This window comes from Vigna angularis, chromosome 6 (assembly GCF_016808095.1).
Source record: "Vigna angularis cultivar LongXiaoDou No.4 chromosome 6, ASM1680809v1, whole genome shotgun sequence".
Taxonomy (NCBI): Eukaryota; Viridiplantae; Streptophyta; class Magnoliopsida; order Fabales; family Fabaceae; genus Vigna; species Vigna angularis.
This window is the reverse complement of record NC_068975.1, coordinates 29,926,349-29,979,751: the sequence shown is the minus strand read 5'-3', so window position 1 is coordinate 29,979,751 and position 53,403 is coordinate 29,926,349. Positions and strand designations below refer to the sequence as shown.

Below are 53,403 nucleotides of genomic sequence, written 5' to 3'. Positions count from 1 at the left end.
AGATGTACTATTGATTTATATTAGATATGTAATTGATGTAAATGTTATGGATTTTAAAAGTGAACATTTCTTATATTGGTTACTAACAAATACAAAAATGTCATCACGCACAAAATTTAACGTAATTCAACTTAATTTGCATTTCACAGCTTAAACTATCAGGACGAACACAATTTATAAATGTAAAAGCCATTTTCAACTAATATCTCAAAACAATAATACAACATAGAAATGTAATAATGTTGCATGAAAAAATCAGTTAATTTAAAATTATGAGTATCTTTGGCACTACTCTCATTATTTCATAACCAACAATTGGTTTTTTGCACACGTGGGACGTCCCTCTTTGGTTGCCAATGGCCTAATGCATTTAAATCTCGACATCAAAAGCATTCTTCATAAATTTTTGGGCCAATCTTTCTCTTTGTAGACGAAATTCCAATTTAATGAAATTCCATATTCATATCTTATTTTATCCATTTTTATAGTAATATCTTTTCATGTTTACTATATATTTTTGAATGATTTTATTTAACCATCTTAATAACAAATATCTTTTTATTTTTATTTCACTATTTGATTGAGCTTTATTATAGATTTTACATTTCTTATACCATTTCTTGTTCTCACAAAGTCGAAACATACTTTTTTTAAGACTCTACAAAAATTTCTTTCTTATACTATTTAACATTCAATTCAACATGTTATTTATTTCACTTTCACGTAATTCAAAATGTATTCAGGAATCAATATAAATTTAAATGACAAATATATCTATAAAAACATTCTAAAATTTAAGTTAGATATCTTTATTAAGCTGTTTAAAATTTCATTAATCATCTTATATCTTAATTTTTTTTATCAATTGTGCTTAACCCTTATTAACTCTAATCAAGATGTTCTCTCCAACGTAATGTAATACTATATTGTGTGATATGTTATCGGTCTGCTATAATACATTTTTAAATAGATTTTCTAACAATAATCGGTGACCAAGCTTCACATAAAAACTTTTCCATATAATAAATCATTTTTATCAAATCATTCAATGTTGTAAAGAAATAAAAAATATATATATTATTTTTGGAAATGATGGATGGAATTTGTCCTGTATTTAGAAGGTGAAGAGTTGTAAAAAATGATTTGTGTTTTTCTTTTTAAGAATGAAAGACAAAATAACCGACCTTTCCTTTGGTAAGAAGAGGAAGAGATTCAAAAGAGTCCAAAAAAGGAAAACCATGAGCTATGAGGCTATGGAAAAGTGACAGTACAAGCTTGGAGCCTAGGCTAGACTGTCCGAAGGATGTCTTGTACACACACGTGGTAGCACTTTATGTTTTTTCATTTCTTCTTCACTCAAATCTCCTATAAACTCTATTAATGGATTTTCATTTCTTTTTCACTTAACTTTCCTATACATTCTAAACCTGGCTTTTTGGGTTGAAGGATACAAAATATTCAAAACTAAGGTTCTTTAAATTAATAATAGAAAAATATAAAAAATAAAGAAAAAATTTCTGAGTAATTTAATTGATATGATCAATTTTAAAAAATATATAAAACAATGTATTCACAAAATAACTAAATTTTATAACTTAATAGAAATTATATATTAAATTATAATTTTATTATTATTACCATTAATATTATTTAAAAAATTTCATATTATTATTATTTAATAATTTTAATATTACTAGTTATTTAATAATTTTGATGATATTGTTATTTTATAATTAATAATAATATTATTTTATAATTTTAACAATAATTATTTCATAATTATTATGATTTATATTTTATATTATTATTGTACTATATTATATTATATCATATTATATAATTGATTATGTCAGAGTAAAACTTGTTAAGTATAATTAATTATGTTGTATTGATGATTGATTATGGTTTTTTATTGTTGTGATTTTTTTTAATTCAACTCAAAACGATTACAAAATTACATGAAGTAAAATGGTAATTATCCATATCATGCTACTTTTCCTCCCTTTCTTTTTTTTTTTCTCATAGAGGAAGGTTGAAAAAAAAAATTCATCTTGACGTTGTATCATGCATTGAAAGAAGCATCCTTTTGTCATTCCTATCTTTCCTCTCATACATTATAATTCATGCAATTAAAACTCAATATAAGAATTTCATAATCTCATGGTAAAATTGGAATGAACTTATTTTCTCGTCCGATATAATATTATATTTTGTTTTCAAACTTTGACTTGATGTCTTCAATATCTTACATTATTTAAAAATTTTCACAATAAAATGTTAGATGTTATTTATAAGAGTTTGACACTCATATAATATTTTAAATATTTAAAGATTTTTATAAAACTTTTAGAAAAACTAATAAACAGATAATAAGAAAGAAAACTTATTTTTATTCTGATTTATTTTAATTGAGTACGTTTAGTTTATCTTTAAATACTTTTAAACTAATATTTGAAAATATTACAATGACTTTAATCATTATTGGTTTTCAACGAGTATAATCACTTATAGTATCAAATAGTCTAACTAATTATATCGTTCAACTCCTCTAAATTAAACAAACAATTATTTTGAATTACTTTTAATTATACAAAAACAACAAAGTGTTTTTATGAAAATAAGTATAGATAAAAATTCTCTTAGACAAAATATTTCAGCAATATGAAATTTATCTATAAAAACTTGTTACAAAGATTTTTTTCTTCAAATAGTTTGGACGACGCAAATGAAATAGAGTTTTGGTAGTGTAAAATATATGCAATCAAGTTTTCGTTTTTTTCTCTTCATGTAATCTTCTTTATATAGGTAGCTTTGGAAAAGATTCGTCACTCAGAGACATTGACTTTGATGTAGGTGTATAGCCTTTTGTGGGAAGTGAGATGTTATATTGCTTTTGCAGAGACAACTATGTTGCTTGTACGGATTAAGCAAACAAAAAGGCATTAGAAAATATTTTCAAAATAATGTCTTTTTATTTCTTAACTTTCATATGAACCAATGCAAAATTTTGTGTGTAAAACATTGTCCTTTACGATCTACACAAATAAAGAAAAACAACACAACAGAAAAAGTACTCTTCATACACAACATTTAAAACTTTAGACTTTCATTAGCGTTTAGCATGGTACATGTACTAGCGTTTATGCAAAGTCTATTTAGAGCAACATATATAGTTTAGGATTTGTTACCATATATATTGCGTTTAATGGTTATCCTAGATGGTTCTTTTCATAAACGCTATTTCGTTAGACATTTTTGTTAGACTTCAAAATAAAGGTTTTTAGACGATCTTATCTTAACATGTAGTAGGCGACACCTAATTTTGGTAGGCGATGCCTAGTAGGTGGTACCTAGCTCTAGTAGGCAAAACTTAGCTTTGACAGGTAGTACATAACTTTAGTAGGCAACACGTAGTAGATGAAACCTAGTAGGCGGAGCCTATAACCGACACCTAACTTTAGTTAGTATCATTTAGTTTTGGTAAGAGACACTTGACTTTGGTAATCGACAAATGGTAGGTGACACCTAGGGTTTGTTATGCCTAATTTGTCAAAGGACAAGAACAATATTGGTAATGTCAAAAGGTAATCGACTATGTATAATACATTTTTAATGTTACTCAATAAGTCTAATGTATTTATCATGGATTCATTTAAAATGGATTATACCAACTGCATTGTGTGTTAAATTTCTCGATCTAGAACATGTTATACCAATTATGATGTAATACATTGTATAAAAGGCAGAAAAATTCTTCTTTTCTTTCTTTCAATATTTCTTTATTATCTTTTGCAATATATGGAGGATTGTTGAAAATAAAAAAATTTTATATTGCAAAACAAATTGATATCAACTTTCTTTGTAAAAGTCTCAATCAAATAATAACCTCTTTATGAACTTTGAAAGGTTACTAACGTGTGTCTCAATTTTCGTTACCTTCTCCTTAAGCTAAGGAGGATAAGTATCTTCATAGGATCTATAAATAAACTTTCGTTTGTTCTTCTAAAACAAATAAGATTTTTTATTCTCTTTTTTTTTTCTTCTCTTTTTAATTTCTTATAACATTATTAGTTTACCTTTTTAATTATTTTTTAATTTCTTGTTAGTTATGATATCGTAAAATATTTTGAGAAGTACATCTGACAAATTTTTAAAGACAATAAATCTATATACTTCAAAAAATTTTAATTCATGATTTTTGTCGACTTCCTACAACATATATTATATATTAAAACTAACTACAATATATATTATATATTAAAACTAACAAGAAACTTCTAACATGACATTTAACTAATAATAAACTCCAAAAGAATAACAAAATCTATAACAATACTCTAACATGACATTCTTTTAGCACTTCGAAGAACAATTGAAAAAAAAGAGTTAGTGTACCGAAAGACTTTTAATTAAAGAATGGTAAACTGAATTGAATATTATAGTTGTGAAAGAGTAAAATAAGAAGAGAGTTCCGTTTCCGTAACAGGACGATGACATTCCCACCACTAAGTTTTAAAATTTACAATCTGAATTGAAAGCAACCGAAAAAAAGCAACAGCAGGGAAGAAAAGGGTGGAACAGAAAAAGAAGAAAGAAGACTAACCAAACGCTGTACCCACCAACAACATTTTAAATTCTCACCATAAAGTCCTTCAATTGTAACTTTGTTTGTGGTCTCCTCATTTTACTTTCCTTTCAACGCATCGCTTTTCTCTTCATTTTTCAAAGTGCCATCAGTTTCACCCATCTCAAACACAATTCCCTCCCAACATTAAATTACAATTCCGTTACGTTTCAATATTTGTTAAACTTTACTAAACATAGACTATACTTCTTTTCTTTTTTAATATTTTCAGACAAAGATCAAATTTTTAGTTATTAAATTATTATTGCTATTTTCAAAAGTACCATTCATCTCAAATACAGTTCCCTCGCTCACTCTGCCCAATCCTTTAACACGCAATATTAAATTCAGAAAAAGGAGAGAAAAACAAAAACACAAATCGCGTGCCGATTAATCGCCCACCAGGGATGTGGAATGTTCTTCGATCGTCACATTCACTCACTCTCATTCATCACTATATAAACCCATCTTCCACACCTTTCTTCGTCATCACAATTCTTCAACAACACAAACACAAAACACAAACTTTCTTTCTCTCTCTCTACAACTTCTCTCTCTACGACACACTTCGCTCCAATTGCAGAAATGGCGGCAATGTCCACATCTCCAATGAACCTCAACATGATTGACTCTAACTTCCAAGTTGACAAGCTCACAAACGAAATCTTCTCCATTCTCGAGAATAATTTCCTCTTCGGCTACGGCGACGCCGAGAACCGAACCAATTCTGTTCAAAACGCGAGAGACGCTAAACCGGCTAAACATTCCGCCGGCAAAGTCAGGATCCTCTGCATTGACGGTGCCGGTGCCACTGACGGCATCCTCGCTGCAAAGTCCCTTGCACACCTGGAGGCCTGCCTTCGCCGCAAGTCCGGCGACGCAAACTCGCGCGTCGCCGATTTCTTCGATGCTGCCGCCGGCTCCGGTGTCGGTGGTGTCCTTGCTGCTCTGCTTTTCACTCGGGGGAAGGATGGCCAGCCGCTGTTCACCGCCGAGGAGGCGCTGAGGTTTCTCTCTGACAACCGCCGCAGGATCTCCTGCCGGCCGGGGATCCTCCGTCGAGTGCTCCGGCCCGAGTCCAAGGCAGAGAAGCTCTTCCGAAAGACGTTCGGCGAGTGCACGCTCAGGGACACCGTGAAGCCGGTGCTGATCCCGTGCTACGACCTCGTCACGCGCGCTCCGTTTGTTTTCTCGCGCGCCGATGCGCTGGAAATGGACGGCTATGATTTCAAGATGAGCGACGTGTGCGCTGCCACCTCAGCCGACCCTTCTTTCGCGGGCCCCACTGAGATGCGGTCCGTCGACGGCAGGACGAGGATAGTGGCCGTCGATGGAGGCGTTGCGATGAACAATCCAACAGCTGCCGCCATCACGCACGTGCTCAATAACAAACACGAATTTCCTTTCTGTAACGGCGTCTCCGACCTTCTCGTACTCTCCCTCGGCAACGGAGAGTCAAACTTTAACGCCGTTAAATCACCGTCTGGTTTCGTAAAGATCGCTGGCGAAGGAGCTTCCGATATGGTAAGAATTACCAAATTTAATAATCTTCCTCTTTTACGTGCATTCTTATCTTTTAAAATAAAACGCATAATTTGAAGTTTCAATTTATTTTTTCCTAAACGTTTTATTTATATTATAAGTTGCAGTTCATAATTTAGTTAATGACATTCTAGTCTTATCCTTTTAATTAAACATATTAGATTAAAGAAATCATTATGTAATTTACAATCATTATGATACCAATTATTACATGATTTGTAACCCAGTTACTTTTTATCCCTATAGTTTAAATGAAATAATAAAAAATAACAATACATCATATGCTAAAAAATGCTTTGTTAATATATAGTTTTAATTAATTTGGTAGTTAGGGAGAGGACAATAAATGTGTTAACTACCTTACAAACACATCCGACATATTTGATTATATAATTACATGTAACTATAATATGAATGAATTGGTTTACTTAATTATTGGTTTAGATATGTATTCTGATGGGAATGCAAAAAAAAATAATGCAGGTTGATCAAGCCGTATCAATGGCATTTGGTGATTGTCGGATGAGCAATTATGTGCGGATTCAGTCAAACGGCGTTATGTCGAAGGCGAACAAGGGTGCGCAGGTGAAGTCCTGCAAATCAGAGACGGATTTATTGGCTGTTTCGGAGGAGATGTTGAGCCAGAAGAACGTTGAATCCGTTTTGTTCAAGGGGAAGAAAGTGGCTAATAACTCCAACTTGGAGAAGTTAGAATTGTTTGGGGGAGAGATAATTAAGGAAGGAGAGAGAAGAAAAAACAGCATTTTACCAACTGTGGTATTGAAGAACAACAACGCATCACCCTCCCCCAGCAGAACCTCCTCTGCCACAACCTTGTCCACTTTGTCTTCCAATTGTTGAGGGAAAGAACATCCAAAGTTAGGTTTGATTGTTGGGTTGGTTTTTTATGCGAGTTTTTAAGTTTGTGGTGTTGGGTTAGCTGCCGCTTGGGACCAATTAAGGCAAATTGAGACCGACCTGTGCAGAACCGAATCCTTACTACTACTTCCTCTGCCTACCTACATTATATATTTTTTTTCTTTACTTTTTCGTATATATTACATGTATTTAGTGATAGTGATTTGTGTAAATGGTTATTGTCGCGGATGAATTTTGGTTAAGGTTAGAGCTGTGCTTGATTTGTAAGAGAGAAATGTACTTTCTGTTCGGTAAGAACATCTCATAGTAGTAGTATTGTGACTGAATGAATGCAATGGAAAACACTAATTCTGGAAATTGCTTGCAAAGGAAACACAGGATCACTATATTTACATCCTCTTAAAAGAATTAGAAACTATGATAGTTTTAAGAATAGGATATTTGGTGGCGATTGAATTTAAGGCTACACTTTTTTGTCTTTCTCAGATTCGCTTTTCAAATTGAAATCGAAGTTGGAAATGCCATTTTTGTTGGCATTCCAGAAGCTATTACAGTTCAGTCTTAATAATCATTACCAATTCAATCACATACATTGTTAAGTGATTCCAGTATTGATTTAGAATGTAGCTTAGCACGATTAATACGTACGCATGACACAGTATTGACGTTTTTGTGTGGGGCTGGTCTCCTAAAGAAGGCTCAGTCAGTATTTTGAAAATAAGTGGTCACCATGTAGCACGTTGAAATTGAGTATGCTGTTATACCAAGACAATACTAATAATAATAATAATAATCAATGCTTGAAATTTACGAAAAGATTTTTCATGCAGGACCACTACTTGGCACGGAAAAACCAGTACAAAAAATAACAATATTTGTAGTTGAAATTTATTCAAGTTATTTTGGTGTTAAAAAAACAATTTTCATATTTTTAGTAAAAAGTACAAGTTGTGATGTTTATCACTGGATTTAATTTGAAATATACATGTAATTAAATTCTATAATTCAAAATCATTTGTAGTAAAATTATTTTAATTTAGCTTAAACAAATAAAGCCTTTTGGCAGGGTTTGAGTGCATTTAAGGTACATGGTGGGGCGAAAAATAAGAGTGGAATTGCCAAAGGAGTTTTTGTGGTGGGTGGTAGAGTCTATTAATGTTGAAGGGGACTTTATAGGTGTATTTGTAGAAACATATCTTACAATTTACCTATGAAAATATTTATATTAGAATAAATAGGTGACATTTTTAGTAGTTCAACATCTTCCACCCTCTTCTTATTTAGTTAAACTATTAACTTCTAATTACGTTATGATTTTTATAGATAATATGCATCTCTATATAAATGCTGGTGTATTTTCCATAAAAAAAACACAAATAAAGAAGAGTGTGTTGGTTTAATTGATATGAAAATGAAAGAAATCATGTAAAAGAAAGAAGAAAAAGACCCAAATAGTATTCACAACAAAAGAGAAAGACGCCAAAAACATAATATTCTTTATATAATTATATTGCAAAATAGTTGTAAAACAATTCACTGGAAAATGAGGACCATAATTTATTATAGCATTACCACAATCGATTACGGTTATTATTTTAATAATAGTAATAAACACTGTTATTTTTATTTATTTAAGTATAAAATAATTTCCATTTTCTTCGCTATCTATTTCTTTCGATCAAATGACTTTTATCTTTACTCATATTTAGCTCTTTTTCTGTCTGTTTTCCTCTATTACTAGGATAAGTCCATTCGTATTATTCTTTTTCTCCTATGTATCAAGAATTGATATTTTTATAATGTATTTTCATAATGGGCTTTTTAGTAAGGTGGCCCAACTTTAAGGATAAGACATACATTAAGTACATTGAATAAATAATCTAATTGAATAGTTTTTGTTATACAACAAACTATCAATTACTTTGGTTAAATGTTGTAAGCTTGATTATCTATAATTTCTATATATAATTAGATAATTTCATACAGGCTTCAAGTCTATAACAAGTATTTGATCGGAAAAAAAAAGCCTGCAACTCCGTATTTTATATAATTGATAAATTGATTTTTTCTTCTCTTCCTGATATTGAATTTTTGGTTTCCCATTCCCATGACCCACGTCACTATGTCGGCCCATATTGAACTTTCTATCTTAATTTCTTTAAATATTGATTATGGATATTGGGTTGGACTATATTTAGGTCGAACTTTTATTATGATGAAGTCCTTTTTAAAACAATATAAACACGTGTTCCAATACTTCTCGATGTGTATTTTAGAAGCAAAAACAAAAATTCAACATAGTTTTTTCATAAACTAAAAACTACTCTACATATAAATTAATATGTAAAAAAACTATCTTCTTTGGACTTTCTCTAAATTAAGTCTTGTAATTTATGCAGAAATTAAATTATTTAATTTTAGTTCAGATATGAATGACAGTTTAGGGTTTAGGTCGAGTGAATGTACGAGAAATGTTGGTTACTGGTAGGGATGGACAAAGTATATTGCACTGCACTATACTATAAAAATTTGCAGTTAACTATAAAACAGTTCTCCTAAACTAAACTGAACTAAAAGTAGTTCGGGTGAACTGAACTGCACTGGTTTTTAGTCCACTCATAGTACAGTGCAGTTCAGTAAACTAATTTATATTACACTTTGTGCTCATTTGCTGAAGTGTCTGGAAAATAAAATAATACAAGGACACATGGCCCCCTTTTCTTACTTTTGTTGATTAAAGAATTTGTAAACGACAAACACATGGGAACTCATGCTGAAAGAAAGAAAAGAACACGGAGCAAAGAGGAGTGATGTCTCGTCCTATGGGATCCATCCACCCAAGAAAGTGATCTTTTTCATTGGAAAAGCCAACTAGCATGTTCACGGAGGAGAAGAAACTTCACGTAAATTGCAGCTGGAAGAAGTGGATGCATGGATGGCTGTCCAAGGACCTTCACGGTCCAGCAACAAGAAGAAGACATCCAGCAACAAGAAGAAGACGTCCAACACCTTGAAGAAGACCTTCACGATCCAGCAGCAGAGAAGATTGGCATGGTGATTGGAGAGCTGGAAGAAGATCCCACACAGAGAAAAACACGGTTGCCACATGAAGAAGCACACAGCAGCCCTAATCCTTTCGAACCCTAACTTCAAGGGTTTTCAATTTGGGGGTGAAATTCTCAGTTAGGGAGAAACTGTGATTCACAGTTAACTGCACTTAAATTATGTAGAGTTCAGTTTGTTTTAACTGAACTGTAAAATAGTTTAATTAGTTTTAGTTAAAATAAGCTTAGTTTTTTTAAGTATAATATAATTCAGTTAATTGTAGTTTCAGTATAGTTTGGTGAATTATGCCCAGCCCTAGTTACTGGTATTTAGACAAAGAGTTCTTTTAGAGAAAAGTTTTTTTTTTGGATTAAATTTAAATAAGCAGGACAGTGTAACAATGAAATGAGGGAGTGTATTAAGAAATTGTCATATCATATTTTTGTTAAAGTTAACCCAGCTCAGGAATCACCCTTGGGGCTGGCAAAGAAAATATCATGTATTTCCTTTTGTAAGGGCTTTTTATTTTCTGCACTCCCGTAAATATTAAATCCACGCTGATAATTTTCTAAAAGATGATTTTAGCTTATATGCTATTTTTTAATGACGATTTTCGAATTCTTTGTTATGGAAATTTTCTAAGTCAAGGTTTTTGCATTATTATCTTCATAACCAGATTTTTTAAACAAACATTCTAAATAAAGAATTTTAGAATAAACTTTCGAAAACAAATTGAGACGTTTTTCGAGACACTTTTGAAACAAACTTTCTTGAACAAGATTTTCAAAATAATTTTTCTTTCAAAACAATATTTTTGAACAAACTTTTTGAAATTTATGAGAAGTTTTTTTTATGACAAACTTTTCTTAATAGGTTGCTGAAACTATGTGAAATTAACAATATGAAAATATTACATAATGATGAATATAAAACTTTTCTAAATTAGAAGGGTTTTGGGTATAGGGTTGAAGTCCTTACTCACTCTAAGTGATTTTGTAGAGCGGATAGGCTTCTTAGGAGTCCTACATTCTCCAAGTTACGTTGTTCGTTCTCTTTCCTTCTTGTTCAATCCGTGTGGGTGGTATCTGTCAAAGACACTCTGATGCTCAAGTTAGTAATGTAACAAAACGATTGACACAACAAGTGATACATATATTATGCATCGTGATTCTAAAGTCACACCTGAAATCTTTATTCATGACAAATCTTTACCTTTCGCTGGCCTAATGACAGTGCAAACACACCTTAATTTACATTAAGGGTTTAATGAATCATTACAACTGGGAATAGCCTGGGAGGACGACATGATTGGGCGGACGACTTAGGAGGACGACCTAGTTTAACGAACTTGAAATGATGGCCTGGTGCGACATGGGAAGATGACTTGAGAAGACGGTCTGGATGGATGACCTGAGTGATGATTGATACCACGACAAACGGTACACATCGATATTGTGGACTGTACGGTACAAGAAGATTTAAAAGAAAAAAGAAAAACAAGTACAACAAGGAAAGGTATTTCAATATCTTTGTTATTAACATAAAAATGCAGGTATTTGGGGTGCAGAAAGAAGTATCCTTTATAAATTTTTAAAAAACCCAATGGAATATAATCGCGTCATTTTGTTTATTTTATTATCTGTTTTTTTTATAAGCAATATTTTAGTATCTGTTAATAGCAGTCCTATGTCGATATGATACCTTTTTTTATGACATAATTAATTTTTAATATACCTTTCTTTTTTTAATGATGTAGCAGTGATGACATTATCAATGTTATAGTGTCAAGGTAGATAAAACAAACTAATAGTATAGGCAAATAAAAAATAACAATAAAACACAATTTATATTATTAGGATTAAAAATGTTTAGTTAATCAATTTTATCAATAAACCCTTACGCAAAATAGTTTGGAATATAAGACTCGTTTCTTTTATTAAGTAATATTAAAAAAAACTGCACTTTTTTGTCTCTAGGTTCAAAAGTTATTATTATTATTATTATTTATCTAAAAATCTTAAGGAATTGATAAAGTGATTACTGAAGTAGATGAGTCAACATTTAAGCTAACATGAAGTTTCTTAAAATAATTAAGTTCTTCCGATGAATTAGTTCGAAAAATCTGTAAAATGATTTAAATTAAACAAAAGATTTCTGATATAAGTTGATTTTTGGTTTGGTGCATTTATTCTGTGACCTAAATAGAGCTTAGGCCAAGATCTTGTAACTAATTTTACAACATTTATATAGATATAAAAGGTGTTGGATATTTTTCCAACATTTATATATATAAAAATATTAATGGTATGTTTTAATTTGAAAAATACAATTTTTAAAAGCATAAACACTAAAACCAGATTCCATGTAAAGTTGGAAAGTTGTCGCTAGAACAAGCCGAAGAAGCAAAGAAGCAAAGGTAGGAATTGATCAGAGCATAGCAGAGCAGAGCAGAGCAGAACAGAGGAAGAGTGCGAAGAGAAGGATCATCATTGTGAATGGCAGAGGGGAGCGGTGACAGAACTCTGCCGAGAATCGCAGAGGCATTCAAGGACCTCGCAAGCGTCGTCACCGATTCGCTGAACGCGGAGGTGAAGGTTGCTCCCTTCTCCCATGCCTGCTCTCTCGTTTCCCCTCTCTTTGGTTGCTTGGGTGTTGCCTTCAAGTTCGCCGAGATGGATTACGTTGCCAAGGTATTCGATTCCCTCACTCGGGATCCTTCAATTAAACCATTTTATTATTTATTTTTTACTTGATGCTGTTTGTTATGGCAGTTTCTGGTTTGGATTGTGGTTGATTGTTTGATGTGGTGATGGTAGGTTCATGATCTGGCAGAGGCGTCGAAGTCTATTCAGAGCTTACAGTCTCTGATTGATCTGGATGTCCGAGGTGGCACTGTCAGGAAGGGAGGTAGCCACACGCGGAATCTGTTGAGAGTGAAGCGCGGACTTGACATGGTTAGAGTACTCTTTGAGCAGATTCTAGTTACCGAGTATGTGCTTTACTCACTTGTTTACTAATTGCTTAATTTCTTCTATTTGAACTGTGCGACATTGTGTTTTAAACAATTTTATTGAGACACCAAACAGCATGGTTGGAAATTGTCACCGTTGATGTTATCGAAAATTGTGGTTGCAATTTTGGTTGCGACTTTGTAGCTGAGACCTCCGAAACCTTGGATGTTTCAATCGCAATTTCTGCTGTGATGTGGTGCCGAGACCTCCAAAACCTTGATGTTACCATAACAATTGCTGCTGTGGACTGTTTTTATAACCTTGCCAGAAAGTGGAAATGGAGTGCAGTGAAAAAGAAGGGATGGATTCTGCTTTTTATCCATGGGAAGGAGGAGAGTGGCGATTGAGATATTCCACCTTTGCTTTGTATGGATGAAGCTGTGAGGAATAAGAGTTCTCATTTTAAGACACTAAGGAGTGAGGTTTTGAATTGTGGTTGTGGTGTAGTCGCGATGCTTGATATTGGAAATTTTTTCTGATAAATAGACTATAACTGCTGTTGCAATAAGGTCAAAGAGACCTCAAAACCTTGTTGTTGCAACTGTGATTGTGGTTGCGGGCTGCTATCTCAAACCTAGCCAAAGGAGTGTAAATATAGTGCAATGAAAATAAAGGAATAACTTCCATTACTCATCCACGAGATTTGGAAAAGGGATGATTGATGTCTTTGTATGAGTGAAACAATAGGAATAAATAATTCCACGTTGCTATGTTGCTATCCGTTGAATAATTTTAAGACAACTAGGTTTCAGTTGTGGTCGTAGCTTGGTCACATCCTAGTTTTTGCCGAAACGGGATTGCAGTTGTAATATGGTCAAGGAGACACAAAAACCTTGATTCTTGACCGTTTCTAAAACCTTGCCAAAGAGTAGAAATAGAGTGCAATGAAACTGAAAGTTAAGCTACTTTCATCCATTAGAAAAAAAGGAGAGTAATGATTGAGGTTTTTCCCTTTTGCTTTGTAGACTGAAGGCATGAGGAATAAAAATTCCATATTTACCACTTATTTTCAATTGTCGATTTAGTTTGTGTTTTTGAACAGTTGAATAAGGGAGAAAGGTAGGTGGCCTGCCTAGCTGTGTGTCCAGTCTTCAACTTTGTCACACCTGATCTTATTGGCTTGGTTGGTGGTGCCGAGCATATGTGCTTTTCCTTTAAAAGAATCTAGTTAAGTGTTGAACTATATGTTCATTTGTGGTTCTTCTTCATACCTTGTCCTTTCCTATGTTCATTCCATAAAAAATACGAGCAATCAGTTAAAGCTGGTAACTGATTTAATTCTCTTACCTGCTGTGTTTCCTTTGTAACTAACCACTAGTGACCGGTAAGCACACTCTAGTACTCCCATCAGCAACCAACTGGTTCAGGTTCAGTCTCCAGATCAGTTTCATGAAACAGAAAAATAAGAATTGATTAAATTAAGAATATTTTCCATTCTTTTTGCTTATCTCCACATCCTTGTTGTGCGGAGGTGGGTTTCATTATTGATAAATATTAGCAAAAGTTTGCTTCCTACGTTAAGTCAGCAAATACATCTGTGTAAGAAAATTTGATAGTAAATGAGCTGAGTTACTGCATGTCTTTTTGGCAGGGGTAATTCCCTTAAGGATCCAGCTTCCAAAGCTTATGATCAGGTGTTTGCACCCCACCATGGTTGGGCAATCAGGAAGGCTGTTGCTGCTGGAATGTATGTCCTTCCTACAAAAGAACAACTTTTGAAGAAGCTCAATGAAGATGGTAAGTAGAGGATTTGGCTTGCTGGCCTTTTTATTGGAATTTAAACCCTGAATTTTTATTTTTTTTGAAGTGTAGTTGTTTTTAGAACTTGAGCAGGGGAGGCAGGCAGTATGAGATATCATTTTTGTGAAATCTATGCATGACGAATCAGGAATGGTTAATCATTTTACCCTGCCTATCCTAAGTTAGCGGTTTCATCTCTTGTTTAACCTTAAAGTTTCTGGTGGTCTACCAGCCACATTTAATGATATATATTTTCCTCTTTAAGGTCCAGTGTTGCTTTGTAGCCACAAGTCTATGAATGAGTTTAGATTTCAGTTCTGGAGCATTCAAACCAACTTTCAGTTTTTATTGAATACTGTGCCAACATGTTTGGTATTTTTCAGATCTAGTTAGAGGAAAAGTTTCACCACAACCTCATGTTGTATAAAAACTGCAATGAATTGGTTAACTCAAATGAATTTTCTAACTGAAATCCAAACATATACTATGTCCTTAACCGTTTGTAGAAATATAAAAGATTAAAACGTACATGATTTGTTTCATCATATCGTTTCTTGTGGTTATTCTTTTTACCGTTCTTTCTCAAAGGTAAATCAAACCAGTGTACAAGAATAGGAAAAGGGGAGGTCATCGTCAGATAGTACATTATTCGAACTCGTCTAGTTAGTAATTTGAAGTTGACGTGATTATGATGTTCACTTTTCTTTTGTATTTTTTGTTGGAATCTTTGCTTCAGAAGCGTCAGCAAAAGTTCACATGCAAAGTTATGTCACTGCATCAGCACCTCTAATCCAATACATCGACAAACTCTTTGTTTCCAGCGACTTGGGAATAGATTGGTGAATCTTGGATTGTATTTGAGATTGTACAATATGATTTACTGTTAATTATATGGCATAATTCTTGTATTTATGATTACTGAGTATTCATTTGTTATAGAATTTGTTTATATTGCAATAGATATTACAGGCTATTGAGATGGTACCTGATATTGTCTCTGAAAGGTAACGGTGGCTTAAGAGTAAGCTTTTCCTTCAGCTTTGGAGGATTACTTTGTGAATTTTATCATTCCACTTATTTTTTCTTTTGGCGCAGTCTTTGAATCTTTTAATGTTTTTAATTTACTTCAGTTTATTTAGTGTATTATAGTATCAGATTTAAATACCAAGTGTTTATATTGTGCCCAAACCTATATAGTTCCTGAAACATCATGTAAGACAATTTCGGGCTACTGTAACAATTTGGTGCATTCTATGTGAGAATTGATAATGCCATTTTCCTTAATTAACGTAAAATAGAAATGCTAATGTTATTTTGTCAAAAAAATGGAGTCGTTCCGGATCGGGCCTCCTGATGTATGTAGACTATGTTTTTGTTTTATTTTTGAGGTGTTCAAATTTAGTTTAGAGAGTAAATTCAAATTGGATTGTCTTTAAAATATGTCAGTATACTAAAGTTGTATAGAAACTCAGTTTTATAGAGACAAAACTTTATTTGTTTTTGTAAACAGAGTTTTGTATCTTAAATTTAAACCAAGCTTTACTTTGCTAATCTTATTAATACCACGCCTAAAGATACTAAAGCTCAGTTTATCCATTCTCAAGTTTAACAACTTATAATTTTATAATTTATACTTTTACAATTTTGAGATTATCATATGATTATTATTTCGGTTAATTTTAATACACCTAATATAGTGTTTATTTTATAACTAATAATTAGCCTCGGAAAAACAAGTTAGAATAATTGATATGTAATTATGTTAGATTACACTCATTTGAGTGTATTCTTTATTATCCACAGAAATTCTACTATGTTCTTTTTAAATATTTTTACAAATAATTAAAATTAAGTTTAAATAGAATTTTGGTTCTTCTGTTTTTTTTGTTCTGAAATTTCGATTATTTATCTTAAGATAGAGATATTAACTATTTTAGAAAATATGCAATTTTGGTAAAACATTTAATTGCTAATATGTTTTATATGTTTTTTTATTCTTGAATATCTAACATATTTATGTTTTATTTATTTTATTTTCTTGAATTGAATCTAGATCAAACATATTTATTAAAATATTATAAAATCTATTTAATTAATTATAAAGGTAGGAAATAACAAATTAAAAATTAAATAAGATTTTTGAAATTAAGTTATCAAAATGTTTTTATTTTAAAACGAGTGATAAAATAAAGTATCGATTCGGCAAAGAATATAATTTATAAACTATATTTAAGAACTTGAATTTTTTTCTACTGTTTTAAAGGAGTTCGTTGAATAAATTAAAATCATAATTTTAGTAATTAAACATAAAACGAAAGAAAAAAGATGGTACCCAAGAAAAACCTAAAAACAAAAGAAGCAAAAACCCAATTGAGCCTTCCAAAATCAAGAACAACAAAGCTGAGTTTTTTGGTTTCAGCCTCTACTGTTTCTTCCACCACAGTGACCTACTCTTCCTTCGTCTCGAATGCATCATATTCACACGCCCCTTTCAAATCCCTAATCCGCTTCAAATCCACTCTTCAATACCAATGGAGGATTCCGAGGGAGTCCTCAGCTTCGATTTCGAGGGTGGCCTCGACACCGCTCCCTCCGCCGCCGCCGCTCCCTCTGGTCCACTCGTCCAACATGACTCCTCCGCTGCCGCTTCCGCCGTTTCCAATGGAGGTCCTCCCGCCCCGGCCCCCTCCGCAGCCGACCCCGCATCCGTCAACGTTCCCGGCCGACGGAGCTTCCGGCAGACGGTATGCCGGCACTGGCTGCGCAGCCTGTGCATGAAGGGCGACGCGTGCGGGTTTCTGCACCAGTACGACAAGGCGCGGATGCCTGTTTGTCGATTCTTCAGGCTCTATGGAGAGTGTCGGGAACAGGATTGCGTGTATAAACACACGAATGAAGACATCAAGGAGTGTAACATGTAAGTGTTTGAGTATATGTATGTATTGTTCGTTCTTATTTAGGTTGTGATGACTGTTATTCAAATTTTCCGTTTTTTGTTTTTTTGAGTTTTGGTTGTGTTAATATTGTCATATTATGTGTTTGAGTTGTTTCTGGTTGGGTTGTGAGTTATGGTGTAAAGGATCTGTGCTCCCAAGTGGTTTGGTTTAAGAAAATCTTATGTACGTACTACCAAGTTGCCTGATATATAACCGGGGACGTTTCATTCGTGTTACTTACCCCACTTTCATTTTTTGTCCAAGAAATGTTTTTCCTTTTATGTTTGTTGAGTTCAATTGTTTATTACTTTAATTTCTTTGCGTAAGATAAGATTGTATATGCTTCTAATTTTAAAACTTTGCATCTGTAGGTACAAGTTGGGATTTTGTCCTAATGGGCCTGATTGCCGATATAGGCATGCAAAATCTCCTGGACCTCCACCTCCTGTTGAAGAGGTCCTTCAGAAGATCCAACATTTATATTCCTACAATTATAATTCATCTAACAAATTTTTCCAACAAAGGGGTTCCAGCTATGCCCAACAAGCTGAAAAATCCCAACTTCCTCAAGGAACAAACTCTACAAATCAAGTGGTGACTGGAAAACCATTGCCAGCAGAGTCAGGAAATGCCCAGCCACAGCAACAAGTTCAACAGTCTCAGCAGCAGGTCAGCCAGAGCCAAATGCAAAATGTTGCTAATGGCCAGCCTAATCAAGCCAGTAGATCTGCTACCCCTTTACCTCAAGGAATATCTAGGTGTGTTCAGGGTCTTGTAGTTTTCAGTCCACCTATGTAAAATATTTTGAGTATGCTTACTGTTACATAAATACTATAAGCAAGGTACATTTTTAAGTGTTTTTTTTTTTCCGTTTGGGGGATTATACCATTATTTGCATTCTGTAGCTAGTTTTTCTTAAATTTACTGCCATTTACTTGGCAGTCAACACATACATTTCACGCTGTACAATATTGGCTGGTTACACTTAATGCATATACGTTTTAGTTTATTTCTTTTATTTTCTACTTTCTTTTGCCACTATTGATTTTAAAGTGGTTAAACTTAATTGTAAACTGTACAAAGTCCTCTTTCTAGTTTTTTGTCCTTCTTGGAAATATAATAATCAAACAGGATAAGCGTCAAGTTCTTCACTATTGAATGTTAAAACTGGTCAGGGGATATTTTTTTTTATTGCCTGAAAAAACAATGATATGCAAGGTATACATGAGAGTAATTAATGCCTGTTTTAAGAAGGAGGAGAGAAAAATGGACACAGATGGAAATACAGCGAAAGAAAGGAGAAATTGTCTGGGAAAGAGGGTAATGGCAAACAAATTGGACAACTGGCAACAGGAATTGGAGAAGCGCAGGAGTAAAAATGGTGGGGAAAATCATATAGAGGATAGGCTGGAAAGTGAGGGTGGCATTGGATGATTTTGGGGTTAATGGCCTTGGACAGAATGAGGAGTGTTCTCTTGTATTCTTAATTTTTTTTACACTAGTTTTTTCTTTTGCTCTACACTCAGAAGATAAAGTACGAGGCATAACTAAATTTGTGTATTTGCTGAGAGGGCTGGAAAAGACAAATAAGTTGGGGTTAGTAGAGGAGAGGCAGAAGTGTTCCTAATTAAACTGTGCCTAGAAGCCTTTAGCCATGGCAGCAAGGTAAAATACCAGAAGGGAAAGGTTAGATAAAAGAGACTTGTTGCCAGTAATCTAATGAGTAGCCCTACAGTCAAGGGCCCAAGAACCAATAGATGGGGAATAAGAGAGACCAAAAAAGAGTTATTAGTTTGTACAACAAAATTAATGGGGAATTGAAGGCCTGACAAACCTCATATCACTAGAGGTAGTCGGTGTGAATGGTTGGTGGTGGTTGATGAGTGTTGCAATGTCCCCTTAATTGTGGAACCTTGGCTTGCCTTAATTTGCAGCCTTATGCATCCTCATTTTGATAGGTGAAAGGCTGAATGTGTCTCATATTGGTTAGAGACAAGGCTCAGTGTTCTCAAAAAATGACCATGGTGGATTTTGGTGGTGGAATTTCCTTCAGCCACCAAAACATGACAGCGGTGAATCAGGTTTTTCATGATGGCTCATAACAACTATGTTGGGCATCACAGAGTGTTAGTTTGGAGTGACCATGAAAGAATTATGGTCATAGAACTCCAAACTTGGAAAAGCTAGCAATCAAGATTTTAAGCTTGGTATCTAGCTCATTGGGAGGTGAGTGCAAGTTTTAGTTTGAGCAAGTAATAATTGTTGTTCATGATGTGAATAACTTATTAATTTATTTTGTACAAAGTAGGAAGAAATTAATTAACATATAACTTATTCATAATGCAAATTCATTCAAAAAAGAGGAATGGACTTGACCACAAAAAGGTTGCATGATTTGGTTTGCTTAAAGTATAGCCAACAACTAGCTCAAAGATACAATATTGGGGATGGCATGGACCCTATACTATGGAATGACATTGGTAAGTGCAATGAGTGGTTAGTCGGACAAGTGGATGGGATGATGATAATGTTAATGAAGATGGGGAAATGAGTAGGCTTTTTATGATGATCCCACTCTTAATTGAGCAACTATTTCTGAAGCTTCAGTTAGTCAGATAACCAAGAATTTATAGGAGAAATGCAAACAGTAAAAGAAAGCAACCACTAAGTGGTAGTATTGTTATTGGATCTTCCCTAGCTTCTAAGAAAAGTCTTGGTGAACTCCAGCCCCAAAAGGAGGGAGGGGCAAAGAGAAGATTCAATATGAGAACGAAATGCAATTTGATACCTTTGATTTTGGGTTTGAATATTTACTTAACTTTGACAAAAGCTTTTCTGAAGGAGAAGAGGAGGAGGGGTATACCCCTTTGGTATTGATGCCTATCTTAGATCCATTGTTGAGCCACCTTCATTGCCAGAGTGTAAGATGGTAGCTTAGAGTGTGGTGGGGAGTGTTGGAATGTTGGCTAGTTGCAATTACCCTAAGTTGCCTTAAATGTGATTTCTACTAGGCCATCTTAGTTGCAACATCATTGAGGGCTTCTGTAATTGGGACCTCAAGGATGGTGCTTAGTTCCATATCAATTAAAGATATAACTGAATAGAGCTTACAAAGCTTGGGCAATCCTCATTTTACAAATCAATTTTGTGGGATTGAATTACGTCCTTAGTTCAAATTCTAAGATTACTTATTTACCCTATTTTGGTCATATTACTAATGTAGAACCTCTAACACATCCCTCTTATGTTGGGAACTAGACATCGCAAGTTTAAAGTTTGATTTTTATAGATGATTCGATAGCTGGTAATTCAATAGGTCCAACAACAATTACTAGGATCACTCACATTCCTCTCATGTTGAGGTCTGAACATCCAACCCTCTTTACTTGTTTCAGCAGTGTTTAGGGTGGTTTGCTGTTTCTACTGTTGGTGTTACGTTTACAGAGAATTTTTCTGTTGTAAGGAGCTGTACTTCATTCCTTATAGTTCAATACTGTCCTGATTTGTAGTCATGACTCATTGATGGAGAGAGGCAAGTTTTTATATATATTAAATGGTTTGACATTAAATGGTCAGAGATCTCTGTTTTCTTAACTTGTTATTGTGTCGTCTCTGTTATTCAAGTAAAGTTATGGTATTCATCCTCTGCTTCTAGAGTCTAAATTAGCATTACTTGATGGATGATTTTAATAAAGCACCAATTACTGAAATGAGATTGATACATTATGGTAGTCTTTGGAAGTTAAAAGATGGAAAGTTCATGAGGGGTTCAACACCTTCAAATTGAGTATTTAATCCTATAAAGTATTGCTTTACTTGAATCAATATTTTCTCACTGGTGCGAATTGGTCTAATATACTTTCCCACCAAAACCATAGGTATTTTATTGTTAAAAGTTGCAATCGTGAAAATTTGGAGTTATCTGTACAACAAGGAGTATGGGCAACTCAAAGGAGCAATGAATCCAAACTAAATGAAGCATTTGACTCTGTGGAAAATGTGATATTGATTTTCTCAGTCAACCGTACTAGACATTTCCAGGTATGTTTTGTGTTAAGCCCACCACTTGGCTAGGTCTGTTAAACTTTATGGATTTAGGCCATGATCTATTTTCTAGCCAATTGACTGGAAATTGACATATTCAGCTTTACAGGCTTACTGTAGGCTCAATTCTTGGCTAAGAAATAACTTATCAATGTTATTAATATTTCACATTTAATATGGTGATTGAGCTTTACTATCTTTCTGGCACCCATGTTTTAAATCTTCAACACGGCCTCTTAATATAAGTACTTCCATGACACTGTTGGTGAGACTGGTACTGCATTTTAATTAATGGAAACTTCTTAAGTCGGTTGTTTAATCTCAGGTTGTTTAATTTTGCATATCATGCTCTGCTTTTGGCCTTTTTATCTCCAAAATTTTCAGTAGCATATCATGTTCTCTTCTCTATCACATGCATTGTATAAAAGATATTTTTTTTATTGGAAGACTTTTAGGAGTAGATCAAAGACTGGTTTTAGAAGCTATCACTTCTAATATTTTTAATATAAATTGCCAGTGTTTGGTTTAGCAGACAAACCAACAATAAAAATCACAGCTCTTTCTCTATTGAACAATTACCTGTTTTTGTAGTTTCTTTTGACATATAATCAACCTTGATCTTTGTCTAGCATGTTTTTCTTATTTATCTATGTATTATTTGTTTCTTGAAACCTATCGTATTGTAACAGTTCCATATCAATATCCAATTACCTGTAAAACTGTAATTTAAATACGGGAGATAAGTTAATCATAATGGATTAGTTGGATAAATTGAGAGATAATTGATACTCTTTCTTTGATTTTGTTGTGATGCTTAAATTTGCAAAGTTAAGCATGAAGAAATGAATTAACCCAACTAATTTTATATTATTGATTGCTTGTTAATTGGTCTTTTACTGATGATTTAATTCCACAAGATGAATAGTCTTACAATTATAATTTTCTAATCTGTATTATGTTTACATAGTAGATTACTTAAACCACTGTGATCATCGAATGCTTCCTGTCAGCCCTTAACAATTTTCATTTATAAAATATAAAATGAAAAAGAATCCTTTCATGGCTTTTCTGTGGCTGTGGCCAATTTCCTGAACCTGAAGTTACCTGTGTTTTGGCAGGGTTGTGCAAAGATGACATCCAGAATTGGTGGTTCTGTTGCTGGGGGTAACTGGAAATATGCTCATGGAACTGCACATTATGGGCGAAACTTCTCAGTTAAATGGTTGAAGGTATAAAAATTCTTTTAACAACTTCCATGTGTTAATTTTTTCAAGGGATAGCAATAGTCTTGGGTTAAATCACCCTAAGCATACTTAAACAGGTCCGTTGCTAAAGGGAAATTCAAATTTCAAATTGCTGTTCTGGGGAAATTTTAAAATTTATTAAGTTGTATTTTTAGTCACTATTCAGTTTATAATATTTGGGTGTTCCCTTTATCCATTATGGTGAGGAGTTGCCTGTATAATTTGGAGAGACTCGTCATTGTTGACTATTTAAAGTTAAGGGGCAATATGTAAGATTTTGTGGAGTAATAGCATCTATTTAGAATGGAATTTAAGGACTTCAATACTTGATCTTAATAATTTTATTGATGTGACATGAATGGTTTGTACAATTTGTACATTCAAGAGAATGGGATAAATAACAGAACCAATTCTTAGTTGGGTTTGAATCAACAAATTACGGAAACTAGGAAGTGTGAACATGGGAGATACTCTAGTCATTTTGACATACTAATTAAAGAGCATATGAAATGAAGTCATGTGATAAGTTGTTCCTAAATCAAGAATCTAAACATTCTAACACATAGGGCCAATAGTATCGAGTGTACTCTTATCTTTAGTGGGTAAAGTATACAATTTAGAGGACTTAGTCATTTATTCAATTATTTACGATAAAGTTCCTTCGTATAGGCTTTCATACATGTTGAAGAAATCACAAAACAAAGATGTTTGGCGAAAGAACCTAAAAATTTTATCTACTAAAAAAAAATTGGAGCTTAATGGGTATTTACCCTCACTTGGAATGGGCTTAGGAGGTCCCAACGACCTTGTCTATGGCGGGGCCGTGGTGAATGAGCTTTGCCAGAGCAAGGCGGATGGGCTACACATGTTGATACTGGTGTAGTGTGTGATGGTATGAGGCAACTTTGTTGATGACTCAACTATCAGTGTTGTGATTGCCAACGTGGGGTGCACTATTCTGGCCCACCACTAACCTCAACAATGACCTTGAACAAGGATGGTCGTAGTGGTTAACGGGGCAGCAGAAACCTGGCTCTTGGGATCTTTATACCAATTTTAATTATGTAAGGAAATAAAGAATTATTTTATTGATAACAATCAAACCAATTACATTTTCATCATTTATATTTGTAATAATCAAATTCTTTAAAATAAGAAAATAAAAATATACTAAAATAAATAGGAAGATTTTGAAGATATATTTTCCTAATCACTATGGAGATACGAATGATATTTTTATCATAATAATCCAATATTTAAAACAATAGTTTCAACCTATAGAATCAACACCTATAGAATCATGGTCATTTGGATAATTACCAATTACCAAGATAGTATATTTATTTGATGAGATGCGTATAGCATCTAGGGAAAACAAAATGGTTTGCCTTGCAATGTATCATTTCAAATTGCTCAATGACCGCCAACCAAATGTAGAGGTGATTGTTTCAATCTATTTAAGAATATATGCTATTTTCATATTAGATTTGAGTCCCCCTAATGGACAAACCTATGAAATTATATTCCTGCTAAGCACTACCGTAGTGTTCTCCACATATAAAACTTGACCCTAGAGGGAGTTATGGACTTCCAACCCGGTTTGTCTGGTTGGAAACTTGAGGATGAGGTTGAAACTAAAAGGATGTACAACTCTATCTGTCAGAGGAATTAAAATTCCACATTAACCTACCTAATAGTTTGATGGAATTGCTGAGTTAATGTCATGTAATGTCATTGTCATTACTGCCAAATAGTTAATTTATACCTGATTTATGATTTCTTAACACTGATATTCAGCATCTTCAGAGATATTTTTCTTGTTAATTGTCTTGTGCTCCCATCCACGAATTAAAAATTACATTAGTTTAGACATTGATATAAAAGTAAGTTTCTAAAGATGCTCTCGGCTATCAGAGAATTGAAGCTTCCAATTGAGAATTTGCTTCAGTTATCTGACATCTTGCACCTATTTTTTCATATTCTAACCAGCAGATGCTGCAAATTTATTATCATGTTTTCAAATTTCTCCTCTTCCATTCATCTTCCAAACATTCAAACCTTTATCAAATTGGACATACAATTTCAATTCATTCTCTGACCACAAATTGATCATCCACAACTTTGTTGTCTGTGGTTATTATTGAGCATCAATGATATCTTCCTTTAGATATTTAGTTTGAGATTTTAGGATTGCTCAGTTAAGAAATAGGGTTCAGCCTTTCACCAAAAATGAAGAAAAAGAAGTTTGGTGGTGTTATTTTTGAGGAATTCAGCTTTTGTGTTTGTTTTTCTTGGGTTGTAAAAGAAAACGGGTATGAAAAAGAAACAATTGTCCAATAACTCCTAAGACTTAAGTAGCTGTGAGCTGTCTAACTAACCAACATATATTTTTGTTTTTCATTGGTTACTGGAGTTGCCTTTGTTGATGGTTTTCTCTGAGCTTCAGCTACTGGGAGAAATTTGTGCATGAACCAGTATCGGAAATTGCATAATGATATATTATAATTTTCTGTACATTCAATCTGTCTAATTGCATTTCTTATTTGCAGTTATGTGAATTGTCTTTCCACAAAACTCGCCATTTAAGGAATCCATACAATGAGAACTTACCAGTGAAGGTATTATCTTTCTCATTTCTATGATTTAATTAGTAGCTTGATGATAGTTTTTTTCTTGCTTTACTCTTGACTTGGTATGAAACCTTTTGAGTGGTTCTTATATAATTAGGGAATAGGTCTACCAAGCATAATACATGATAGGTGTAGTCTTATGTCATCTTTGACCATTTCTTATGATATTAATTATTAACTGCTTCACATTTAACAAATGAGGGTTGATTTACTTGGCTACAGTTGCCAGTCAGCTACATCAATCAGTTTTCTAATGATTAGACTGTCTGTTTCTTGCTACACACTAGATGCATGCTGATTGTGGAAACTAAAATTGGCTATTAATCTTTAGGTTAAATCTTTATAGAGCCACAACACAGAAAGTGATATTGATATGAAACAAGACCAAGAACAGACCAATTTTGGCATGTCCTGAAATTTATGGCTGCTCAAAGCTATTTTGAACTTTTATTGAGTGTAGATGTTTCTTTTTCTATATTCTGAAAGTGGGGTATATTTTTCAATCATTGATCCATGTGTGCCCACATATTTCAGCACTAAATATTTAACGGTTGTTTTCCTTGTTCTTTGTTATGTTTATTCACCAAACTATACCACCAATTCACTTGTTGAGCTTTCACTTAACAAATTAAGCTTGTGGGGGAGTTTGTTCATGACTAGTATTAAATATTCCGTGTATGCAATTGCAGATAAGTAGAGATTGTCAAGAGCTGGAGCCCTCTATTGGAGAGCAACTGGCATCATTGCTTTATCTTGAGCCAGATGGTGAACTTATGGTATATTCTCTTATGAATCATCATTTTTTTTGTGAATAGAAACCAATAGGTAATAATGATGATATAAAAATGAGAGAAAGGCAAAATGGTCTGGATGTTACAATGAAAAACTGAGTATCTTTGGATTGGTATAATATTTGTTATACCTCGTATAAGATGGAACGTTCTTGGTAATAAGAAATTTCTAGACATGATTGGAGGTTGGTATCAAGAATCTTGTTAAACATGGTTCAAACTTAAAAGATGCTATGATAGTCACTTTTTGTCTATAAGCTGTCAACCCTAGATAGTGTGTGCACACGTGTGAAAGAGAGCGGGGTGGAGGTAATAACATAATAATAAGTGCAACTCCTCGTAGGTATCTTAGTTTGACTGTATGACCTAGTAATTCAGAAATCTATGGTGAACAACCTTTATATAAGGAAATTTAGGGAATGAACCCGTGTTCAAATTTGTTAAAACCAACTGTTCAGATTTTACAATATTTTATCATTTACAATATTTTATGACCTAGTAAGCTATTTTAGTGGATGGATGCGCAAAACATAAACTGCAGTGTTGAACTGAGGTGGTTTAAGAATTGTATTAATCTCAGCTCTTTTGTATTTGCAGGCCGTTTCAGTTGCAGCCGAGTCTAAACGGGAAGAAGAAAAAGCAAAGGGAGTGAATCCAGATAATGGAGGAGAAAATCCAGATATTGTTCCATTTGAAGACAATGAAGAAGAGGAAGAGGAAGAAAGTGATGAAGAGGAGGAGAGCTTTGGTCATGGTGTAGGGCCAGCTGGTCAAGGCAGGGGTAGGGGCAGAGGTATGATGTGGCCACCTCACATGCCCCTTGGGCGTGGAGCCCGACCCATGCCTGGAATGCAGGGCTTTAACCCTGTAATGATGGGTGATGGGTTATCCTATGGGCCAGTTGCACCTGATGGTTTTGGTATGCCAGATCTTTTTGGTGTGGGACCCCGTGCTTTTGCACCATACGGTCCCAGGTTCTCTGGTGATTTTGGAGGTCCTCCAGCAGCCATGATGTTTCGAGGACGACCTTCTCAACCAGGGATGTTTCCAGGTGGTGGTTTTGGGATGATGATGAATCCTGGACGTGGTCCCTTCATGGGGGGGATGGGGGTTGCAGGGGCAAATCCGCCAAGAGGTGGTAGGCCGGTTAATATGCCTCCAATGTTTCCACCACCTCCACCCCTACCTCAGAACACAAACCGTCTTGCCAAAAGAGATCAAAGAGCTACTGATAGAAATGATAGGTATGGTTCCGGATCAGAGCAGGGTAAGAGTCAAGACATGCTCAGTCAAAGTGGTGCACCTGATGATGACACGCAGTATCAGCAAGGATACAAAGCCAACCAGGATGATCATCCTGCTGTCAACAACTTCCGGAATGATGACAGTGAAAGTGAAGATGAAGCACCTAGGAGGTCAAGACATGGAGAGGGGAAAAAGAAAAGGCGGGGCCCAGAAGATGTCAATACAAACTATAATCATTAGCTACCTAATGCTTTCACCAAGCACTCCATATTCATGATCCACTAACCAGGGTGCCAGTTTCTAATGCTTTGTTTGATAGATTGCTTTGTTTCAGAAAATATTTGAAACTCTGTTCACTGATCATATAATTTTTACATATGGTTCATTGGATATTTAGTATCAAACGTATCAGGATCAAGATGGTACTTTAGTATGCTTGGTGAATGTACACCTACATGTATTTGTAAAGGGATCGTATCATTCGAGTTCTCAATGAAAAAGGTCGGATTTATACCATACAGTTATGGAGGACTTATTAACCAAGAATCCTGATCTTTGAATACAACTGTTCAGCTTCTATCTCGATTAATGAACACAATAATTGTCTGATTTAATCCCTTATAATTAGGAATGACATGTAATGTATAACGGGTTTGATTCAAGTTAGAGTATCACATGTAAATAAAACGTTTATTTTAATTGTGTGAATCATAAAATGTAATGAATTTAATCACTCAACGAAAAAATGTTAACGTTATTAAAATAAATGCCTAACCTGCTTTTCTAAGCTTGCTCATTGACTTAGTATATTATCTCATAGTTTATTTCATTCAAAGCATTTTTTTTTATACAAACAAAGATGCTTATATTAACAAGGACAATAATATTTTGACACGTTAGAGTACACCTATGCTTATATAACCCGCTTTAATAATAAATGATACGTACTAAAATTTTAAATTAATAAAATAAAATAAATATAATTTAAATATTATTGTTTTAAATTATTAAGTAAATGTTTTTTATTTGATGGACCGCACACATAGAACTTTGTAAGCAATTATATTGAACATGGCTTTAGGAGAGCTTTTCGTACAAACTAATTGAATATACTTTTTTGCGTTAGTTTAGTTTGGTTCCTACAAACTAAACTAAAAATATTAATTCTACTACTTAATATTACATAAAAAAAATTAAGAAGTGAAATAATTCTTAGTTTTAGCTTTAACGTGAAATTGAAATAAGGAAAAAAAATTTGAATCTAACTTTAAAAATAAGTTGAGTTGGACCCATAACCAAAACATCCTATGAATTGTGGGTTTGTTGAGTTGACTAGCCAAAATTTTAAAAATAATAAACCTAAAAATGTTATAAACAAAATTGAATGACTCACCACGTGCTGAAAAAAATATAAATCTTCTAATTAATATGAAAACAATGTTAAAATTACAAGAATATTAAACCCTCTCCTTGTACATAAAATGCCCCATTTTTAGATTATTGCTCATTACACCAAGATTATCGATTTAGTTCAATATCTTCTTTTCACTTATGGGTGTTTCATTGAATTGTGAGTATACGTACATTTTTCTTCCGGAATAAATAAAAGATAGAATAAAAAATAACTTCATTTTTTAATTATTATTAAATTAAAGAAAGTTCGTCTATTTAAAATTTTAAATATTGTTATGAAAAGATAAATGAATAGATATTTATATTTAAGAAATAATTTAATTTTTTATTTTTTAAAAAAGTAGATGATACACTCGAATATCGACCAGTATAAACTTTTTTCGGATATATATATATATATATATATATATATATATATATATATATATATATATATATATATATGTATATATATATGAACAAATTGCTGGCATGTGAAGCACATGGATATATGATTGTGCTTTCTAATTCTTACAACTTGAAAACAGCAATTGTTATACAAAGGAGAATTCCTACGTTAGGTTTGGATTTTATGACTGCATGTTATTTATTTATTATGACGTTGTTTTTAACACAGTTACACGTAAAAAAATTAAATAATTTAAAAAATAATTTATTTTACTCTTCAAAATAATTAAAACTACTTTTATGATTTATTTTTTATAAAATTAACATGTTATTATCAACTAACATATCTCATCAGAAAAAAAGTCTTGATATTGATTATTTTGGATATTATTGTAGAATTGAAACATATCCACACAAGATAAAGAAATAGTGACTTTTTGGTTTTCATTATAAACAAAATTGGTCAAGCTGATTTATTTCGGCCAGTCTTATATTTAGCTTGTAAAAAGTGGACTGTTTTAGTTATTAGGCATAAGAATTATTGGTTAATTTTGTTGTTCTATCCCTATATTATGATTATTTTGATTTGTATAATGATTGGTTAACGTGTATGTGAAGCAACCCATATAAACAAAATTGAAAAAAATAATTGTACAAATGTTGTAACATTAATTTCATATCTTAATAATAAATTTGAAATAAACATAATATTATAACCACATCAAATAAATATATTAAAATTAAATTTTTCATGAAAAAAAACATAAAAATAAATTATTGTTTAAGCTAAAAAAAACACAACAATTAATTAATATTAAATGTAGATAATAGAACTTAAAAATTTAAATATGGAGTGAATGAATAACAGAATAAAATAAAATAAAAGAGTTTTTATCTAACTTAAAAATTAAAATATAATAATTATTTTAATGAACTATGTAAGTTAATCTGTTTTACCTCGTCATTGATTCACAATATATGTATTATACGTCACAAGAATCCACAATATTTAACTTGTCTCATATTTTTTCTTGTAGACGAACAAGTAAGTTCACATAACATATTTGCGTTACCATATCTAATTTAGTATTATATATATATATATATATATATTACATAATTTACTGGATAGAAATAGTAAAATCAATAATGTTTAAAAGATTAACTTTATGTATGCATATATAAAGTGAAAACAATAATTTTTACCATCATTACATCACTCCAATAATTATTTCGACCGTAATTATATTGTTTTTCATGATTACTATTTCTTTACTCTAAGTATTGATTTCACCATTCTCGTACTAGAACCATTATTGAATCTTGTGTGAATGAAAGTGAGCTGTTCACCTACCTGTCTTCTTTTCCTCCATTTATCTACCACTTTTCATTACAACTACATTGGATCACTTCACTGTTAAATCAATTTCATAAGTATCAAATATGGAACAAAATAATGAACCCTTATCTTTATTGGTTTAGTTCTTCTAGTTGCATTTTTTAAGGACTATAATGTGTGAACAATTTTTTTTAATAATTTTTTTAAATAGATGATGTATTGTTATTTTATTGGTTTATATATTTGAAATAGATCAGTTACGAGCTTTTATAAAAAATTGTTAAAAAAATATTTTTCTTTTTTTAAACCTATTAATTGCTGGTTAAAATGTCATTCTTCCAAAGTATTGATCCTTCTTTAGTTTTGTCGTTTCATAAAAGATATATATATACCGACATCATATTATAATTTTGTCAGTCTACTTTCTGAGAAATTACATTGCGAAAATGATTGATACAAACGTTTTCCTTATCGTGAAAATTTCAACATATTTTTGCCGGTCCTACAATGATGCAAAGAAAACATTGACGTCGATATAGAAGAAATGCAGCAAAGTTGATGTGTATATATAGAGGAGGGAGATGAGATGTAATCATAGAGCAAGTGAGAACTGAAAAAGATTGTGAAATGGGTTGTATGCGTATATCAGTAGTAGCAGTGTTGTGTGCATTAGTGATGCATGGAGTGTCATGTGCAGATTTGAGTTCAACTTACTACGACACAACATGCCCTCTGCTATATTCCATTGTCTATGGAGTCATCAACCACACTTACATCACTGATCCCCGCATTGCTGCCAACCTCATCAGGCTTCATTTTCATGATTGCTTTGTTCAAGTACGTCACTGCTCATCTTTTTCAACAAATATCAACATGTACCTTCAATTTCAGGAATTTGGAGTATATTGAAATCTTGAAATTGCATTTGATTTTTGTGACAGGGTTGCGATGGATCAGTTTTGCTGAACAACAGCGATACTATAGAAAGCGAACAAGATGCAGCTCCAAATCTCAATTCACTAAGGGGTTTTGATGTGGTGAATAAGATCAAAACAGCGGTGGAAGATAGTTGTCCAGAGACAGTTTCTTGTGCTGATATTTTGGCTATTGCAGCTGAAGTAGGTTCTGTTCTGGTAAGTCCTTTTTCCAAACCCTAATGGTAAGTCCAGAGACAGTTTTTAACCGGAGTCTGTAAAGGCTTGACATTGTTGGTAGATCTCAGTTATCAATAAACATTAAGGTGAAGAATACATATCAGTCATGATATTTAACTTAAAATGCTCATTGAATCATCCAATGCAGAAGAATATGTCAGACAGTACACTTAACTATATGGTATTCCCAAAAATTGTACTTTTTCTTAAAGTCAAAATCCTTAAAACTGTTTGTTAGCTAAAAGTATATCTACCAACATTTATGGCTGTCATAAGATTTTCTCTTAAAGTGGTTAAACTTTTGCGTTTGACAGGGAGGAGGTCCATCATGGTCAGTTCTACTAGGAAGAAGGGATAGCTTAACAGCAAACAAAACCCTTGCTGAAACAAACCTTCCAGCACCACACTTCACACTTTATCAACTTCAACAATCTTTTGCTGCTCAAGGTCTCAACACCACTGATTTAGTTTCACTCTCAGGTACTCAATAAAATTCATATTTTCTCACAGATTGAAAATTTAGAAAGTTATAAATGCTTGAGATACTTTTGTGAACTAAATTCGGTATCATGGTCTATTTAAAACCTTAAACTTATTACACTTGCCATTTAACATTAATTTTTCCAAAGTCCAGGTTATTTATGAAGCATTAATGTATGAACAGGTGCACATACGTTTGGACAAGCACACTGCAAAAATTTCATCAACAGATTATACAATTTCAACTACACTGGAAGTGCTGATCCAACTCTGAATAGCACTTACTTGGAAGCATTGAGTAAGATATGCCCAGTAGATGCTACTGAGGATAACCTCGCCGATTTGGATCTGATCACTCCTAATCAATTCGATAACAAATACTACTCCAATCTTCAGTACCAGAATGGCCTGCTTCAGAGCGACCAAGAACTCTTCTCCAGTTCCGATGCTGATACCATTGACCTTGTGAATAGCTTCAGCAGTGACCAAAGTGTTTTCTTCGAGAACTTTGTAGTGTCAATGATAAAAATGGGTAGTATTTCAGTGCTGACGGAAGATGAAGGAGAAATTCGGTTGCAGTGTAATTTGGTGAATGAAGACTCATCTGGTTTAGTTGGTGTGGCATCCAAGGCTCCAAAACAGAAGCTCGCAGTATAGTTAAGCTGATGGGAATGTGCTGTAAAGGCAAAAGGTTGTAAATGTAGTGTGCATGGAAAAGCTATTTTGTCATGTACCTCTTGCCCTACCATTTCTTTCTCGTCTTGCTTGCTTTCTTTTCATGGCTTTCTCCTTATGCTTGTTTCTCTTTTCTTTTATTCTTTGTTTACTATGTATGGTTTGGGACAATCCTTTTACATTTTTTGATAAATTTATGATTATGAATAAAATCCACTTTGATGAATCTCATTATTCCATCTTTCTCATTTCTCGAGTTTATAAACTTTGCTGTTTTATATTCTTTTAGGCTTCATGATATGCTTATGTAAGTATATAAGCATGGGAGGGTTTTTATGTTAAGTGTCATCGCACAGAAAAAATTGAAAATTCTTAGCATGAGGAGATCTAAAGCTCAATTTAATTTCGATGATGTTCATGTTAAGCATGCTTGGGATGGAGCTTCGTAATAGCTTGCATGGTCCTTTAACGGATTTTTGTATTATTAGGGAGGTTTTAGTTATGGACTAATGTTCCAATTACCTTGATAGGGTGCTCAAGCTATGCATCGCTTTTCACTACCTATCAACCAGTCTAACTAGAAACATCAGAGCGCATGTACGGATAACCTTTTATGCCAACAACTTTAAAGCAAAACCAATCCACGTGTATCCCACACAATTCAGATTTCTAATTCATAACCATAAATTCAATAAAAAGTGCAGAAATGTATAGAAATGAAAAATATACCAAATCATGATTGATTAAAAATTCAGAAAATGATAGCCCTATGGGCCTGCATGAATATACACCAATATCCCTAGTGGGCTGCATGTACAAGATACTTGCTAAAATACTAGCCAACAAACTTAAGCTAGTTCTACCCAACATTATTGACTGTGCTTTTGTTAAGGGTAGAGGATTACTTCATAGTGTTTTAGTTGCTAATGAAGTAATTGAGGATGCTAGACAGAATGCAAAGCAGTGCGTAATAATTAAATGGGATTTTGAAAAAGGCTTATGATTGGTGAAGTGGTGAAGTGGGACTTTCTTTTTTATATGATAGCTATAGATTGGGTTTTTGTACTAGGTGGATAAATTGGATCATCTACAATTTCAATCCTTGTCAATGGTAGTCCAATTCAAGAATTTCAATCCTTGACGCTTTTTTTGTTTCTAATAGTGGCGGAAGGGCTGAATGAAATAGTTGCACAAACAAACAAGAAGCAACTATTTGAAGGAATATCAAAAAGGATGAAACAAATAAAAGTTAATGTGTTACAATTTACCAACCACACTTTGTTCTTTTTGTAAAACTTGTGTAAAGAACATAGTGTTCATATAGAGTATCTTGAGGTGTTGTTAGAAGTCTACATCGACAAAAGATAAAATCTATTTTTAATATATAAACGAGGGCAAACTTCATCTTATAAAAGCTGGTTTTTTGGATTGAATTAGATTTAAAATTGTTTTTTAATAGGTGCTATGAACTTGCATTAGGTCTTAGGATGAATTTTCATAAGAGTGAACTAGGGAGCATAGGGATAGTGGAAGATGAGTTAAATAGAAGCTCCATTATTTTGGATTGTGGTGTGACGAAGACACCATTGAAGTACATAGGAACATGTGAAGGAGGAAAGAAGAAACAATTCTAGGAACAAATAGTGAACAAGATTACGAATAAATTATCTCAGTGGAAAGGAAGATTTCTATCATTTTGTGAGTAGAGTGTTTGCTTAGATCTTTTCAAACTGCTATTCCACTTTACTATCTCTTTCTTTAAAATATCAATCTGTGTTGGTGAACACATCATGAGAAAACAAAGAAAACTTTTATGGGGTTGGGGTGCATATGGGAGGAAAATATAGAGAACGCTGTCCAAGCATTTTCTCCTTCTGGCCCGATTATGCCAAGAAATAATGTTCTCATCATGAAAAGTTTGGAGGAATAAGGTTTTCATAGTTATATATAGAAACTCGATATTGTCAGGTGCGATATATTTTTTTTATATTGATAATACTGTTTTTTTAATCATACTTAAGATAACCTTTTGATAGTTAACCGTGTAATTTGTTTTACACAAAAATATGTATATTTGTAATAATTATTTGAAAAAGTCATATGATAATGTTTTTATCAGTTAACCATATAAAACCTTTTAAGTGGAGGGCACATGCAAATTAAACTTTGTTTTTAAACTCAAAAAGTCAAATTGTAGAAAACAACAATACTATTGTGCAAATGAAAGCTTATGTAACATTTAAATCTAGCTTAATTCTGGTTATAATGTCACGGTTCCAAAACCAAACACAATCCTAGCAGGTACATGTATCTAATTTTAAACATGCCTTTACTATATAATTTTAAACATTAACTTATTTTTGTTATAAAAAACAGAACTATATTTTCTTGACTTCGTTGAATGAAGCGCACCTACTATTTTAAAGCAAATTTTAAGTAGGATCCAAGATGCTGAACATAGTACACAAGTTTTGAACTTCAGTTTTCATGACAAAATATTTGTGTGAAATACAACGTTTTCTAAATTCATGACTTTGTGTGTTCCAACCACATTCGACAGAATATGGAAATAACATTTGAAGAAGATAATGATTCCTACTCGTTACTGGTCCTACCATGGTACAATAATTCCATTAAAAAAATCAAGAAGTCAGCATCAGAACCAATATCATAAAGAATATACATACATGAAATTAAGTTAGTTTACCCTAATTACGAGAAATAATTTATAAAACGTTGAGTTAATGGAAACATTTGAGATGTCGTGAATTCCAAGATATCCACCCAATTCATCTCATCTATAAATAAAGGATCAATGTGAGAGCATAATAACTTGAGATTCAAGAACAGTCAAAATGGGTTCCATGCGTGTAGTACTAGTGGCAGTGTTGTGTTCATTTGCTTTGCATGCAGGGTTTTCTGTAACTAATGCTCAGCTTAGTCCTACGTTCTACAGAACAACATGTCCAAATATATTCAATATTGTGTTTCAAGTCATCTTTCAAGCTTCCACCACCGATCCCCGAATTGGGGCCAGCCTTCTCAGGCTTCATTTTCATGATTGCTTTGTTCAAGTACGTACTTGTTTTTTCAGAACACTTATCATTGTTTTTGACTCTTCTTTTGTTGTCCAAGCCACTGTGTTTGTTAATTACTAAAAATGTTTTTTTTTGAGAACCTTATTGGTTTGAAAAATAATCAGAGGAGATAAAGAAAGTACAACATTTCGTGTTTTTTTATCATGAGTACAGGATATAGATATTCTGTCAGAAAAGAGAAATCTCAATAATGACAATAAAAAGCTATGGTCGATATCTAGGGTTAAGGTGAGAAATGATGAAGCTGTTATATTCTTGACAGGGTTGTGATGCATCAGTTTTGTTGAACAACACTGCTACCATAGAAAGCGAGCAAGATGCAATTCCAAATAACAATTCAATAAGGGGCTTGGACGTAGTCAATAACATCAAGACAGCGGTGGAAAATAGTTGTCCAGGGACAGTTTCTTGTGCTGATATTCTTGCCATTGCAGCTGAAGTAGGTTCTGTTCTGGTAAGTCCAAATTCCCAATCATTTACTTAACATATATATATATATATATATATATATATATATATATATATATATATATATATATATATATATAGTGTCATCAATAATGCCCTAATTAGGGCCAATTAGATCAAAAAACAAAATTACAGTTTATTAAAGACTTAAAATATGGCAGGGACTAAAAATTACATGGTATTGGGATTTAATTATATAACAAAAAATTCTGAAATATATATATAATTACAATTCAATCTCAACCCTTTGTATCAGAGCTACTACGTCAGAATTCATATCATTGGAAGATCTCAATCCTCCATAAGTATTAAGGGATGGAATCGGTATTATGTTTAATTTTAATGCTCTTGTAGCCACCAAAAATTTGTCTTATTGTGATCAATTAGTAATCATGTTCGGGAAATTGTCTTTGGGTTTTAGAAAAAAAGCAAGACAAGGAAGATTTGCAAGAGTTGTAGGTTATTCTGTATGATAATTAACTGGCGTAATTAAAGACTTGATTGGAAAAAAATATGGCGTAATTAAGATTAAACCTATTCGAGGGTAGGTAGTTGAAAGGGCATAGTTTTTAATACCATAATTTTAAGCGACTCGCTATTAATCATATAAAGTAATGGATGCAAACCGTGTTGAAATTTGCCTCCAAGATGTATAAAATTCCTCTCAAGTAACATACCCAAAAAATCAGGTATTTAGGTATTTATTTATAAAGACAATTTGTCATGACGTTGAACTGTAGTATACGGCAAAAATGATTTTGATAATACCTCTCACCATTAAAGGCCATAATTTAAGTATGTGTTGCATGTGCGACGTGGATGTTTCGTGTAAAATGCTAATTACGCAAAGCTGTTTTTTTCTTCTTTCAGAAATCTGTAAAGGAAAACAACATATATATTTGACTTTTGTTAAATAATTAATGACTAACCTTCCACAAAATATTAGTGCAATATCTAAAAAATATAAAATATGAAATATGGTAAAAGGGTTTATAATATATCTATTAAAGCCTTCTAATTTATCTATTTCAGGGAGGAGGTCCAGGATGGCCAGTTCTATTAGGAAGAAGAGATAGTTTAACAGCAAACAGAACCCTTGCAAATCAAAACCTTCCTGCTCCTTTCTTCAACCTCACTCAACTTAAAGCAGCATTTGCTGTTCAAGGTCTCAACACCACTGATTTAGTTGCACTCTCAGGTATACACATAAAAATATTAACATCAAGTTCATGAGTTTCTTAAGTTTTGTTTATAATTTCTTAAAAAGTGAAGGCTATCAATAAGTTTTTTGAAACTGATTCAGGTGGTCATACGTTTGGAAGAGCTCACTGCAGCACATTCAACAACCGATTATACAACTTCAACAACACTGGAAACCCTGATCCAACTCTGAATACAACTTACTTAGCAACACTGCGTCTGATATGCCCCCAGAACGACACTGGGAATAACCTCACCAATTTGGACCTGACCACACCTGATCAATTTGATAACAAATACTACTCCAATCTACAGCACCTCAATGGCTTACTTCAGAGCGACCAGGAACTCTTCTCTACTCCTGGTGCTGATACCATTCCCATTGTCAACAGTTTCAGCAGTAACCAAAATGCTTTCTTTGCCAACTTCGTAGCGTCAATGATAAAAATGGGAAATATTGGAGTGCTGACAGGAACTGATGGAGAAATTCGCACCCAATGCAATTTTGTGAATGGAAACTCGTTTGGATTAGCTAGTATGGCGTCCAAAGATCCTAAGGAAAAGAGGGTTTCTCAATATTAATAAGTTAATGGAAAGTGTCAGCTGTAAAAGGCAAATTGGAGGTTGTAAACCTCTTTGCTATAATATTGAAATAAACCACAGAAATGTGCATGCAGACGTGATTTTGCTATGCACCTGTTATGTGTTTACTTTGAATCTTATTATTGTTCAACCATCATTCTCCATCTTTATTTTTCCGAATAATGATACTATGACACACGTTTACATTCATTTGACATATACTACAACGATAAAATGATAAAAAAAATATAAACTTTTCTATTGTTTCAAGAGAGAATAGAATGAAAAGTAAGAGTAATATCAAATAAATGTAAAATATTTAAGTGTGTAAAAAAAACCTTCCTCTATTTTTCACATCAATGAAAAACTCGCAAAGATTTTATACATATCTAATCTTTATTTTATCCCCGAACAAAATGGCAGATTTTGTGTACTGACCCCCTTCCCATATACGTAGAAACCTTGAAATAAAAACTCTGGTCTTTAAAAAAAAAGAAAGAAATATATTTATCAGAGAATAATTCGACAACACCAAACCATGTGTAGGTACTTTCTAGAGAGCCCTTATTCCTAAATCTTATCAGGCCTCCAAATTGACTTTAATAAGAGAATTTTCTAAAAAAAGAAAAAATAAAACCGGAGCGTGGCATAATTAACACCACTGACAAGCTTTAAAAATGTTGATAATTGTAGGGCAAGGCGTTCATACCAATTTTGCAAATAGAAGATTACCAAACTTGGTCATCACGGCTAAATAACTTGTAGGGAAAATATTTAAAATTGAAGTGGTCTTGTAGCATTAGCTAAATTAAAAATGACTTGGTGCGTATGCCATGAAGCTTTTATAATTAAAAAAGATAGAAAAGTATATAAAATTGCATGAAATGTTGAAAGTATTTAAATTTATATATGGTTTTATTTCTGTAGCCTTGGAAGAAAGAAATACAGAGTTTATATTACACAAGTAGATGAGAGGAGAGAGAAAGTGGAATGCTTTATGAGATTCATGGAAGTAAATACACTTCTAAGAGGTAAATGGCAAAATCAGTTTGCCATCCACACTTATTTGATTCATTTCAACACAGCACAAAGGTTTAGAACCTTTTATTTTGCCTCTACAACGCATATTATAACTTACTTAGATTGAGCAACAAGGTTCACTTTAGGATCTTTGGAGACCACAGCAGCTAATGTTGGGGACGAGTTTCCATTCACAAAATTACATTGGGTGCGAATTTCTCCATCAGTTCCTGTCAGCACTGAAATATTTCCCATTTTTATCATTGACACTACAAAGTTGGCAAAGAAAGCACTTTGGTCACTGCTGAAACTGTTGACAAGGTCAACGGTATCAGCACCAGTAGTGGAGAACAGTTCTTGGTCGCTCTGAAGCAAGCCATTGAGTTCCTGAAGATTGGAGTAGTATTTGTTATCAAATTCATCAGGTGTGCTGAGGTCCAAATTAGTGATGTTATCCACAGTAGCATTCTCAGGGCATATCCCACGCAATGTTTCTAAGTAAGTTGTGTTTAGAGTTGGATCAGGGTTTCCAGTGTCATTGAAGCTGTATAATCGGTTTAAGAATAAACTGCAACGAGCTCTTCCAAACGTATGAGCACCTACAGATGTATCATCAATGGATTGATAATGGAAAAATGATCTAAACTAAATATTTTTATGTATTTGTTGTTGAATGTGATTCTGATCTGATGTGTACCTGAGAGAGTGACTAAATCAGTGGTGTTGAGACCTTGAGCTGCGAAGGAAGCGATGAGTTGATCTACTGTGAAGAAGGGTGCTGGAAGATTTTGATTTGCAAGAGCTTGACTTGCGTTTAAGCTATCCCTTCTTCCTAATGGAACATCCCATGATGGACCACCTCCCTGTAAATACATAAATTCAATTGCATACCGTAGTTTCGAATTCAACTTCACACCTATAATCATAGCCCTAATATTCTTCTGCTTTGCAATCATAACTATAACTAATTGCAGAACACTTGGGCAACTTAAGATTTAATAGCTTAAAAAATAGTCAATTAAGTTATGTAAAAATTTGTTAAATGATAAAACATAGAAAAAGGACGGTCATCTTGTTATTATGTATATATCTTTTAGTTTATTTCTTACGCATAATCCTTTTATAGTTATTATTGTTATCTTTGAGTTTTTTTTTCATTAGAATACATTAAGTATTTTTCATTATATATATATATATATATATTTTGGATAAAAAAGAAGTAATTACAATGTGAAAATTTCCATAAATTACTCTCTAAGTATCCTAAGGTAGGACAATCTAAAAAGAAGATAGCTATCTTGTAATGAAAATATATGAAAAATAATTTTAGTATACCATATATTGAGAGTATATAACGTATGATGTCTAACATGATTTTTTTTTTTCAATATTGCACCAACCTTTTTGTGTAATGGTTTTCATTTATTATTTTAACATATCACCTAATAGATGTCTCACTCTTACGAAACTATGCTATTTATTTTCCTTGAGTTCATTATTATTTTCCAAGAAAAAGGGCATGGGATAGGCATTGTACATGTCCTAGAATATATGTTTCAAAAGTTGACTATATATATATTGAGATTATCCAAACCATTTTTGCCGACCTACAGAGTTGAATTTTTTTAAATGTTAGTTATAAATAGTGACTAACTTAGCCAGTTTTCGCACTCAAGGTTCGAAAATTAAAAAGAAAAATTGCTTACTTTTTTTTTCTTTTGAAGTTTATATTTTGGGTAGGTTATTTGCAGGGTTTATCTAGCCTCTTACTCTGTGTTATTTGGGGGTATTGAAACAAATATCCCTTGCATCAAGCTGACGGAAAGATATTAAGGCTCATTGTTCGAGTGTTTTCCATTAAACAATAACGTTTAATAAATAGATCACTGAAGCCATGCCTTGCACAGCACTCTGAAACAGTTGAAAATTTAGAAAAAGCAATAGAAAAATGCAAAGAGAGAGAAAATATATAAGAGGAATAAGTTATATAATCTTGTCAGCTGTCCGACTTCTCGACAGCTTTTACATAATTGTAGGTTCTATTCTAGATAATTAATTTTTCTGGTCATGTGTTTGTTACAACTTTAATTATAATAAAAATTACCGAAATAAAATCAATTACTTCTGTAAAAAAAGTTATTGTCAACAAACGAACATTACACTACTTTTACTTTTTGAAATCTCTAAACATGTACTAAATTATTTACTTCGGAATATTTTTTTTAATCTGAAATATATTGGATGTAAATCTTAATTAAGACAATTATATAGTTCAAGTCTAAATATAAATATAAAAGAATGAAAATTTTAGTCAATCAAATTTTTATCAAATTGTGTAAACATAATTACAAATCATTTTCATACACATAGTAGTAGATATGGTCGGACAAGTTAAATAGAAACTACAAATATGCAAGACTTTTCCTAGAGAATAGTGCTGGAGATAACAATAATACAAACAAAAGAAAATAATACGATTTTTAAAGGTGAGGACTTAAATATTAAGTGTTTTTACTTCTTTGTTAAATGTAAACCAAAAGAGTTTTACTTTTTTATTTATTTTACTTTTAATAAAATAAAACATAATCACAGTGAGAGTATTTTCCATTAAATCATGTGTTTATTGATAATAGAGATCGACCAACTATAACCGTAGCACATTACTTCCGATTTAGAAAGTGTTAATTATGTTCGATTTTATTTTTTTTTAACTGTTTCATTTTTTTTTCTATTACAACTTACAAACTTTAAATTTGAATCCCAATACGAAGAATTTTTAATCCATCCCACATCAATCCAAATGTAAAAGAAACTGTGATTTGTGTTTTTGGTCAATATTCACCATTAGGGTTTGGAAAAAGAACTTACCAGAACAGAACCTACTTCAGCTGCAATAGCCAAAATATCAGCACAAGAAACTGTCTCTGGACAACTATCTTCCACCGCTGTCTTGATGTTATTCACCACATCCAAACCCCTTAGTGAATTGAGATTTGGAGCTGCATCTTGTTCACTTTGTATGCTATCAGTGTTGTTCAGCAAAACAGATCCATCGCAACCCTGTCACAAAAACAACAACTTCCTTCTTCATTTATCCCTATACCTTTTAAATTGCTTTATACTCCAATTAATGTTTTAGTTACTGAAATTAGTTAATCATAGCAAGATTATATCGTAAAATAACATTAATCTGCACAACACAGATATATATATATATAGTACCGAGGCACCGTCCATTAATTAGACAGCTGTAAAGGTCAACGTTTGTTTGTTAGGTTTTAGGATTACTCTTTTCTTTCTCTTCCTTTGTAAGGATCGAAATAACGTTTGAGAAGAACAAATTTTGTTTATCTCTGCCAAAAAACCTCTTGCATTCATCTACATCTCATTGTCGTTAACAATACCTGTAATAATTAATAATCCATTCAAGAAAAGCTTCTCTTCAGGTTTTTCTCACCCGGAACAGTAAGTTAAAGCTTTTTTCTTTTTTCATTACTCGCTGTTTTCTTTGTCTCAGTGTTCGAAACCAAACAAACTCAAGGTTGTGAAAAAAAAAATCAAGCTGGTGATTACTAATATGCACGGGTTTAGTATAGTAAAGTGAGAAACGCATCAAGAGAATGTTACGTACTTGAACAAAGCAATCATGAAAGTGAAGCCTGATGAGGCTGGCACCAATTCGGGGATCAGTGAGGGAAGCATTTGAGATGACATTAAAGACAATATCGCTTAGCGTTGGACATGTTTCGTTGTAGAAGGTGGGACTGAGCTGAGCATTAGTGACTAAAAACCCTGCATGCATCGCAAATGCACACAACACTACCACTACTACTGCACTCATGGAAGCCATGTTGAGTGTTCTTCAGTTTATCTGTGCTCAGATCTCATTCCGAGCCTCTATTTATAGAGATCATTGAGTGGATTTCTTGTAAAACTTGTATTAACTTATTTTAAGGAACTATTTCTCAGAAATTAAGGGAGCATAAATTAGCATGACGTAAGTGTGTGATATCATGCATGCTAACTGCGACTACTTCTTCAATTTGTGAATCGATTATTGCATCGTGTAGGGCCAGAAAGAAAGAGCACGATCATTATCTTTCTGAAATGTTCTTTCTAGAATCTGTTAAATGTGGCTGGAGTTTAATAAAATGTCAATGTTTCACAGAAATATGTTGTTGTGATCAGACCAAACCTCATGTACTAAGGTCGACAGCTTGAATCCCAATCAAAATCTTGACTTAATATGGCTGGAGCATGTGAAACAAAATTAGGAAAGTTACTGTTTTTTGACACAAAAACAAAAGTTAATGATTAGAATTAGATGTCTACACTTGCTAGATAGCTCTTGTGTTAGAATTAGATATATGTACTTGCTAATCCTGTATTATGATTGGGAACAATGACATTAATGATCAGCATTAGGCTATGGAAAACTAAAACTTAAATATCATGCTTTCTCATTGTTGAAATTATTTTACTCTTGAGTAATAATCATAGAGGAATGTGAGTAGATTCTCTTCATTAATAATGTGGTTCACTTTGTTTAGAAAAGAAAATTCAGTTTACAATATATGAATAGGATAATTTATAACTTATAAATTTTAATTTTATAAAAATAAATTAAAATTAAAACTCACTTCATAATATATCTCATAACTAAAAATAAAAATAAATTTATTTTACTATCCATTTAATTAGGATATTTTTTATATTCCATAAATAAAAATAAAAATAAATTTATTTTATTATCCATTTAATTAAGATATATATTTTGTTTATAAACAAATGTTAATTATTAGTATATTTTATTAAAAAAAATTGAATTCAAAATCTTTCTTATTTTTTTTTCAAATCTTTCATATCACCTATAGTTCCTAAATATTAAAGAGAGGAGTGAAATCAAACTCCTTTCAATCTCCTTCAACTTTTATCATTAAAGTGAATCTTATTATATCTCTGTTTAATTAGGATATATGAAAGAAGTTAAAATGAAATAATAGAATTTGATGTCGTCCAAGGTAACTGGATTTATTTTATTGTCCTTATCCCTTTGAGTATTTGTTACTTAAGCTGGCAGGCTGTCTAAAGGTTGGCTTTTGTAAAAATTACGTTAATATGAGAAGAATAATGATATTTGATACATTATACATTTATTTTATATAAGCATAAAATAGTTATTAAAAATCATATTTATAAAAATAAAAGTAAAAAATAATATAAAATTATCTCTAATAAAAAATTTATGTACGTGAAAATATCGGTTACTCACAATAAATATCACAATAAATATATAGCGGGACTGTCGTACATCATAATTTGTTTCCTTTGATAGGTAGGTTTGATGGTGGGCTAAAAGGTGTGGTGTTCTTTTGTTTACGTGGGTCAGTTTCTACTACCTGTGTTTACACTGTAGGAAGCTTCTAACCTTTTGCACTTTCTTCTTTTAGTTTACATTTTCTTCTTTTGAATAAAATACACTGTAGCTAATGTTTTTTAAATAATTAACAAGATTAGTATAGTCATTAACGGATATTAGTGTCATAAATTTAAGCAGTTTAAAAGTATTATATTGTAGGAGCACGGAAAAATGGAAAGATTTTGTTAGGAAAACCTTACGGTGATTAATTTACCAAACAAAATGTTTATTTATTTATTTATTTTTTCTAATTTGGATTTGGATTGAGATGACCATGAGATTCCAATTCAGTGAGTAATTACAAAAATACAATTATTTGTAAAATAGGGTGGGCTCTCAGTATTTTTGTTAGAACCCCATCTATCCCTTACCCACACGTTACTTAACAAATTTAATTTTTAAAAGTAATCTTAGATAAAATATGATTTGTGAGTATTTCTGTTATTTGGAATATATAATATTGCACAAACTTCTCTATGTATATAGTCACAAATAAAATAAAATAAAAATAAATAATATATATATATATATATGTATGCATACTTTAAAAAGTTTTTGCATTGAATTAAGTAGTTTTCACTATTATAAAAACATTATTAAATAACAATCAAATTTAGAAAAAAAAATAGTTATTAATTAAATTAAATATTATTTTATAAATTAAAAAATATGAATATTTAAAACAGTCTCTATTATTAATAAAAAAAATTATAATTAATTTATGAATTACGGTATAAATTGATTTTTAATATTAACTGTCAAAAGTTTAACTATTGTTATTGATTTTATTTTTAAATTTTAGACAAGGTTAATAGTAATTTTCCTCAAACATGCATATACTAATTAGGGATGACAATGGGTCGGACGGCACGGATAGTGTCTATCCGCAACTCGATTCATCGAATAAAACTGTATCTGTTACCTAATCCGTTATTCGCTGGATATCCGCATAAAAAAATTTACGAATTTTTTTCAATCCACATATACTCGTTATACCCATTTTCAACCAGCGAATATTTAAAAAAAATTATTTTCTAAGTTTTTAAATGAAACCTAAATTAAATTGCAAAAAAAAATAATAATATTTAAAACATATATCCAAATAAAGTAATGAACAAGTAAAGAGGTTGTTGCACAAATGCATAAAGATGCAAAGAGACAAAAGAATAAAACCTAATTTAAACCTAAAGAGAAAAAAAAATGTAATTTCAATTTTTTAGCGAGTAATGGGTATCTGTGGGTCGGATAGTGTAATATTCACACCCGACCCGTTTAGAAACGAGTATTAAAATATCCGTTACCCCAACCTGCGGATACTAAATATTCGCGGATACTAACTATCCGTCATGAAATTTACCCACAGATATTGAACACGAATTTTTTTACCATCTTAATACTAACAGAGTTGGTTTTCGTATTATGTTACATACAAGCAGACAAAACTTAGTTAAATTCTGGTCATTAAGATATGATGAAGTTGATCTTGATGCTTACCAACAAGTAGTTGGAGTATCAGTTGAATTATCCATTATTATTCTTTAAAACAAATTCAGATTGTGGATAAAATAAAGTTATTAACAAAATCTCGGTATTATCGTTTGAAATTTGTTTGATGAAATTCAAAAATAAATCAAAACCGAAATCATGAAATTTCTAAAATGTATCACACATTTGAAGAAATTATTAATTAAAATGGAATTTTTATTGCAAATTAATTCATATACCATAACAAAAACTTCAACACTGCGCCATAGATTACGTATGATGGACAATATCAGTTCTATCTGCCATACACCATAAATAATACAAAGGCTAATTTTTCGAAGAGAAAATATTGTTTTACAATGCTCTTTCTCTCTGACATATACTTTTTTTATTGATAAAATATTATATTAAAATAGTAAAAATTAATATAAATAAACTGTTATAATAAAATAATAATTTATAGGGTTAAATAATGGGAAAAGAAAAATGATACATGTCGATATATCATCTTTCTTTTTCAAACTGATATAGCACCAGAAAATTATATGAAGGTCAGAAACAGGGTTGGAACAGAAAAATTATTAAGGATGACATTTATTGTCACTAAAATACATAAAGAATTACTAATATGCGTATAGTCATTGAAAAATAATATTATCTCTGGAGCATGCTGTAAGGCACTCTATTTAAAGTCTATAAAACAATAATTTTTTTAATAAATTTCAGTATATAAAGTATTAACCCTCGAATCTCAAGTCAAAAGATAGCCGCGTTAGAAAAACATAAACGATCTTATTATTATTATTATTATTATTATTATTATTATTATTATTATTATAATTGTCACATTAAAAATTGTTTACTACGCTATTTTTTTTAAGTGTAAGATTTATCTTAATCCAACGTCGTTCATTAACTATATCCACATTTTAATCAATTTTAAATTAATTTATATTATTGTGAATTAAAAAAATACAAAGAGTAAAATAGAAACTTTTAAAACTATTTTATTAAGATTGAGGAAATTAATTGCATTTTTTATATATGCTTAGAGTGTGCTTCCAACTTAAAAAGAGTGAAAGAGGTGTTAGGTTTTCTGACAAGAGATTCCAGATATTAGGATCGATGAATTCTAAACAAATTACATAATATATCAAAACACTATATTCAATTATAAGAAAAATGTATATTCAATATAAAACCATTAATGAATACGTTTATAAGTTTTTTATAGATTATTTTTATTTAATGTAAAACTTTTAACTTATTTTAAATTTTTATGAAGAGAAAGTGTGAGAAAGTTAGAAGTTTTAGATATTTTTTGGGTCAGATAAATTGTATTTAATACTTTTTCACCATTTTTTAACTCATTTGTTGCAACACAAGTAAAATATGATTAAAGTTAAAGACGTTAGTCTTTAATAATAATACTTTCATAGTCAATATATTAATTCTTTCTCTTTCACGTAAAACATAATTTTTACCGTTAGGAATTAGACACAAGCAAATGAGTTTGTTCAAATAAAAAATAGTTTTATCATGGTCACTCAATTAAATTTAATCACAATTAACTTTCTATTCATATTAGAAGTTTCACATTCACTATATATTAAAATTTAATTTTTGATTTATATATTGATGTGAGGAAAATAGGTTGAAAATCCTAAATTTTGTAAAGTTGAATTAAACTAAAAATTTATTTCTTAACCATTTCCTTAGTTTCATCAACAAGCTAGTTTAATACATTAAAAGCTTTGCTAACATTTTTTGACCTCAACACTTAGGTTTTAATGTCCTCAAGATTTTTTGGTTTTTATATGTTCAACCTATATATATTTTTTATGTATGTGACACCGTGAAGCGTCACGAACTAAGGTCATGGAAGAAAGAGAAACAAATTTTGAAATCATAGAAAAAGACTTTGAATTTGTAAGTCATTTAAATAACAATATATACTAAATCATAGTTTTAAAGAAGTTCAAACGTTACAATTAAAAAAAAATGGAAGAGGTCAAGGCTCTTCGAATTTTGGAAGGATATATAGAAACAAGTTTCGGTACAGATAAGATATAAATCAACTTATATGATAGATTATAATATTACTTTTAAATAAAAAAATTAAAATAATGAATTTTGAATTTTTTTTTATATCTTTCATTTTTTTTATTTTTATTTAAGGTGAAAAATATAATATTTTAAGTTAAAGTGAGTGTCTCGTATTTAATAAAGACAAGTGAAAATAACAATATATAAAAACAAAGCCGATAAATTTAATATCTTAATATTTTTAAGTTAAAAATAATGTTATAATTTTTTTATATATATAAATTTATTCACGATAAGATCCAAAAATAATTGTGAGGAAAATACATCAATAAAAAGAAAGGAGGAAACAAAATATTCAAAGGGTATTGATTATATTGATTAACTTGAATTTAAATATATAATAAGGTTTGTTAGCATTATATATAGTGGTAGTAAGGAAAGAGTTTAATGTATGCACATCTCTTTTTATTTCTACAGCACAATAAATATACAAATGTAAATTAATTAAGAATCAAATTAAAAAATGGGAGTAATAATTAATAATAAAATAATGCATATTAAATTAAATTTTAAAAACTAAAGAATATATTTAAAAATTTTAAAATTTAGAAATAAATAGATCAAATATTATTCTTAAAATATAATAAAAATTATTATTATATTGTTAAAGATGTTTGCACAGACAACACCAACTAATTAAATTATTAACTCAACAAATCCCTCTGCTTTCAAAGTACCACGTAGTTGACAAAACCTGTCTGTATCTGATGCCAAAAAGGCTTAGTTAAAGAAAAGACTACAATAATAATGTTAAAAATAATTTCACTTGTCGTTTCACTAATTTCCTTCTATATTTTATCCCATTTTTTTATACATTTCATGGAGAAATCTTAGCATGCAACAGTCTTATTAAATACCATGTTGACCAAGACTTTATTTCGTAGTAATTAACAAGTATTAGTTAGAAATCTTTGTAGCATATTTTAATCATTTTTATTTTTATTTAATAGCTTTTTATTAACTTAAAAGTGGGACTTTATCAAATTCATATTATACTTGTATAATTTCAATTAATTAATAAGATAAAGAGAATATTAGGAAAAGTCTTAATAGTATTTCTATTATATTAATACTCTACTATACCCTGGACGAATTATTTTTCTCTATTAGCATGGTATTTGATATTCCATCTTACTCGGATCTTGTCCGTGCCGTGGTTACCATCACACAAAAAATATGTATATATATAAATTCGAGATGTAAGAGAAAAACCGAAATTATGAAGAAATGTAATAATATATAACAATTAATACTCCTCTTCCAAATATTTACGACTTTATATATACATGCTTTAATTTGTATCGAAATGTTTGCTAACACCCATTTCTAATTTTCTTATATTCATAGAAACTTTTCCATATTAGGATTCGACGTACACTTATTATATTTATAAATATAATAAATAAATCCTTTTGAAGGAACCTGATACCAATGATGGAGATCCTTTATGTTTGTGAATTGGAGAACTCTAAATTGAAAAAAGAGATCGTCCAAAAACACAATCGAAGGAAGTTCTGTGAATGGTTGGACGAATGATAGAGAGGGTGTCCGTGACTGAAAGACGAGCCTAGAACGCCAATCACTTCAAGCTACTATCTTGTTCGAAGCACCAAAATAAGATTTTCTATTTCGAAGAATGAAAGTTGTGAGAAGAAAACCCAAATTTTAGGGATTAAATATCAAGCAACTGATAGACAGTCACATATCCACTGGTAAGTAAATTGGTCATGAAATTATCGACGGTCTAGATGTCCTCAGTAATATTCCATCGAAAATTTTCATCTTTTCCTTTAGTATTATAATGTTAGAGAAAATCCTAAAAGAAACAAGTTTTAGAATGATAAACGTTTTCAATAAATATAGAATAAAATATTTCGTTTTTTATTTATTTATAACCTTTCTAGATATGATAATTGTTTTCCATTTATTTTAAAACTCATTTTATTACATTAATTGTTCTGGCGAATGTATGAATTGGAAAATGTTGTGTATGTGTTTCTTCTTAAGTTTGTGAATTACATCCTAGTATGATAACATTTTAGCTCATAAGTATGCATAAGGTAAGTTTCGTACATCCAACATACTTTTTTTTAACGAATTATTTTCTTTTGTTGACTAAAAAAAGTTAATATTCATAGTTATACGACTATTTTTCCTTACATTAAGATGCACATAAATATGATGATGTCCGCCCTTAGGAGATTTTGAAGAAATTTTAGAATAATTTATGGTAATCCAATTAACATCAAACATCAAGCTTTAGATGACAAATTCTCCACTAAATAAAGTCACGTATATTTCGTATTTTTACAAAACTTTAATATATATACAGGGGTTTGTTAACCTACGTAAGTTTTTTTTCCAGTTGGTATATTTTAATAAAAGTGTATCGAATTTTAGTAAACAAAAATATCCTCATATATTTTTTAAGGTTTTTGTATTTGAATAATTTTAATTCTCAAAACCTAAAAAAAAAAATAAACAAGAAACCCCTTAAACTCTTACTCACCTCTCTCTCATCCCTCATTCCTCTCAACCTTTTCTCTTTCACCCCTCTGACTCTAATCTTTTTTCTATCATCCCTATAGTATCATCAATTGAAAAAATCAGAAACACTCACCTAATTCTAATCCATCTTTCTCACTTATCCAATTTGTTTCTCTCTCATCTTCATCCTCCCTCTCACCTACACACAGTAATTCATCTTCGTTCATTTGTTTTTTAGTTTAATAACAAAATAATTGATGATGTTGATGTTGATGTTGATTTTTTATTAGAGGGTTGTGTTATATCTTTTCCCTTGTAATTGTTATTAAATTTCGTTTTTAAATTTTAGAATTAGTAGTTTATCTTAAGAGAGATTTGATATTTTGACTATTAAGTTTTCTGGAAATATTTTCTATAAGAAAAAAACTATTATGTGGAAAGGAGATTCTGGAAGGGGTAAGTAATTATCCAGAAAATGCATTTTTGAAGTCAGCACTTAAAAATAATTCTAAAAACATATTTTCTGCTGAAAACAATATTTTGGAATATACTTTTCACCTTCATGCATATAACCAACGTCAAAACACATCAAAAAATGAAGCTCTTGGACCAGAAAATTACTTTCCAAAACATGATTCGTCAATATAAGCATGATATTGTCATTCTGATTTATCATTTGATGTAGAAGTGAAATTAAGAAAAACAAAACGCACTGAATTTCAAATTGAAATTTAAACTTAATAAATTTGTTACCATCACCTCATAGTTTAACTTTTACTCCTTTCATTTCTATGATTTTATCAAAATTATAATCATGATGTTGTCATTCTGATTTATCATTTGCCACAGAAGTGAAATTAAGAAAAACAAAACGCACTGAATTTCAAATTGAAATTTAAACTTAATAAATTTGTTACCATCACGCTCATAGCTTAAGTTCTACTCCTTTCACTTCTACAATTTTATCAAAATTGATATTAAGAAACTAAATTATGTTACTATTATGGGTTGATGCTACCATCTTTTTGTTGGGAGTTTCTTGTTTTTCTTAGTTTTGAAATTACTGAAATTATTGTAGACTTTACTTTTTTACAATTTTAATAACAATGATATAACATCGCCCTCCAATCAAAAATCAATACCAAAATCATTAATTATTTTGTTATTAAAGTGGAAAACAAAGCGGAAAACAAATGAACGAACAGAGCAAGAGCAACAAATTGCGGTCTCCTGGTTTGTTGTATGTGGATGTGAGAGAGAAACAAATTAGATAAGTGAGGAAGGTGAATTAGGGTTAGGTGAGTGTTTCTGATTTTTTTCAGTTGGGACTACGGTATTGATGACAAAGAGAAAGAATGTTGGAGTCAGAGATATGAAAGAGAAATGGTTGAGAAAAACTACAGACGAGAGAGGTGAGTAAATGTTTGAGGGTTTCTTGTTTTTTTTTAGTTTTGAGAATGAAAATTATTTAAATATACTTAACCTTAAAACTTAGAATCCATAATATATGAGGCTATTTTTGTCTACTAAAACCCGATACACTTTGCTAAAATATACCAACTGAAAAAATAATTTACGTATATTAACAAACCATATTTATATATATATATATATATATAAAATTATTAAATAACAATCAATTTTAGAAATAAAAATAATTAATTATTATATTAACTATTTTATATGTTAATTTATAATTAAAAAATATTAGTAATTAAAATAACCTTTATTATAAATACAAAATTATAATTATTTTATAAATTATAATCTAAATTGATTTATAACATTAAATCAAAGTTTTGACTTATTACTATTATTATAAATTAGACTTTAATTTTAAATTAAAAACATTATTTTTTTAGTAACTAAAATACTGGTGCCTATTATAGACTAATTTAAACCCTATTTTATGAATTTATTTTATTTTATTTTTTTAAATAAAAAATTATTTTAAATATCAATAATTTTTAGTTTATAAATAAATATTTAAATTAATTAATATAATTATTTTGATCTTTAAAATGAGCTGCTATTTGATTATTTCTTATGGTATATGTACAATAGTCAACGATTACTTAAAGTGGTTAAAAGTGAGTACAAAAACCAAATTTATGATTTTTTACACAAGTTTCATATAATCTGATTAATGTGCCAGCTAAAGGTTTGTTTCTCTTATGTGTTGTTTTCCACAATACAGAATATTTAGATTATTATTTTTATATAGGTCGCAGTATATTCTTCCAAACCAGTATATTATTTGGGAAGAGAGAAAGGTTCAACCCAAATCAATGCAAACACTATAATAAGGCACAAAATAACCTAATTCTGCCAGTGCTTTATAAATAGATAATTTCTTGCT

General features: G+C 31.5%; 5 protein-coding genes across 5 annotated transcripts; 4 read left to right on the top strand and 1 right to left on the bottom strand.

Annotated features, from left to right (window-relative positions):
- Positions 1 to 5,040: 5,040 nt before the first annotated feature.
- Positions 5,041 to 7,402, top strand: LOC108342145 (patatin-like protein 7). Its single transcript, XM_017579858.2, has 2 exons — positions 5,041 to 6,148; positions 6,650 to 7,402. The coding sequence occupies exons 1-2, from the start codon at positions 5,210 to 5,212 to the stop codon at positions 7,025 to 7,027; spliced, it is 1,317 nt and encodes a 438-aa protein (XP_017435347.1). The 5' UTR covers positions 5,041 to 5,209; the 3' UTR covers positions 7,028 to 7,402.
- Positions 7,403 to 12,433: 5,031 nt separating this feature from the next.
- On the top strand, positions 12,434 to 15,898 carry LOC108341036 (accelerated cell death 11). The gene is made up of 4 exons (XM_017578641.2): positions 12,434 to 12,780; positions 12,907 to 13,079; positions 14,693 to 14,838; positions 15,578 to 15,898. The coding sequence occupies exons 1-4, from the start codon at positions 12,586 to 12,588 to the stop codon at positions 15,682 to 15,684; spliced, it is 621 nt and encodes a 206-aa protein (XP_017434130.1). The 5' UTR covers positions 12,434 to 12,585; the 3' UTR covers positions 15,685 to 15,898.
- A 1,282-nt stretch (positions 15,899 to 17,180) lies between these two features.
- LOC108342979 (30-kDa cleavage and polyadenylation specificity factor 30) lies at positions 17,181 to 28,247 on the top strand. The gene is made up of 7 exons (XM_017580940.2): positions 17,181 to 17,758; positions 18,149 to 18,535; positions 21,656 to 21,818; positions 22,940 to 23,050; positions 25,615 to 25,683; positions 26,385 to 26,471; positions 27,084 to 28,247. Exons 1-7 carry the CDS (start codon positions 17,373 to 17,375, stop codon positions 27,969 to 27,971), a joined length of 2,091 nt encoding a protein of 696 aa, XP_017436429.1. The 5' UTR covers positions 17,181 to 17,372; the 3' UTR covers positions 27,972 to 28,247.
- Positions 28,248 to 31,479: 3,232 nt separating this feature from the next.
- On the top strand, positions 31,480 to 38,655 carry LOC108341598 (uncharacterized). Its single transcript, XM_052879623.1, has 9 exons — positions 31,480 to 31,707; positions 31,812 to 32,003; positions 32,339 to 32,504; positions 32,689 to 33,160; positions 33,605 to 33,657; positions 36,018 to 36,253; positions 36,540 to 36,731; positions 37,778 to 37,943; positions 38,049 to 38,655. The coding sequence occupies exons 1-9, from the start codon at positions 31,498 to 31,500 to the stop codon at positions 38,525 to 38,527; spliced, it is 2,166 nt and encodes a 721-aa protein (XP_052735583.1). The 5' UTR covers positions 31,480 to 31,497; the 3' UTR covers positions 38,528 to 38,655.
- Positions 38,656 to 39,496: 841 nt separating this feature from the next.
- LOC108343109 (peroxidase A2) lies at positions 39,497 to 43,436 on the bottom strand. Its single transcript, XM_017581177.2, has 4 exons — positions 43,179 to 43,436; positions 42,416 to 42,607; positions 40,245 to 40,410; positions 39,497 to 40,146 (listed from the first exon to the last, which is right to left on the bottom strand). The coding sequence occupies exons 1-4, from the start codon at positions 43,395 to 43,397 to the stop codon at positions 39,662 to 39,664; spliced, it is 1,062 nt and encodes a 353-aa protein (XP_017436666.1). The 5' UTR covers positions 43,398 to 43,436; the 3' UTR covers positions 39,497 to 39,661.
- Positions 43,437 to 53,403: the final 9,967 nt, after the last annotated feature.

Excerpts from the sequence above, each read along its gene's own strand:
- LOC108342145 (XM_017579858.2), top strand. The coding sequence starts at position 5,210 with ATGGCGGCAATGTCCACATCTCCAATGAACCTCAACATGATTGACTCT. Across the intron at positions 6,149-6,649 it reads GCGAAGGAGCTTCCGATATG|GTTGATCAAGCCGTATCAAT; the intron begins GTAAGAATTACC and ends AAAATAATGCAG.
- LOC108341036 (XM_017578641.2), top strand. The coding sequence starts at position 12,586 with ATGGCAGAGGGGAGCGGTGACAGAACTCTGCCGAGAATCGCAGAGGCA. Across the intron at positions 12,781-12,906 it reads AGATGGATTACGTTGCCAAG|GTTCATGATCTGGCAGAGGC; the intron begins GTATTCGATTCC and ends TGGTGATGGTAG. Across the intron at positions 13,080-14,692 it reads GAGCAGATTCTAGTTACCGA|GGGTAATTCCCTTAAGGATC; the intron begins GTATGTGCTTTA and ends TCTTTTTGGCAG.
- LOC108342979 (XM_017580940.2), top strand. The coding sequence starts at position 17,373 with ATGGAGGATTCCGAGGGAGTCCTCAGCTTCGATTTCGAGGGTGGCCTC. Across the intron at positions 23,051-25,614 it reads TCTCAGTTAAATGGTTGAAG|TTATGTGAATTGTCTTTCCA; the intron begins GTATAAAAATTC and ends TCTTATTTGCAG. Across the intron at positions 26,472-27,083 it reads AGCCAGATGGTGAACTTATG|GCCGTTTCAGTTGCAGCCGA; the intron begins GTATATTCTCTT and ends TTGTATTTGCAG.
- LOC108341598 (XM_052879623.1), top strand. The coding sequence starts at position 31,498 with ATGGGTTGTATGCGTATATCAGTAGTAGCAGTGTTGTGTGCATTAGTG. Across the intron at positions 33,161-33,604 it reads AAACAGAAGCTCGCAGTATA|CATGCTTGGGATGGAGCTTC; the intron begins GTTAAGCTGATG and ends GTTCATGTTAAG. Across the intron at positions 36,254-36,539 it reads TTCATGATTGCTTTGTTCAA|GGTTGTGATGCATCAGTTTT; the intron begins GTACGTACTTGT and ends TATTCTTGACAG.
- LOC108343109 (XM_017581177.2), bottom strand. The coding sequence starts at position 43,397 with ATGGCTTCCATGAGTGCAGTAGTAGTGGTAGTGTTGTGTGCATTTGCG. Across the intron at positions 42,608-43,178 it reads TTCATGATTGCTTTGTTCAA|GGTTGCGATGGATCTGTTTT; the intron begins GTACGTAACATT and ends TTTTTGTGACAG. Across the intron at positions 40,147-40,244 it reads TGATTTAGTCACTCTCTCAG|GTGCTCATACGTTTGGAAGA; the intron begins GTACACATCAGA and ends ATACATCTGTAG.